Here is a 72089-nt window from a genome sequence, read left to right on the forward strand (position 1 = left end):
TTCTTTTGGATAAGTATACAGCCTGGAATTGCTAGACCATGAGACATGTATATATTTAACTTTACAAGAAACTTCCAAAGTATTGTACTTTCACTAGCAAAGTAAGAGTGCTATGATTAGCCTATGTCTTCATCACCTATCTTTTTAAAATTTTAGCTTCGGTTAGGCATTTAGTGGTAAATAATCATGCTTTTAATTGCTATTTTACAACACCTTTCCAAGTGCTTTGCTATTTGTAAATCTTTTTTGGTGAAGTATATTTTCAATCTTTTGCCTATTTTGTTTTAAATTGGTTTGTCTTTCTACTATTGATTTGTAGAAGTTCATTATATATTCTAGTTACAAGGCCTTTGCTTGATAGAGAAATGTGTTGTGATTTTTTCCAGTCTATAGTTTGAATGTTCATTTTCTTAAGAGTGTCTTTGAGGAACAGAAGTTTTAAATTCTAATGAAGTTCAATTTGCCAATTTTTTCTTTTATGATGAATTTTTTAAGTCCCCTCTAAGAAATTGTTGTCTACCCCAAGGTTGAAATATATTCTCTTGGGTTTGATTCTAGAAGCTTTACAGTTTTAGCTTTTGTGTTCAGGTATATGAACTGTGTCAAATTAAGTTTTGTTTGTTTTTAAGATTTTATTTATTTATTTGACAGAGAGAGACACAGCTAGAGAGGGAACACAAGCAGGGGGAGGGGCAGAGGGAGAAGCAGACTCCCCGCCAAGCAGGGAGCCTGATGCGGGGCTCGATCCCAGGACCCCAGGATCATGACCTGAGTCGAAGGCAGACGCTTAACTGACTGAGCCACCCAGGCGCCCCTCAAATTAAGTTTTTATGAGTCATTCAAAGTAATGGTTGTGTTTCATTGCTTTATATTTGTTTCCATAGAGATATCCATTAATTCTAGCAAAAATTTTTGAAATCTTTTCCTATAGGCTTTCCTAGAAGCCGTTATAAAGATTCAGTTAATGGTATATATGGGTGTCTACTGCTGTACTTTACTTGGTTTCATGGACCTATTTATCTTTTCTTATACCAAGAACAGCGTCCTCATTCATATAACTTCCTAAGACTTGAAATCAGATAGTGTGATTCCTCCAATTTTGTTCTTCTTTTTCAAAATTGTAGGCTGTGATAATTCCTTTGCTTATCCATATAAGTGATGAAAGGCATGTGCCAATTTCTCAAAAAAGAGCTTGCTGGGATTTTTCTTTAATATTGTACTGAGTGTGTATATCAGTTTGGGGAGAATTTTCATTTCCACAGCTTTGAGTCTTCTAATCTAAGAACACAGCATAAATATCTTGCCACTTATTTGGATCTTTTTTTCTGTGTGCTATGTTTTATAATTTACAGTGTAGAATTTTTTATCTTTTTTAAAGTTATTCTTTCTTTGTTTCAAGTTTATTTAAATTCTAGCTAGTTAACATATAGTGTAATATTAGTTTCAGGGGTAGACTTTAGTGATTCATCACTTACAAGTAACACCCAGTGCTCATCACAAGTGCCCTCCTTAATCCCCATCACCCATTTAGCCCATCCCTGCCCGGCTCTCCTCCAGCAACCCCGTTTGTTCTCTAGAGTTGAGTCTGTTTCTTGGTTTGCCTCTCTCTCTCTCTCTCTTCCCTTAGCTCATTTGTTTAGTTTCTTAAATTCCACATATAAGTGAAATCATATGCTCTTGCACTATTGGTGGGAATGCAAACTGATGTAGCCACTCTGAAAAACAGTACTGAGGTTCCTCAAATAGTTAAAAATAGAACTCCCCTACGATCCAGCAACTGCACCAGTAGGTATTTACCCAAAGGATACAAACATAGTGATGCAAAGGGACACATGTACCCCAATGTTTATAGCAGCATTATCAACAATAGCCAGATTATGGAAAGAGCCCAAATGTTTATCAACTGATGAATGGATAAAGAAGTTGTGGTATACATATACAATGGAATATTACTCAGCTATAAAAGAGAATGAAATCTTGCCATTTGCAAGGATGTGGATAGAGCTAGAGTATATTATGCTAAGCGAAATGAGCCAGTCAGAGAAAGACAAATACCATATGATTTCACTCATATGTGGAATTTAAGAAACAAAAGAAATAAACACAGAGGGGAAAAGAGAGAGTTCTTAAAGTCTTTTTTTTTCTATGCACTTTATTTAGCAATTAATTTTATTTTATTATGTTATGTTAGTCACCATACAGTATATCAGTTTTTGATGTAGTGTTCCATGATTCATTGTGTGTTAAATTCATTCTTAAGTAATTTATAATTTTGATACTATTGTAAATAATATTTTAAATGTTTTATTTACAATTATTTGCTGCTAGAATACAGAAATAAAACTTTAATATATTGACTTGATATCCTGAAATCTTACTACCTTCACTTATTAATTCTCACAAATCTCTCTCACTCTCTCTCTCTACTTCTCTTTCTCTCTCCTTTATTAGATCCCCCAATGGTATTTATCTTATAACTAGAAGTTTGTACCCTTTGGCCAACATCCTCCTACTCCCTCCACCCCTTAGCCCCTGGCAACCACATTCTACTCTCTGTTTCTATGAGTTTGGTTTTTTGTAGATTACACATGTAAGTGATATACAGTATTTGTCTTTCTTTGTCTGATTTGTTTCACTTAGCATAATTTTCTCAAGTTCCATCCATGTTGTTGCAAATGGAAGGATTGCTTCCTTTTTAATAGTTAGATAACAATCCATTGTATATATACATATATACCACATTTTCTTTATTCATTTGTCAATGAACACAAGTTGTTTTCACATCTTGGTTATTGTGAATAATGCTGCAATGAGCATGTGTTATACAAATATCTCTTTGTGGTAGTGATTTCATTTCCTTGACAGAAGTGTGATTGCTGGATCATATGTTAGTTATATTTTTAATTTTCTGAAGAACCTCCATACTGTTTTCCTTAGCAGCTGTACCAATTTTCCTTCCCTTTAACAGTGAAAAAAAAAAAGTTTCCTTTTCTCCAGATCCTTGCTAACACTTGTTATTTCTTGTGTTTTTGATAATAGCCATTCTTTTTTTTTTTTTTAAAGATTTTATTTATTTATCTGAGAGAGAGAGAATGAGAGATAGAGAACACGAGAGGGAAGAGGGTCAGAGGGAGAAGCAGACTCCCTGCCAAGCAGGGAGCCCGACATGGGACTCGATCCCGGGACTCCAGGATCACGACCCGAGCCGAAGGCAGTCGCCCAACCAACTGAGCCACCCAGGCGCCCTGATAATAGCCATTCTAACAGGCAGGCAGTGATAATCTCATTGTGGTTTGGATTGCATTTCCCTGATGATTAGAGTGATGTTAAATGGCTTTTCATGTACCTGTTGGCCATTTGTATGTCTTCTTTGGAAAAATGTTTATTCAAGTCTTCCACCTATTTTTATATTAGATTATTTGATTTTTGTTTGATTGTTATTGAGTTGTTTGAGTTCCTTACATATTTTGGATATTAACTCCTTATCTGATATATGGTTTGCAAGTATTCTCTTCCATTCCATATGTTCATTTTGTTGATTGTTTTATTACAGTTTTCCACACAAAAGATTATTTAATCTGTAAATAAAGGCAGTTTTACTTCTTTTCATCCAATCTTTTAGGGCTTTATTTCTTTTCCTTGCCTATTGCCCTGGCTAAAACCTCCAGCATAATGTAATGTTGAAATAGTGAGAATGGATACAATTTCCTTATTCCCTTTCAAGTAGGTGAAGTTGATTGATAGGGTTGTTTTGAAAACGTCTGTTTATTAATTGATATTTTTGTCTGCTTCCATCAATTACTAAATGATATTAAAATCTCTGTGTTGAATCTCTGGGTTTTTTTTTCATGTAATTTAAAGTTTTGTATTAGGCACATACATATTTTGGATTGTTATGTTTTCTTGATGAATTGACCCTTTATCATTATGAAATGTTCTCTTTTTTATCTCTGATATTTCAGTGGGAAAAACTCCTTTTCTTGAAGTTGTTTTGGTTAATATTAATAATGCCACTCTAGGCTTCATAGGATTACTTATTGCATGGTATGGTTTTTTCCATCCAGTGACTTTCAATGTATATGTGCCTTTACATTTAAAGTGCATTTCTTCTGGACAATATGTAATTTTGTCCTGTTTTGTTTATTCCATCTGACAATCTCTGTTTTCTCCCCCCAAGTTTTTATTTAAATTCCAGTTAGTTAACATACAGTGTAATATTAATTTTAGGTGTAGAATTTAGTGATTCATCACTTATGTACAACACCAAGTGCTCATCACAAGTTCTGCCTTTTTATTGGAATTTAAAAAAAAAAAATTTAAGTAATCTCTACACCTGTTGTAGGACTCGAACTTACAACCCCAAGATCAAGAGTTGCATGCTGCACCAACAGAGCCAGCCAGGCACCCCTACATACTTGCAATCTTAGCACACAAATATCAAGGAGGAAATAAGCTACCATTCATGGAAGATCAGCACTTTTCTCTAGGGCACATGCAACTTCTACAGAATTTTCCTTAAAATGTTATCAGTTTCAGTCACTTTACATTAATGTAATTATTGGTGTGGCTAATTTTAAGACTACCATGTTTTTTGTTTACTAATTATAAGGGTTTTTTGGATCTATGTTCTAATTTTCATGCCTAGTCACTGAAGTTATTTTTTTTAGTGAAGTTATTTCTAATGTTGCATTTTTTAGTTCTAAAATTTCCATTTTTATAGTTGCCATTTTCTTATTAATATGTCTCATCTATTCACTCATGATTATATTATTTTTTTAATTCTTGAAAATGTTCATAATAGTTGCTCTAAAATCCTTGTATGCCAATTCCAACATCCACTTTACCTTGGGTCTAATTTAAATGATCTCTTTCTTTTTTACTTTTGTCATATTTTTCTGCTTCTTCATATGTCTAGTCATATTTGATTACTTGCAGAACATTGTATATGTAACATTGTCAGGAGTTAGAATAATGTTGTTTTCTTTTAAAGGGTATTGGCTTTTTTCTGAAAAGTACTACAGTATTGGTAGATTATTTTGGTCCTTGCAAGATGGGTTATTTTTCTATTTGTTTTTGTATTTAATCCTAGGATACGTCCTTTACACACATTATAGGTTTTTGTCATCTCTCATGAATAATGGAGATATTCAACAAGGTCTCTACTCTTTCTAGACCAGAGCTGCACCATTCCTAGCACTACATGACCTCAGGTGGCACTATCCAGCTCACAGTCACACAGCAGTCCATATTTTCTAAGTCTTGGAGCCTCACTCTGTACCTGCCTTTTGCCAGGGCACTGCAATACTCTATTTCCCCAGTTCTCTGCCCCACCAATTGCAGCTAATTCAGGAATCCACTCTGCTTGAGCTCCATTTGGGTTCCTTGTCCTTGCAGGTTAAAGATCCCCTAACACAGAATGACAGAATTATTGAAGGGTTCACACCAGGTGTTTCCCTTCTCTCAAGGATTATGATTCTTCACTGCCTATTGTGCAATGCCTGAAAGCTATTACCTAATAATTCTTGTTAGTTTTTAATTGTTTTTGGCAGAAGGGCAAGTTTAGTACCAGTTTTTCCATCATGGCCATGAAAGAAAGACCTAGGAAGCTTCTTACAAAGTGTAAGGAGCTAAACAGTGTTAAATGTTATTGGTAATATTGCTGTGTGGTGGTAAAGTTAAGTAAGATAGTATTTCGGGATGAGTCTTACAACATAACTTCATGGGTTCAAAACGATAATTTCATTCATTCATCTGGGAGTTCACCTAAACATTAAATATTCCTTTTTCTTTGCCCACTTTAGCCTTTTTGTCTCTCAAGTCTGTGCAGAAGCTTCTAGGGGGAATGTCTTATTTTCTCGCCTTAAAATTTGTTAACTTGTGTTCTGTCACTAGCAAGAGATTTTCATTATATGTACATTTCATTTTTTCTTCTTGCAATGTACATAGATTATATGCCATACCATGTCATGACTAAGAAGGGTGAAATTTTCCCATAGTCAGCTATTTTATGCCTGCTTAGGACTCCTCAAATTCTGTAAGTGTTCAGGGTACAACTACTGAATTTTACTAAGGACTGGCCTGCTGCACTTGGATCTGCATACACTCAGTGATGAGTGCAGTGGTTATGGTCCATAGCATTGACCAATTTTCATGCTTCCTTTCTATTTTTAGCTTTTTAAAATGTCTTCCTTCCTTTACCTATATATTGAATGGAGCATCTAGAATCTCTACCCCATACCAAATATCTGTAGGTAGCCATAACTCTTAACCAAATCTCAAAAACAAACAAACACACAAAAACCAGAAAGAATGCCCATGGCAGCATTATTGGGAACATTTCAAGTATAAAAGATTAGTACATATTTGTGTGTAGCTTTGAGTGTCACCAGTCTTGTGGCTTGGGATAGGAGGAGAATTAGTTTCTATTTAAATAACTATTTCTGTGCTAGTACATGTTCAGACTTTCCTTTATATACTACCATTAACCCTCTAGAAGTATTTCACTTTTTATTTTGAGCTTATATATAGATGGGACCTTGAAAAATGGGTTGTCCACATGGCATGTTTTAGAAAGAAGCTGAGTAAAATTTAGATGAATAGATAGTCATGATTACTTCATGATGCTCAATGAATGACATACTGGATGATGCTAAGGGTATGTCTTCAATGGTGGCTACCAGAAAAAAGCATATAATTTTTCAACATATGTGATATATAGGGCTCCTTGACTGGAGATGGATGATTTGCAGGTTTTAGGGTAGGTTCCATGTGACTCCCCAGAACTGACAATGTTCAGTAGAATCTGCTCACTTTGCTGCTGTTGGCAGATAGAAGGGGAGCACATTAGTTAATATTTCAAAATATTATCACATTGCATAAACCTGTTACAAGATTGCAATAGCTGATTCTAATAATCCTTTAACTTTGACTTAAATGTACACAATATAAGTGGCAAGGTCTAATTAAATCTCTCTGGTTTTATATTCAATAGACATGTCTCACATTTGCATTGGCTGTCTTCTGCCATTTGGGGCCAATCAATCAATCAACCAATCAAACCTGGACTCATCCCAGTTTTAGATTCCCTTCTCTTCCTGGATTATTAACTTGTAAAGTAATATGGTTAGAATAAAAGATAATACTTCTAGGGAAAAATTAGTCCTGATTTATTTATCTAAAGTTTTGGTTTGCCTAGAATGACTGTTTTTGTTTTGTTTTGTTTTGTTTTGTTTTTATCCTTCTTAAATGCTTTTCTCTTGTTCTTCCCTTATTATTTTGGCTCAGGTTCTTTCATCCTGTATTTTTTTGAGAATTTTTTTTTTTTACTGAGAAGGTTCTTTAGCATCTTTTTTGCCATCATCTGACTTACAGAATATGTTGAAGTTACAATCAGTAAGATTGCCAAATACCTTTGTCCATCTGTGTTTACCTTTGCTCTGGTAAAGACACAGGTAGGAGAGGAAATTGCTGTCAGTTCATACTTGACCTATTCTATACTGGACATATTCTCCCTGAAAACATTTGTTGTTTTTCTCAAGGAAGAGATTGTGGAATGTTGGGTCATGAGCTGATTTATTCTTGGGGAAAAAAAATCCATAAACTCTTATTCCTCTTTATCCTGATATAATGAATTTATAGATCCTTAAAATTAATATTAGAATTAAAACTAAGGAGTTGTTTAGAGTCCGGCAATGGTATCCCAGGGTCCTTTATCAATTATGCCCTAAAACCTTATATGTCTAACCACAAACAAATCTCAAAACAACAACAAAAAATCATATTCTTATAAGCAAATAGACATCCTTGCGTTATGACCACAGGTTTTGAGGAGCTAAAAAGACTCTGCCTAACTGACAAGCTGATCTTGAAATTCATATAGAAATGCAAGAGACCCAGAATAGCTAAAGCAATCTTGAAAAAGAACCAGTTGGAGAACTCATATTTCCCAATTTCATAACTTACTACAAAGCCATAGTAATCAAGGTTATGTGCTACTGGCTTACAGGTAGATACATAGATCAATGAAATAAAACTGAGAGTCCAGAAATAAATCTGTACATTTATGATCAACTGATTTTCAACAAAGGGGCCATGACAATTAAATGGGGGAAGAAACTCTTTTCAACAAATGGTGGTGGACAACTGGATATGCATGCACATACAAAAGAATGAAGGGACATCTACCTTACCTTATATGCAAAAAATAACTCAAAATGAATCAAAGACATAAATAAAAGTGCTAAAACTGTAGCTTCTTAGGTGAAAATATAAATGTCATAGATGTTAGTCTGCAGGACCTTCAATTAAATAATGGTTTCTTAGGTATGACACCAAAAGAACAAAGAACCAGAGAAAAAATAGATAAATTATATTTCATCAAAATAAAAGACTTTTGTCACAGGATGTTATAAAGAAAGTGAAAGGGCAATCCACATAATGGTAGGAAATATTTGCATATCATATATATGATAAGTATCTAGTATCCAGAATATATGAAGAACCCTTATGACTCAATATAAAAAGACAACCCAATTAAAAATGCACAAAGTATTAGAATGCATGTTTCTTCAAAGAAAATATACAAACGGCCTTTGTCTTTCTCTGATTGACTTATTTTGCCTAGTATAATACTCTCTAGCTCCATCCATGTCATTGCAAGTGGCAAGATTTCATTCTTTTTCTATGGCTGAGTAATATTCCATTATATATACATATATACACCACAACTTCTTTATCTATTCATCAGTCGATGGACACTTGGGCTGTTTCCATAATTTGGCTATTGTTGATAATGCTGCTATAAACATTGGGGTGCGTGTATCTCTTTGAATTAGTATTTTTGTATCCTTTGGATAAATACCTAGGAGTGCAATTGCTGGATGGTAGGGGATTTCTATTTTTAACTTTTTGAGGAACCTCCATACTGTTCTGCAGAGTGCTGCACAGTTTGCTTTCCCACCAACAGTTCAAGAGCATATGATTTCACTCATATGTGGAATTTAAGAAACAAAGCAAATGAGCAAAGGGAAAAAAAGAGAGAGGCAAACTGAGAAACAGACTCTTTAACTATAGAGAACAAACTGATGGTTACCAGAGGGGAGGTGATTAGGGGGATGGGTTTTATAGGTGATGGCACTTGTGATGAGCACTGGGTGTTGTATGTAAGTGATGAATCACTAAATTCTACTCCTGAAACTAATATTACATTATATGTTAACTAACTGGAATTTTAAATAAAGACTTGAAACTAAAAACAAAATGAAATAAAAGGATGAACTTTCTGGCATGTGAGTATATCCTAATAAAAAATAAATAAAAAATATTTGGGGATCCTGTCCTTGCACTACTGAATCAGAATTGAGGTGGTGGGATAGTTGCTAGGAATTTGTATTTTAACAAGCTCTCCGGAAGATTCTTGTGCACACTAGGTTTGAGAAGTCCTCTTGCAAAACATTAAATAGTTTTATTTATTTATTTATTTTTTAAGATTTTATTTATTTATTGGAGAGACAGAGAGCGTGGGGGGGAGGGGCAAAGGGAGAGGGAGAAGCAGACTCCCCACTGAGCAGGAAGCCCACCAAGGAGCTTGATCCCAAAACCCTGAGATCATGACCTGAGCCAAAGGCAGACGCTTAACTGACTGAGCCACCCAGGTGCCCCATAAAACATTAAATAATTTTAAAAAGACTCTAACAAACTAGTGCTTGTAATGTCCTTTCTGGCACCTTTTTCTCATTAAGGCTTCAGAGTATATCCTTATAGAGCTTTATAACAATGAAAAATTTTTCACAAGTTTATAGTAATAACAACAACAACAATGCCTATCATAGGTGCCAAACAGATTTTTAAAAATCATATAGTCAGATCACAGCACCTCATGTTCTCCAAATACTTTCTGCTGACTCAATGCCATGTAAAGGCTTTTATTTTCTCTTGGTCAGCTCTTTCTCTTATTCCCCTCAGCAATAAATTCCTGATCTGGTCTCTTCAATTCCTGATCTACTCACTCTCTGGTAGAAAGTTCCTCAATTCACATCTCCTTGTCTTCAGACTTCTCTATATTTGTACCTAGCTTTGTCTTCTTCCCATTCATTCATTCTTGTGTTAATTTTAGCTGTTCTGACAGCTAAATCATTGTAGTTTTGATTTATATTCCCCCAGTGGGTGATGTTGAGCATCCAATTCATTCATTCTTATACTCAATTTCTATTCATTGAAAAATTCTAGTGAGCTAGGAGCACTAGGAGCTAAATATACAATGATGAACAGGGTGGCCAACTTATAATCTAATGAAAGAAGTAAAAATAAAACAGTCAAGGAAACAAGATAGAGATTGCAATATGCAATAGATGCTATGAAGGAGGCAGAGTAATTTCATAGCTTGGTAAAAAGTAACATGGGCTGGGAGTGCTTACATTAAAATAATGGTCAATGAAGAGATGACATATTAAGCTGACTCCAGAAGCATACTCAAGACTGAGACCTGCAAACAGCTTGCTGAAGAGGGCTTCAAACAGAAAGAACAGTGAGGGCAGAGGTAGGAAAGAACATGTGTGTGTGTGTGTGTGTGTGTGTGTGTGTGTGTGTGTGTGTTTGACCATCATAAATCTGTTTTGTTTTGTTTTGTTTTGTTTTAGATTTTATTTAAATTCAAGTTAGTTCATATATAGTGTATCATTAGTTTCAGGGGTAGAATTTAGTGATTCATCAGTTGCATATAACACCAGTGCTCATTACATCAAATGCCTTCTTTAATGCCCATCACCCAGTTACCCCATCCCCCCACCCCAAACCCCTCCATCAGACAGAGAGGGAGGCAAACCATAAGTGACTCTTAACTATAGGGAACAAACTGAGAGTTGTTGAAAAGCTTGTGTTTTAATAACTAAAAGAAGGCTGACAATGGCTAGAACTTGGTTAGAAAGAGGAAGAGTAGTGTGAGTGAGGTCAGAAAGATGAACAAGCCAAACCGTACAAAAATTTCTAGGCCAAGGAACAGAACTAATACTTTATTTTATTTCCAGTGAAAAGCCTTTCAAAGACTTTATGTCGCAAGAAGATCTGACTCATTTTATGTTTTAAAAAACACCTAACTTCTGCATGAAACAGTAGTGTAAAATTTGGACACAGGCTGAGGCAGGAGGATCACTTGAGCCCAGGAGTTCTGGGCTGTAGTGTGCTATGCCGATTGGGTGTCCCCATTAAGTTCAGCATCAATATGGTGACCTCCCGGGAGCAGGGAGCCACCAGGTTGCCTAAGGGGGGGTGAACCGACCCAGGTCGGAGATGGAACAGGTCAAAACTCCCGTGCTGATCAGGGGAGAAGGCAATTCTAACAATTTAGGTGAATAGTAGGCAAACTAGATAATTCATGAGAATGCCACATGTTTTTGTAACTGAAGTCATACTGAAAAGTGAAGCCGACAGTGATTTGCAGGCACCATGCCTATGACTGTTTTCATGCTATAATGACAGTATTGAATAATTTTGACAGGGACCATAGAGTCTTCAAAGCAAAAATATTTACCACCTAGTCCTTTACAGAAGTCTGCCAACCCCTTGTCTAGATGAGAGATATGACATGGATGGGGAGGATATCAAATGGAGATGTAGAGATGTTGGAAGATTATGAATATACTTTGTAGATGCAACCTTCTCCACATGCTGATGGATTGGACGCAGGCAAAGAAAATTCAAGAATTACTTCTAGTTGTTTGATGGAAACAAGAGAGTGTATAGTAATAGTATTTACTGAGAGGCAAAAGACTGGAGAAGGAACATGTTTAGATGGTTGTGGAATTAGGAATTCTCTTTAAGACATATAGAGTTTGAAATGCCTGTGATATATCCAAGTGGAAGTATCAAGGAGGAAGTTGTACAGGGGTGTGAAACTCAGAGAAGTGGTCTGTGGTGGAGCTCTTGTGTGAGTAACATCAGCATGAAGAATGACTTGTGGAACCTACCTAGTGAGAGAGCTAAGAAGTCATGGTCTAGAAAAGTGGCTAGAGGACTCTAATATTTAGTGGTTTCCTGTCTGAGAGTATTTGTCCTCACGTTCAAGTTGTTTCCTTTTTTCTGCATTTCTGATCGCTTCTTATCTCCAGGATTTGGCTCAGTACTTTATATAGATTTTCTATCACCCCTATAACAAATGCTATTATGCTATTAATACTCTTTGTGTACATATAAGGAAAACACAGTTCCAGAGAGCTTAATCATCTTGCTACATATCTTGTCAATGGTAGTTTCTGATTCCAAGGCCCATGACCTTTCCCTTTGCCACATTGTTCCCCAGAGGAAGTCTTTAGGCCATATTTGGTGAGATGTGGCTAGAGAGTGCTGTCAGCTATCACTTCTTCTTGCTGTTCACACCCTCCTGGAGTGCAATCTGCTTTACATTATATATAAAAACTTCACAAAACTGGCCCTTTTCAGAGACCTATTCAAAGAGACCTCATGCAGACTCTCTTGTGGTTCTAATATTTTGCTAAAGGCAAAGATGTCATTAGTTACAGATAACAAATAACAATTTAAGCAAAAAAAGACATGCATTAAAAAGATACTGAGAGGTTCATACAATTTCCAACAAGGCCAAAAAACCAGTCTCAAAAGATACACATCAAGAAAAATGTCCAAAACCACATAGCAGAACCAGGCTGGTGCAGACAACACAAGCTTCCCTCGATGGTCATGGACACCAGAGTTTGCATTACTCCTACACACTTGCAATGCTGGGCAGTGGATGCTTTCATGAGAACTGCTGCAGCCGAAACAAGACGTAGCCACCATCACTGCCACTGTCCAGCTGGAATTACCCTACCTCCTCTAGATGGGTCTCACTACAGATATTTTCTTCAGTAAGTACTGAAACCTATCAAGGGCTTCTGATAACATCTCCTGAGACATCTATTTAAATGCATGAGAAACCTCATTGAGGAGACCAAGGAAGATTTTTCCCTATTTTTCATCTTCTGCTGGCACCCAGCATCTTAATTACAAATACTAATTTTGTAGCAAGCCAAAAAATTCATCTTGCTTGGCACGGGGGACAGCTTTTTGGCCAGTCTTAGGTAGACAATTAATAGTATCATACTCAATAGATATTCATGTGCTTTTTTTTCAGAATTATTTTTCAATTGGTAAGGCATTTGGATTTTGGGATCCTATAACTCTCTGACCAACTGTTAGCCAACAATTCTATAACAGATGTCTTTAGGTCACTAATCTTAAATAAAGCAATTATCCAATGTTTATTCTAATACTTCCATAGTCATTTAACGTTTTGATGTCATTTGCCTTGTGAATAGCCAACATTCATTTCATGTAGAGACAGTACAGTAACCCTAGCCATGAATTCCCCTTTGATACAGTCTACTATCCACAGATCATTTAGCTTTCATCATTTAAAAGCTATTTGGACTCAATTCATAAGGTCTTCTGAAAAAGATCCTCAAAGTAGGTGAGGTAACTGATTTTTACTAGACTACTCTTGTGATAATGTACTAGGACCTTGGAGAGGATAAAAATAGCCTTATCGATGTCACTATTACTATAGTTCATGTTGGATTCCCACGTGATATAGCATTCATATGACCCATTCTTATATTGTTACAATATCACATTTTTAAAATTGAAGTATGATTAGCATACAGTTAGTTATACTAATTATATGAATTTCAGGTATACAATATAATTATTTAACAATTCTATACATTACTTAGTGCTCATCTGGATAAGTGTACTCTTAATCCCCTTTAAAAAATATGGAATCCTGGGACGCCTGGGTGGTTCAGTTGGTTAAACGTCTGGCTTCAGCTCAGGTCATGATCCCAGGGTCCTGGGATTGAGTCCCACATCGGGCTCCCTGCTCAGCTGGGAGACTGCTTCTCCCTCTCCCTCTGCCTTCCACTCCCCCTGCTTGTGCTCTCTCTCTCTCTCTCTCTCTCTGTCAAATAAATAAAATCTTTAAAAAAATATGGAATACTTCATGAATTTCATGTCCTTCTTGCACAGGGGCCATGTTAATCTTCCCTGTATTGTTCCAAATTTAGTTTATGTGCTGCTGAAGTGAGCACTGCAATCTCACAATTTAATCAAAGAATTTCAATTTCTCCCTAATGTACCCTAGATTGGAAAAGCACCAGTACTCAAACAACAAAGACCCACTTTTATTATTTAATGCATTTATTTCATAGACATTATTGATCACCAACTGTACGAGGGGAAAGGCTATTGTCTTATAACCTTAAGTGATAGGAAGGGCAGATAGTAATCAGAAAAAAGTCTTAGAAATTTTCCTTTCTTCTACCCTTTTTATTCTCTAATTGATAGAGGCTTATCAGTCAGAGAATAGACTTTAGCATTTCAAAGTTTAGTTTGCCATTAAGAGACTAAATCTCTATATATTTCTATCACTATGGCCCTTCTCTGGTTCTGAGAGGCCTTTTCTTAGTTCCAAGCAATTCTCCCCTGGTGGTAGTAGTTACCTCATGGTGGTAGCAGAGATGCAAGAATGCCACTGGGACCTTGGTTTTTCAAGGACTGAGGATATGTAAACTCTACTTAGGGAAGGAATGCTGGCTAGACACAAACCCCAAAGCTTTTAACGTGGAAGTCATGATTTCAACATGCTGTCATGACCACATTGATGTCAATAACCAAGGTATGAGCTGAGATTCCAGAAATGTCTTTGTAATCTTCTCCTTTTGTCCCTATTTTAAACCTTGAATACTACTTCCCTATCTTGCTTCTCCCAAATTTTAGTTACTGCCACCAAAAATTAGGGTGATGGGGTGGTCACTCAACATTCTCAGTTCATCTATGTCTACACAGAAGACTTACTTAGCTTCATCTAGCATCTGTTCTCGTATTTCCTAAGTGAACTTAATCTTCTAGAATTTGCTCCATTAATCCTCTCTCCACTGTCTTCAGAAATAGCTTTTTCAGCATCAGCACATAAGAGATTTCTGTTTTCTCCTGTCCTTTGGTGGATTTAACATACATATCTCTTCTTTTCCATTCATTTCCTTTCCCTTTCCTTTCCTTTCCTCTCTTCTCCATATTCCAAATATCTCTTCAATAGTCTTTAATAGTAAGGCCACAGTCTCAGAGATATTCATAATCTTTGGTCATTGAACAACCTCCAGAGGAGAAACTTGTCAACAGATTTTCATAAGTCTCTTTCTCTTTTAGCTCATTATTTCAGCTATCTTTCCCTAGGATTATGTAGCCTCCTACAGAAAGATGTAGTCCTGTGACTACAACCATGGTTTTTGATATATCAGAGAGTCTGTCATGAACATTAAGACCTATCCCATCACTGGTCCTGAACTATAGCCCAAATTTCAGAGAAGTCTGCCTGGAAAACTAAGAAAAACTGGAGCTTCTATGTACTGAAAAATTCCCTCCTTTTCATTTGTTTTTAAACTTTGGCAACCGTAAGTACTGACTTAGAGATTAGTTCCTAAGGGATCCTCTTCCTTTGCCACCTTGGACAGTTCCCACAAACCCTAGGTGTCCCTCTCTCTCAGAAGCTATGTATTCATCTAAAGGCTCTGATACAGGAAGAGAAGTGGTTTAACAACTGCTCCATAATCTCTAGGTGGTCCTGTTGATACCAGCAGACATAGGAAGGGCCAATATGAACTCTTCAGTTTGTTAGTTCATATAACCCTTTAGTTCACAATTTAGCAGCCATGGGAAGGATGTCCCCACAAATTCTATCTAGGGATAGTGATGTCTGAGATGGGGAAATGTGTGATTCCTCTCTCCTTCTTTATGCCTGAGGCATCACAGGTGCCTGAAATACACAATGTTTAAAGCCCTAAATGCAAGTGTCAAGGCTATCATAGGCTAGGTGGGCTTTTGGCATGTAAGATGTTATTAAGTTATGAAGTCTATTATTCTCTAGAAATGACTCATTAATTTACATTCCTACTCACCCCTAAACCATTTTCAGATGTTAGTTTCCAGGCATGTAAGAAGTTGTCCCAGTTATCCGGATCGAGAATAACACTGACAAGAGATAACCTGCTGTGGTTGCATGTTTTATGCTTGCCTTGTGTGTTGCCTTTCTATTACCTCCCTGTGCCTCAATGACTAGGCCAACACTCTACCCTGTGTGAGGAGTTAAAGAGCATGAGAGACTTTTCCTCCTGATTTATCAACAGTGCAGCCTTGTTCATTTCTTTTTTTGTCCTCTTCTTATCACAGAAAGACTTGCCAGGGGAGTTGCTCCACTCAGCTGTAAGCCTGGACAAGACCTTATCTTGCTATAGCCCTCGTTGCTTGATTGATGATTGTTTTGCTTATGCCACAGTTGGCCACCAAAACAGGGACTTGCATTAGCCTTCTTTCTGTATGGATGGACACATTTAGGGGGAGACTTTCCAAGACCTACTTAACATCCATCTTCAGAGCAGATGCCTTTCCCCAGAGTGCCACAACAGATGTGATTTAAACCTCAAATTTTACACTAAAACATTTGTTTCATGTTCAGCAATGAGATGATTTTGCTTCAATTTTTTACTTAAATATTTATTTGTTACTGGTCAACTCATCAAACACTGGGGCTTATGGAAAACCCCTGATACTTCATGACACAGGTAAGAATGAGCTGTCTGTTGATTTAGCAATATGAGATGTTGGAGTGCAAAATAGGAGATTCCCAATAAAAACAATATTAATGCCCAACTGTGCATTTCCGTTTCTGAGATCAGTCATCTCTGAGTTGGGTTTCGCCAACCTGGTTGCCTTAATCATGTTGATACTTGTGATACAAATCTTAGTATTTAATGTTTTGGTAAATACCAAAATTGTGAATTGGCTCCAAAATGATTCAAGCATGCTTATGAATCATAGAAATCTCAAATAGTATGATTGGATATGGGCTAATATTTGGATTTACTAACATATTACAGGTGTATATACTGGAGAAATGGGTAGAAGATAGAAATGAGAGAGTAAATGTAATAAAACATATCCTTACAGTTTTTTGATTTATTATTGTGATTGAATAAAAAAATATAATTCTATATTTACATAATGCTATAATACATCTACCATTTCTCCAAAAGCAGGGATTATAAAGAGACCTCTCACTTGTACTTTTCTTCATCATTTGATAGCCATGCTCACTAAAGCTGGCGTTACTGGCCTCTGGCAATTGTTGCTGACACTTAATAAATTAGTCTTAACTATCCTTATGCTGCTAGGACACATGATACTGGTTTATAGCTGAAAAAAATAACAGGATATGGTGTAACATGACGCACTAAATCCTCTGCTGAATCAGGCTTTTGTTTTTCTCAACTATCTTCCTCTTTCATCTGGCAGTTGATCTAATTATATCTTACCTCTATTCATGAAACCTAAAGGTCTAACTAGGTCAACACTAGAAAGACTGTGACTGTTGCCATTCCTGTTGCCACTTACTTCTTCCTCTAAACAAGCACTTTAACAGGTAAGAAAGGCCTTACTTACCTGAATATTTGTTACAGATAAGCCCCCAATTCTTGGCTCTCCTGATCCTTTTTTTTTTTTCTCTTTCTTTCATTATTTCACCACTAGCCAGCCCCACTCTATCAGGTAATAATAAACAACAGCTAATATTTAATGACAACTACTTTGTGCAAAGTACATTTTATGAATTATCTGAATTTAATCCTGCCAACAACAAACTCTTTTAACCCATTTTTAGATAGGAATATGGAAGTTTAGGGAGGTTCAGTGGCTTGGCTAAAATCACATGGGAATGTGGTGGAAGTGGAGCTCAAAATCAGGCCTTGTGACAGCAGAGCCCATTCAGGTAACTGACACCTGATAGTCTTCCTTGCCTCTCTCCCAAGGTCCATTTTACATATGCACAACTTTACCTGCTGAGGATGGGATTTGACTTTTTACAATGACAGGGCAGGTGTGTCAAAGTGTCAGCACTTTCCATGCTCTTGCCACTTGCCATCATCCCCATCCATTTGTTCATATCTGTCTCATCAGCTTTTCTCTATGACATTTATTTATTCATCAACCATTTATTGAGCTTCTACTAAATACCAGGCAATGCTCCCAGCACTGAAGATATAGCAATAAACCAATTAATGTTTCTCTCTCAAGGAATTGGGGGTGACATTTGATGAATAAGGAAAAAATAAGGAAAAACATTGTGTGCGTATGTGTATTATAAAGTGTGTTCTAAGGAGGACTCTAATGCAATGATATTTGAGCAAAAGCCTGAAATAAGTGGACAAACTTAAAGGCTTTAGGAAAAAAAGTATTCCGGGCATATAGAACAGCAGGTGCTAAGATCCCAAGGTAGGAGTTTGCTTTGTATATTTAAAAACAAGTGTATCTGAGCATTATTAGTAAGAAGTAGTTAGAGGTGGTAAGATTGGAAGATTTGTGACTTGTAGGGTATAATGAGAACTTTGGATTTTCTCTGAGTGAATGACAAAGCCATTTGGAAGATCTTAAACAGAAGAGTGAAATAACCTCTCTCACTTTTTAAAAGTATACCATGCACTATGTGAAAAATAGAACACAGGGAAGTGAAGAAAGATGAAAAGAGATCAGTGTGAAATCTTTTACAACAATTCAGTTGCAAGATGATAATGCCTTCATTTATAGTGGGATCCTTATAGCTGGTGAGAAGTTTTTGAGTTGGGGGTATCTTTGAGAGGTAGAGCTAATGGGACTTGAGGATGAATTGGATTCAAGGCATGATATGCATGATGTATTAAGAATGGCTCTGAGATTAGCATGAGCAAAGTGGAAGCATGAAGTTGCCATCATTGAGACAGGGAAACTCAAGAAGATTAGATGGGGGATGATTTGAGATTTAAAGTTGTATTTGGGTCATGTAATGTTAGAAATTCCTATTCATTCAAGTAAAAATTTAAAGTATTACACAGCTGGATATAGGATGTGTAGTAGAACAAGGGATTTGGTTTGAATTATGTAAAGTTGGGAGTGATTATCACATGGATGGTATTTACAATCAGAGAATTGGATTAAATCACTTGTGGAAGTGACTACAGAATAAAGAAGAGAAGCCTCCTCTTAATAGTTCCTTATCCTAGTTGCACATCAGAATTCCCATGGGACCTTAAAATATATATACATATCAAAGTTCCACCACAGGCTCATCGAATCAAAATCTTTGAGAGCAGAACCCAAGAATCTATATTGTCAATATCCCCAGGTGATTGATTATGTAGAAATTGACATGTGTTTGGGAATCAGTATTATAAGCCATTCTGTTTGTGTTATAATAGGAATTAATTTTTAATGCTGTGAAGACATGTCTCTCCATGTCCACTGTCATCTACTTAAATCCAAGCTATGGTTTTCCCTTACCCTAAGTGTTCTACTCACATCCATCCTTACCCCTATGTTTGCACAATTAGCGCAATAATTTTTTCAAAGAATAAATCTTCAGTGCATCTCATTGTTCTCAAGGGCAACAATCCTTAATGTGGTCCGCAAAATCATGCCTGGTATTGGCCATCTGTCTAACCACCTCATCAGGCATCAGCCACCTCCTTGCTCTCTGCACTACAATCAGACACTGGTCTTGCTTCAGGCCCAAGTATACATCTATTTCCTCTTGTCCCCCGGTTTTGCATTTGCTCTATCTTCTGATGATTTTATCCTCCCTTCTTTCACCTAATTAACTCTTACTTGTCTTTTGACTTTGACTCAATCATCATTTCTTCAGAGAAGGCTTCTCTGACTTTTCTGACTAAACCAAATTCCTTACTTCCCCTGGTACCAGGTTATGAAATAAATTTAGGAAGTTATGATTAGGATTTTTAAAAAAAGGAAATAGAATAGAATGGAATAGAAAAATGTTGGAGTGGGTTGCATATAATAAAGATAAGTATTATCTCATAAACTTTTGTTTCTATATGTATTAATAGGTTGATGTACTCTCCCGGTAATACTTTTATATTTACAATTTTTTTGTGCAATTACTAGCTTGTTGTTTGACATTCTCATTAGGTTGAAAGTCCAATGTGATCAAAGGACTGTGTCTGTCTCCATTTTATCCATAGTCCCTGATCAAATGAATAGCCTTATCTAAGCACTCAAAGTATATTTATGGGAAGGAGGGAGGAAATAAGACAGGTGCGGGAATTTGTATTTAGGGCAGGGTAAGCCTGTACCATCACACTTTATAGTGTGGTCATGCTAGCTCTGCCAAAGCCAGTTCTGTGGTTTCATTGACCTCATACTTGAAAACAATAAGGCTTCCCATAATGTTTATTTATCTTAATAATGTTTAAATAAGCAATGAAATGCCTTCATTTACAAGTGTTAAGTGAAATGATAAACTCAGGAAATCTTGCTGTGGGTTGCCTTATTTCTTAAGAGGAGCTTTAGAAATCCAAGCCTGCCTGAGAACAACAGTAGGGAAATCTATTTTTTTTTCTTTCTGAAAATTTATGGACAATTTAGAGATGGTATCACAACTAATGAATTAGTGTCTCAGCCCTGCTTGAGAGCACTTTTTATTTCCTTAAGAGATGACTGTTTCCTTCTTGAATGTCTGATTCACTGTCCTTATGGCACACACAGTACCTTCTTATATAGTAGGCTTTTCTTAAATTATATCACTGCATCATTTTAACATATAAACCCTGTTTTTCAGTCTCTGGTTTTACCAAAAATTTCATGTGCATAACTTGTCATCCAAGTATATTCTAATTTTTTTGGTGACTATGAGGTTATAAACTGTGTTATACTTTTACAGTGATGGAATCTTGACCTCTTCTTAAAAATTTTTTTAAAGATTTTATTTATTTATTTATTTGAGAGAGAGAGAGAGAGAGCACAAGCAGGGGGAGCTGCAGAGGGAGATGGAGAAGCAGGCTTCCCATGGAGCAAGGAGCCCAATGCAGGGCTCCATCCCAGGATCCATGTGGGGCTTGATCCCAGGACCTCGGGATCACAACCTGAGCTGAAGGCAGATACTTAACCAACTGAGCCACCCAGGTGCCTCTTAAAAAATAATTTAAAACTGTGGCTCAGACATAAAGTGAGAAAGTGCCAAATGAGTTATTTTACTCATTATTGAGAAAACTAAAGGGATGATGAACACTGGTTCAAAGAAAGAGAGGAGAGATGTATTTAACCAGTAGGAAAAGAGAATGTTGGGACTAAATTACAAAACTAGATAAAAACTGATTAGTGTTCCACAGGGTAATAAAATTGTAATACTTGATGTTATTTTTTCTATTGGGCAAAAATAATTTGTATCACTCATGAACAAAAACAATTGGCACTTATCAATCTTCTACAAATTAACATCTAACTTTGCAGAGGATGGACACAATTACAGTAAATAGAAAATCAAGTAACATTACACCCACTATTATGTAATTTACAATCCCCATCATTATGTTGTATCCCTGAAACAAATATAATGTTCTTTGTCAATTATATCTCAATAAAAAATACAGCAACAACAACAACAAACTACATTACCTAGAGAGAGAGAGATTTAATTTACATAGGCTTGACAGAAAATACTCTAGTATGGCTCTGAAAATTATGCAGTAATCTTTCCAAATTTCAAATTTTTTTTTCTTAACACTATAAATTAACAAAGATGTCTAAGCACATGGGTTGGAATGGAGAAGGTAAAGAAGGGCTAGTTTCAACTTCTAGGAATAGAGGAATTTGTGTGTCACAGGACAGGGCAAGTTGGAAAGAGAGTAGTCAGTTCTGTTTCCATCTAGTGGCCTAACCAAACTGAAAATAGAGCTTAGCAGTGGACCAACTGATGTGGGAAAGACTAAGAGCAGAGCCCTTCTGGGAGACTGACTAAAACTGTGTGCCTAGCCTGTTGAGGTGGTCTGTTACTGGGAGATCACTAAAGACCTTTAACCCATAAGCACACACTGTAAGAAGAAGCAGCTACCTGACAAATCAATTTATGCTAATGATGTTTGCCCTTGGATTTGTCATTCATTTTTCAGCAACTTGCCAAAATGAAGGTGATGAATCAATAACAGGTTGATGGGAAAAAATCTTCATAGCCAGGCTGAGGGGTAGAAACCCCAGTAAATTGTAAGTTGCATAACCAGGATAACTATCCCTTGCATCCATAGACCAATCTCTGCTCTTCACATGCATGATTTTCTAGTTCAGAAGCTTTGCAACCTGTTTCTTTCTAGCTGCAAAACAAGTTTTATTCTCACTCTATTTGTGGCAGTATCTATATATTCTCTTGGTACTTTCTGCCCCTTCATTCTTAATAAAGCCTTGCTTAACTTTCTTGTGAGGCTGGGAATTTCCTCAGGGACTTCTAAGAATAGAAGAGACATGACCGTATGTGTTATTGTTGACCATTATGGCAACCATCACCATATTTTAATTGCAAAAATCACCTCCACAATCTCTATTCTCAAAAATGCAAAATAAGTGTTCAGGTCATAACCATACCTAATATTACATTAAATATATTTGAGGCTGGGAATTCAAATAAAGATCCTTACTGCCTCTTTGGAGATATGGTACATATAGAACTGACTCTTCTGTGTAGCAAGCTGATAGTCCCTTCCAGAGAAATTCCCAGAGGAATGGCCCTGAAATTGTGGGAAATACATATTTCTGTTAACTTTGTTTTAAAAAATAACTCCGTGCTTTTTTGAAGCAGCAGAAAGCTATAAAGTGGAAAATAAAGGAACATACAAAAATGAGAGTTTCAATAGCATGTCTGGCATCCTGAAGAACAAAGATCTTTTCTTACTGTCTGGTGCACTCTTCATGGTTTTCCTCAGTTTTTCATAGTCATTTTTTTCCATTTTAATCATGTAACAAAACTGTCTTGACTTCATATATATATAAACATCTAGGGATTTCCAGAGAAGATCTCTTCTTTCTATGTACCTATAAAAACAGAATTCTCTACCTTAATGGTAATAGAATATATGAAGAGGTGACATAGCCAAAAGCATCAAAAATGAACTTTAAAGAATATCAACTCTTTGCCTCTATTGAGTAATCATAGATTTGAAATGGCTTCTCCAAGAATAATATTTTCCAGATCTCTATTCTGGGAATTACCATAAAAGAAGGAATTATCACTTAAGGATTACCCCTTTCCTGTAACTTCAGTCCATATAAAATATAATGCAAAGCCACACCTGTGTATTCTATCTGCTTAACTTCTTGTTCCACCCAGGGAGGGCAATGACTGGGTAAAGTGTGTTTGCCTTTTGAATGTTGTTGTTTTGCTTCTGACACTAGAGAGGGTGGTAGGTAATTGGCCATACGTTCCTAGGGTGAAACACTGGGGCACCACAGTGAAACCAAAAGACTATAGTGACCACAGAAGTTAACAGGCAAGGCTGGTTCATGATCAAGGAGTGAGGGAGGGGACTTTTCTTCCTCCTCACCTAACTATCAACTCCAAGTCTCTCCCTTTCTCCCCTGACATTTCCTCACCATCAAAATATTGTTTTTTTCTCAGATAAAAGATCTGATCTCAGTTATGCACATCTTACTATAAATTTTTATGTCTGGCTGGGAGATAGAGCCATTGTTTTTGGCATTTCAGTCCAAGTGCCTAATGAAGAGTAAAGGTCAGTTATCCCCACAAAAAAATTTCAGGCATAAGAGTGTACATGGGGAATGTGAGGGAGAGAAGAGGTATTTTGCACTCAGAGCCTGAAATTGGGGTAATCCTGCCCATTGAAAATTAGCAGTGCCTGTGCTCTGAAAGAACCTAGCTTATTCTGAGTCAGATGTTTTGAAACTTCAACTGTAGTGCTTTGTCTTAGTCACTTTTCTGTATTATTCTCAGATATACCAGTATCATTATACTTAGTTTAATTAATTGCATCATTATTTTTGTGATTAATTTATGTTTCTAGCTTCCAAATGACACATTTATTTGCCATTTACAGAAAAAAGCATAAAATCACTTAAATTATAAGTCCTCATTTTTCTTGATCACAACAAACAGGCTTCTTCATTCTCCTCTCTCAGCTCTGCAGTAGGATTACTTAACCATTATTCTTTCCCATTGTTACCACTTCAAAATAATTATTTTTTATCCTATTGTCTGGGAAACTCTGTCTTTCTATGATGCTACATTCTTAAACTTCTTTTAGACCTCTTGCTTTCCCATGAGAGCCAGTATCACTAGTTGGCTACATCATTTATGTGGTGCTTGTTTTGTTTCCCTTAAAGACCTATTTTTCTTTTTATTTCTTATTCTTTTAATGTCTTCTTTACTGTAAGCTTCTTGTGGGAAAAAAAAACATATTTCATCTCTGTATTCTAAGTAATTTGCATAGTGAATTTTTAAATTGTAGTTGCCCAGTATATTATTGCTGTATTTGAATTGAAGAGTAATGAGAGGTTGCAAGTCTTATAAGACTTGTATCCAAAATATATGAAGAACTCTTAAAACTCATCCATAAAAAAACAAGCATCCCTTGTTTTCTTATTGCCCAAGAAAAAAAAAATGGGCAAAAACTCAGAAGAGACTCTATTATAGAAGATATACAGATGGCAAATAATCACATGAAAAGATGTTCAATACAATTTGTCATTAAGGAATCACAAATTGAAACAACAATGAGATGCCACTCTAAACCTATCAGAATGGCTAAAACCCAAAACAGAGACAACACCAAAACCCTAGCAAGCATATGATGTGAAACGATAGAAACTCTCATGGAGTTTTCCAGACTGGTACGTGATCTTGAAATGATACAAATAACATTATGAATATCCCATAAGATAGTGCACAGAAAGAACTAAGCCCAATTGATGAGGAAGCAGAAGGCAAGCTGAGGACAAAGCACAAGCTGACACTCCACAAGCCTGCCCTGCCATGGAATATGTGTGACATTCCTCAGGCACGCCTGGCTGCCCTACAGCTAAGGGAAGGAAAAACAAATGGTTAACTTATAGAGATTACAGTCCTGCAAGACAAGAGTCTCCCTCAGTTTACAAATGTATTAGTAATTTACAAGAAAAAAAGCATTCTTTCTATTCAATAACCAAACTTCCAGAAGGAAATGTAGAAAAAGTAAATGTCCTTTAACTTGTAGCCCATTGACAAATACTTGAGGCAGGCAGAGTATAAAGTTCCTCCAAGAAGCTCCCAACCGTCTTCATGTTAATGCTTTACTAGAGGGAAAAACAACTTGACAATGGCGAGGCCTCCAGTATCTTGTAGGTCCTCTTTAGCATCTGAGAGTTCTTTAGAAAAACCTGCCTTTTCCCTTACCTCCCCCAACTCCAAGTATGTAATCAATTGCTCCTCACAACCACAGTGCAGCTCTTTCTGCCCAGGGGTCCTGCCCCCATGTTTTAATAAAACCACCATTTTGCACAAAGATGTCTTAAGAATTCTTTCTTGACCATTGGCTCCAGACCTCACCCCACCGAAGCTCACCTGTATTCCAAAACTACATCACTATTGCGCAGAGTTGGCCCACCGTAACACCTCAGTAAGAATGGAGTCATGGGTGTCTTTTTTATTTTCCCAGTGCTACAAGTTTCCTGCTTAACATTTCAAATTCTGTTGTTATTCTGACCAAAAAAAAAAAAAAAAACACGTTTAGGCTCCAATGACAAGAAGACTGACTCTGCTTCCTCTACAGTGTGATCATCCACTTGATTCCCACATGCTATTGCCAGGTAAGCGCTGAAATATGCATAGAAAGAGTTGTGCTCTGGTGAAATTTGTAAGAAAGAAATGGTCTAAAAAATGTGAATTTGATACAACAATCTTAGAGAAGATTTCTGTTTAACTGTTCTATTGTTTATATTCATTGAAGGTAAATTTTTATGTTCTCTATCAATTACCTTGAATAATTAGATTAGGTTGAAAAATATTAATGATCTGAATATAAACTGAAGAACGTAGACTATCTTATGTATATCAAGTTTCTCTCCATGTCTTTAATCATAGTTTAATGAAAGTTTAGTAGTTTAATGGAATAAGAACAGAAGTGCATATAAGTCAGAGAAAAGAATGTATGAAATTTAATACTCAGATATAAAGAAAATGTGTAAATTGGCCCCCTAATGGCCAATTGGAAATCCTGTGAACAAAAGGTCATTTGGGTGCCAGAAAAAAACCTTCTGACCATTAAGCACATAAAATTTCTGGTGATATTACAAGTTAATTACTTAGAGACTTTTCAAAAAGGGGTCTGAAAATTTTAGGGAAGGAATGAGTTATCCAAATCAGTATAATGCCTAATGTAGGACAAGATGTTAGGATTCGAAGCTGATGGCCGGGAAAGACCTCTTGAGACGTCTTTGGTGCAAAAAGGTGGTTTTATTAAAGCACAGGGGCAGGACCCGTGGGCAGGAAGCGCTGCACTGGGGTCATGAGGAGTGGCCCATTATATACTTGCCTGCCTCCCTGCAAGTTGGGAGGGGGTTAGGGATAGCATAAGTCTCTAAGGAATTTTGGAAGCAAAGTTTCCAGGGCCTTGAGGGGGCTAGCTATTGTTGGGAAGGGGTCATTTATTACCGTCTAATAAAACCTTAGTCATGAGACCCTTCAGATGTATATTGGTGAGCTATATGCTTGGGGGATGATTGCCAACCATATCTTGGGGTTTTAGAGATAAGGGAAATTTTTAAAGGAATTTTTATGTGTTAAAGTAAGCAAGCATACAGGATCCTGGGCCGGGGCGGGGGCGGTGAGGAGCGGTGCTAGTTGGGCTAGGATTGCCTTTTGCCCTTAGCAAAGTATTAACATCTAAGCAGTTGAGTCCCTAGAGGAATGTCACTCTGTTTCAAGGACTTGTCAATGGGTTGTAGATAGTAAAGAAATTTAACAATTTTTCTTCTGCCTTTGTTTCCCACATCAACGCCCATCAACTTCATGGTAAATGAAAACACACATGGCAATGCAGATAATGTGCTAATGCTATATTTCTTGTTTATATAATTACTTCCAATCTATAAAACAAATTATTAATTGTAAAATTACAAAATGACAATTCCTTTATAAAACTATTCATATGTATGTTGTTGAAGTGGGAAGTTAGAGATAAGCAAGGGGAGAAGACTTGCTGATCTACATGGTAATGGATTAGAATTTATTTCTTTTAAGATTTTATTCGTTTATTTGAAAGAGAGACAGAGCATGAGTGGGGTATGGGGCAGAGGGAGAAGCAGACTCCCCAGCGAGCAGGGAGCCCGCCGTGGGGCTCGATCCCAGGACCCTGGAATCATGACCTGAGGCGAAGGCAGACGCTCAACCGACTGAACCACCCCAGGGGGGCCCGTGGATTAGAATTTAAAACATCAGTATGAACTCATGTTTAGCTTAATATAGATATAGATGGTTACATACAGAGTTATTTACAGATACATTTATGTACTTTGGTTGGTATTCACACATATATTTTCCTGCTTTGTCAGGTGAATGGGTCAATAAGCAACAATCCCCCAAGAACAATGAGCATACCTAGTGCTCAGATTTTAGTTTCTAATACCATTCTTCAAAAAAAGAAGAACCAGGAATCCTTGGGTAAATGGCAATTCTAAGATTGGAGCACAACATATATTATATGATTCTGGAGCATCTTGTAGTTCCAGAAAACAAGAAAGTCTTAAAAGGAAACACACGATGATGGGGTATAACAAAGTGACACAGAAGCCAATGAAAGAGTTTCCAATGTCCAAAGCTGGAACAATTTGAGCAACAAACTAAAGCAATATTGGAATTATAAATCAAAGTAGAAAGTAAATATTCATGAGTTCATACTGTTATAAATAAATGATTTAATAAATAAATAAGAGACACTAAACAAATCTCCCCTACAGAAGAATTCCAAATAATTTATGTAGATAATATGTCTTCAAGGAGGTTCAGCATAAGTATGGGCTGTACATACTGACTTCCTTCCACAGAGTATAGTATACAAAGGACAAAAATCAATATCACCAGAGTAGAGAACCTGACAAAGACTACTTCAGCCAGATGACCAAGGTTAACATCAACAGGGATGTCATGTTGATATGATAAAGTTGATATGATACTTTTGAGATAATGTGATGAGAATGACATATTACTTTTGTGGGCTTCCTCCCCAAAACCAGTAATTCCACTATAATCACGGAAAAAGCATCAGACAAATTATAGTTGAGAGAGATATTCTACAAAATGTCTGACCAGTACTTCTCAAAACTGACAAGGTCATCAAAAACAAGGGAAGTCTGAGAAACTGTCACAACCAAGAGTTGTCTTAGGAAACTTGACAACTAAATGTAATGTGGTAATCTAGATAGGATCCTGGAACAGGGAAAGTTGAAAAGGATAAGAACAAGTAAGGAATAGAATAGGAAAAGCGAATTGAATCTCAAGATAATCCAAAATTTGTATGGCAAGTAATGCTATTATTATATCATACTTTTTTTTTTCAGTAAACCGTACTTTCATAGACTAGGTAAACATTGTTTAATGGTTTATAAATTTTACAATCAACAAGTCCAGATGGCTTAATTATGATCATAGAATAGAATGTGACAGAAAAAATTAAGGAGACTAGATTATCAGCTCTTATAGAAGTACGTCAGGAGAAACTCAATTAAAATGTATAAATTAAAAAATTTTGATTCAAGCACATTATTTAGAGATATGCTATTATCTACCAGGACAAAATTTGTTTTGTTAAAGGAGACAGTTTTCCAACACTTTATCTTTGAAAGAAGGAAGTTTTTTTAAAATACTTTGTCCTGATGTTTAATTTTTTGAATTAATATATTTCAAAGAAAAGAGAAATTAATATTTCATTTGAAATAGATTTTATGCTGTGGTCTTTTAAATAATTTGCCAAACCAAATTTACTTACAGCACAATTTCATTTGACACCATACACACTCACGTCATAAGTTTTGTAAAGTGTATTACCAGGGAGAATATGGCAACTCAGTATTTTGATTTCATAGAATAAAATTCTTTTGTATAATTCAAGTGAAAATTCCAGAATGAGGGGTGCGTGGGTGGCTGAGTCATTAAGTATCTGCCTTTGGCTCAGGTCATGATCCCAGGATCCTGGGATCGAGCCCCGCATCGAGCTCCCTGCTCCGCGGGAAGCCTGCTTCTCCCTCTCCCACTCCCCCTGCTTGTGTTCCCTTTCTCGCTGTGTCTCTCTCTCTGTCAAATAAATAAATAAAATCTTTAAAGAAATGAAAATTCCAGAATGAGAGAGATAAATTCGAGTAGGAAAGTCTCTCAGTCTGTTCTTTTTTGGTGAAATTCTCTGGAATGACTTGTTATTCCAATGTCTCTGCTTTGATTTAGAAGTCTACAATCCCAGAGTTAGAAAGGGACTAGGCTTATTCAAAGGATTTGAAAGGCCATACTACTTTAATTTATTAATTATTAATTAATTAATTATTAATTAATTAATTATTAATTATTAATTAATTTAATTTATTTGTTCTGAACCCTGATGATCTGAAGTTATTTTGAGCTGATTATCTTAAGCTATTAGGGATATATGACACACAAACAGTAGAGATACCTGAAATGAATATTTAAAATATAAGAATACTATTTTGGGACTTCTGAGTGGATTTTTAGGTTGGAAGAACTTTACAGGAATTACAAAGACGAGGATTTTATTCCCATAAAACTGCAAATGGCTTGGTAGATTTCTTGCTTTTCTCTCACATGTAAGCATTCAGAGTCATGCTTTTTAAGAAGTCAATGTAGAAGTGACATTACCAAAATAACAGGCTAGGAGACCCCAGCTTCAGTCTCCCCACAAAGATCAACAACTAGATGACAAGTCACAAACCAAACACTTCTGGGAGAGCTCTGTAGTCCTCACAGGAAATTTCAGCAGAACAAAATTCTGAGAATACCACACACAGCACAGAAGGAAGCCCGTTTCATTTTGCCTGCATTATCCCACCCCTCACGTCAGCATTGCTCAGTGCCAACAGGGAACTCTCAGAAAAATTCCCCTTACCAGGAAAGTAAGAACACAGTGAATGAACAACTGCTCTAGCCTTGCAGAGCACTGCACAAAGGATTCACTTCAGTTTCTTCCAACCCAAACCAGCAAAACTGAGACATGTAGAGATGGCAAAGAACAAGGAAGAAAAGCAAGGTCCACCAGTAGCCACACAGAGACAGCAGTCACAGTTCACAGTGACTTGCTCAGCAGACAAATACAGCATTTTTGCCACTGTAAAAAAAAAAATGACCAGCATTCCTGCCATAGACTACTCCCTGCAGATTTCACTAGCTCTCACCCCCTAGGCATTCACATTCACTAATGTCAATCACCTACATTCCTCCCTGATTTCTCCCCAGCTGCCCCACTAGAGCCAGGAACCACCCTGGCAGCCAGTGCAGGCCTCTGCAGCTGTAGAATGCAAGACACCAGCTGAGACCCCTCTGACTGACTCCCACCACTGTGCACCTTCTCACCAGCTGTGTACTTGTGCACTGCTGGCCTGACATCTGTCATCAAACTCCACTGCCATGTGCATGGTTAGGGAGAGACTGTACCATCATGGGAGAACACACCAATGGTCGGGGCCCGGAGTTGCTTGTGGGCTTGGATCAGGGCCTGTCTTTTATCACTGCATATGATCATACACAGTGATCAAGCAAGATTTTTCCCTGGGATGCAAGAATGGTTCAACAGACTCAAGTCAACAAATTACACTATACTATTTTAATAGAATGAAAGATAAAAATCATATGATCATCTCAGTAGATGGATAAAACACATTGGACAAAATACAGCATCTTTCATGATAAAAAAAAACTCAACAAATTGAGTGTAGAAAGAAGATATCTCAACATGATAAAGGCCATATATGATAAGCCCTCAGCAAACATCATACTTAATGGTGAAAGGTTGAGAGCTCTTTTCCTAACATTAGGAACAAGACAAGGGTACCCACTCTCACCACTTTCATTCCTTCTATTCCACTGGAGGTCCTAGACAGAGTAGCCAGGCAAGAAAAAGAAATAAAAGACACCCAATCAGAAAGAAAGAAGTGAAAGTGTCTTTGTTTGTAGATGCTATGATCTTATATGAAGAAAATCCTAGACTCATGGGCACCGGGGTGGCTCAGTCAGTTAAGTGGCTACCTTCTGCTCAGGTCATGGTTCCGGGGTCCTGGGATCAAGCCCCATGTCAAGCTCCCTGCTTAGCGGGGAGTCTGCTTCTCTCTCTCCCTCTGCCCCTCCCCCTGTTTGTGTGCTCTCTCTCACTCTCTCTCTCTCTCCCTCTCTCTCAAATAAATAAAATAAAAAAAAAGAAAATCTTAGACTCCGCCAAAAAATTGTTAGTTGGAATAAACAAATTCAGTAAAGTTGTAGGATACAAAGTCAACATACAGAAATTAGTTGTGTTTCTATACACTAATAAAGAAACATCTAAATAAGAAAGAAAGAAAATAATCCTATTCACATCAGCATCAAAAAGAATAAAATACTTGGGAATAAATCTAACCAGGGAGGTGAAAGATCTGTACTGAAAATGCGGAGACTTGAATGAAAGAAATTAGAGAAGACACAAATAAATGGAAAGATATCTTGTGTTCATGGATTACAAGAATTAATATTGCTAAAATATCCATACTACCCAAAGCTATCCACAGAGTCAATGCAATCCTTATCAAAACTCCAATGGCATTTTTCATAGAAATAGAAAAAAAAATCTTAAAATTTTTATGGAGCCACAAAAGACCCTTAAGTAGTCACTGCAATCCTAGAAAGAACAAAACTGGAGGCAACACACCTTTTGATTTCAAACTATGCTACAAAACTATAGGAATTAAACAATATGGTAGTGGCATAAAATAGACCAGTAGAACACACAGATGGAATGAGAGCCCTCTCGGAATCTAGAAAAAAACCCTGCAAAGACAGTCACCTAATATTTGAAAAGGGAGCCAAGAATACTCCAAGGGGGAAAGGCTAGTCTATTCAATAAATGGTGTTGGGAAAACTGGAAAACCACAGGCAGAAGGATGAAATTGGACCCTATCTTATGCTGCTCACGAAAACTAACTCAAGATGGATTAAAGAGTTAAACATAAGAACCGAAACCATAAAACTTCTAGAAGAAAACAGAAAAAAGTTCCTTGACGTTTGTCTTGGCAATGATTTTTTCAGAGATGACACCAAAAGCAAAAGCAACAAAAGCAACAGTAAGTGGGATTACATCAAGATAAAAACTTCTGCACAGCAAAGGGAACAAACAAGAAAAGAAATAGGCAACCTACAGAATGGGAGAAAATATTTGCAAATCATGTATCTAATAACCGGTTAAAATCCCCAAAATATATAAAGAACTCATATGACCCAATAACAAAATATAAATAAGCAATGTAATTAGAGTGGGCCAAGGACCTGAATAGACATTTTTGCGAAGAAGACATACAAATGACTAAAAAGTATTTAACATCATTAATTATCAAGGAGAAATAAATCATAACCACAATGAAATATCACCTTACACCTGTTACTATGGCTATCATTAAAAAGGGATAGTCTTCAACAAATGGTGTTGCACAGAAGCATGCAGAAGAATGAAATTGGACCACTTTCTTACACCAGACACAAAAAATAAATTCAAAATGGATGAAAGACATAAATGTGAGACAGGAAACTATCAAAATCCTAGAGAAGAACATAGGCAGCAACCTCTCTGAACTTGGTTGTAGCAACTTCTTACTAGACACATCTCCAGAGGCAAGGGAAACAAGGGCAAAAATGAACTATTGGGACTTCATCAAGATAAAAGCTTCTACACAGTGAAGGAAACAATCAACAAAACTAAAAGGCAATTTATGGAATGGGAAAAGATATTTACAAATGACATATCTGATAAAGGTTAGTATCCAAAATCTATAAAGAACTTATCAAACTCAATACCCAAAAAATAAATAATCCAGTTAGGAAATGGGCAGAAGACATGAACAGACATTTTTCCAAAGAAGACATCCAGATGGCCAACAGACACATAAAAAGTTGTTCAGCATCACTCATCATCAGGGAAATACAAATCAAAACAACAATGAGATACCACCTCATACCTGTCAGAATGGCTAAAATTAACAAGACAGGAAACAACAAATGTTGGTGAGGATGCAGAGAAAGGGAAACCCTCTTGCATTGTTGGTGGGAATGCAAACTGGTGCAGCCACTCTGGAAAACAGTATGGAGGTTCCTCAAAAAGTTGAAAATAGAGCTACCCTACAACCCAGCAATTGCACCACTAGGTATTTACACAAAGGATACAAAAATACAGATTCAAAGGGGTACATACACCTTGATGTTTATAGCAGCATTATCTACAATAGCCAAATTATGGAGAGAGCCCAAATATCCATCGACTGATGAAGGGATAAAGATGTGAGATATATATATATGGCTGTATATATATATATATACACACACACACACACACACACACACACATAAATACACACACACACATATATATACACATACATATATATGCACATACATATAATGCAATATTACTCAGACAAAAAAGAATGAAATCTTGCCATTTGCAACGACATGGATGGAGCCAGAGTGTATTATGCTAAGCGAAATAAGTCAAACAGAAAAAGACAAATACCATATGATTTCACTAACATGTGGTATTTAAGAAATAAAACAGAAGAACATAGAGGGAAAAAAGAGAGGTAAACCATAAAACAGACTCTTAACTATAGAATTTAACTACAGAACTCTTAACTATATAAACTGAGCGTTGCTGGAAGGAAGTGGGTGGGGGATGGGCTAAATGGGGGATGGGGATTAAGGCAGGCACTTGTTGTGATGAGCACTGGGTGTTGTATGCAAGGATGAATCACTAAATTCTACACCTGAAACCAATTTTACCCTATATGTTAACTAACTAGAATTTAAATAAAAACTTGAAAAAGAAAAGGAAAAAATAGGTAACATGTTGCCAAGGTTGGAGAAATGGGAACTGTTTTGCTGTTTGTGGGAATGTAAATTATTGCAGCCACAGCAGAAAACAATATAAAATTTCCTCACAAAACTAAAAGTAGAACTGCCGTATGATCTAGTAATCTCATTTCTGGGTATATATCTAAAGGAAATGAGAACAAGATCTCAAAGAGATACTACTCTCTCATGTTCGTTGCAGGATTATTCACAATAGCCAAGATATGGAAACAACTGAAGTGTCTGTCGATGGATGAATAAATAAAGACGATGTGGCATATGCATATAATATGGAATATTAGTCAACCAAAGAAAGAAAGAAATCTTGCCATTTGCAACACCGTTGGATGGTACTTGAGAGCATTGTGCTAAGTGAAATAAGTCAGAGAGAGAAAGACAAATACTGTATGATCTCACTTGTATGTGGAATCTAAAAAAGCTGAACTTATAGAAACAGAAAGTAGAATGATGGTTATCAGGGGCTGCGAGTGGGGCAAACGAGAAGATGTTGGCCAAATGGTACAAATTTCTGTCACAAGATGTATAATTTCTAGAGGTGTGATATAGATAGAGCATGGTGATTATAGTTATTTTTTTAAGGTTTTATTTATTTATTTGAGAGAGAGAGAGAATATAAGCAGGAGGAGGGGCAGAGGGAGAGGGACAAGCAGACTACCTGCTGAGTGGGGAGCCCGACATGGGGCTTCATCTCAGGACCCTGAGGTCATGACCTGAGCCAAAGTCAGATGCTTAATAGACTGAGCCACCCAGACACCCTGATTATAGCTATTAATACTGTATTATATTCTTGAAAATTGCTAAGAGAGTAGATCTAATAGAGTAAATACTCTGGTCAATCTTCTCACTACAAAAAAGAAATATTTATTATGTTGATGTGATGGACGTGTTAGCTAATGCTATGATGGTAATCATTTTGCAATGTAATCAGTGTATTAGATCAACACCTTTTACACCTTAATCTCACACTATATGTTGATTATATCTCAATAAAATTGGAAAAAAGTAAGAAAGTCAATGTACTAGAGTCCAGTGAGTTATGAACAGAAAATCAAATGATTTGGGTTTGAATAATCTCTGCCACTAATTTACATGTGTGACTTTGGACAAGTCATGTTACTAAGGGCTTCTTGACTTCAGCTCTTCCCCTTATTTCTACCTGGAATAAGATGAGTAACCTGGAGCTTACCATGGTTAAGTAATTTGCTCAAGGTTACCAAACTCTGGCATTGAGACAGGATTTAAATTCAGAGAGTGTAACTAATTCCAGGGACTGAGTTCCTAAGCAATAACCTTTAGAACACACATACATGGCCAACTGATTTTCTGCAAAGGTGCCAAGATATTTCATGGGGGGAAGATAGTCTTTTTAATAAATAATTCTAGCCAAGTAAATATTCACATGGAATAAAATGAATCTTGATCTTTGCTTCACATCAAACACAGAAATTAACTTAAAATGTATCATATACCTAAACATAGAAAACTATAATTATGAAATTTCTAGAAGAAAACAGAGAAATGTTTTGTGACCTTGGGGGGGGCAGGCAAAGGGTTTTTTTGCATGATAGTAAAAATACTAATCATAAATGAAAAAAATTGTAGAATTTGACTTCATTAAAATTAAAACCTGCTGCAACACTCTTTAGAAAATGAAAAGTAAAGTCACAAACAAGGAGAAAATATTTGTAACACACATATCTAACAAGATTCATAATCATTCATAAGCTATAACAACTCAACACGGCTCAATAATAAGGAAACAAACCATTTAAAATCCCAAAGTTTTAAATAGGTACCTTATTACAAAAAGTATGCAATTGGCCATTAAGCACATGAAAAGCTGCTCCAGATCATTCGGGGTTAGGTGGGTTGATAGCTTTGTCAAAACTCATCAGATGCTATACTTTAAAAGGATGCTTTTACTGTAGGTAAGATAAATCTGGATATGTTTGCTCTTCATATCCTTATTCAAGTGGAATGCCAAAATGGCAGCTCCTGGAATTTGTCACAGATGGGAAACACAATGTCATCTTCACCCCACAACTGTAGGTCTTGAATCTGGAGAAGCCCTGTATATCTTCCAGACTCCATCTGTGCCTCAGATTGGAATTTCAGTGGCTTTATAGACGTAGCCCTCCTGCAGGTGATGGCAAGGCATTCCTCAGTTGATTCATTCACTCAGTCACCCGTGAAATGGGTAATTTCTACCACTCTGCTTCATCATTTGCTCTTTCTGAGGCTCAGATGACACTAAACCCATCTGAAATTTTTATTCCAGCAAGTGTCAGGAAATGGTATGAAAAATTTCAAAGACGACTGCCACAGAGCCCTTTCTTCTGAAAAACATAATTTGAATAAAATAATTTTAAAAGGCTCTTAAACTTGTCATATTGTAAATAACACAATTTATAAGTGGGAGGCAAAAAAAAAAACCCAAAAGATGAAGATTAATTTTAAAAAAGTACTTAGTGACTATACATCATCATTATTAAAGTACAATTTTATAAATTAAACTATGGAAAAATGAAAAAAAAAGTCATCATTAATGACATTTTCCCCTTAAATTTAAGATATTTTTCAGAAGCAAAGGCTTTATTTGTTTTGGCTCAAATGAATTATTTACTTAAAATTAAGTATAACCAAAAAGTAAAAGTAGTATGCTTTTAATGTTTCTCTAGCAATTGAAAACAAATTGTCAAGCACTGTGGTATTACAATGATTTACCAGCATAGTTAACAAAATCAAGTACATCCAGCTTCTAGAGATTATATGTAAAATATATCCAACATACATTTTACATATTGGAAAATAATTCCTGGAAGCATTTCTTTGGATTACAAGGACTTCAAATAATACAAGTCAGATGTCATTTTTTATCTTTGCAAAATCATACATTTTCACTGAGATAGCCGCTGTAAGTAAAACTTTTAAAACAATCTTGAGATTTTTGCAAACAAGTAGAAACAGTGCATTAAGTATTAATCCCAGAACAGCATCATGCATGTTCTCAGAATTTTTCCACTCTGCTCTGAACACCCTTGCACCAAGTGAGGGGTGAGACAGGGTAGTTTTAAGGCCCACAATGCAGACACCATGAGGGAACACAGGCTTGGCGACCTTTACAACATTTCACCAGAAGTTGTGTCAACATCGAAATGTTTTGACTTTTCCCTGCAGCACTGCCAAAGAAAATAATTTCCTTTTAAAGCCTCTAGCTTAGAATCTAGGCTATTGGAGGGCTTTATGTAAACCAGCCAAATTTTCTTTTTCAGAATGAAACCACAGAAGTAAATACAATTTGAGATTACTAATCCCCATAACAAGGAAGAAGGAAGTTTGTCAAACAAAAACTCGAAGGGATTTTTTTGATTAAAGAAATACTTAAATCCCCTTCTTTTTCCCATTTCAAGAAAAAAATTCCACATATATTACTTTTAACAGTCAATTATAAAACCTTTAAAACAAAAAGTATAATTCATAATGTACATAACACTTACCTATCTAGGTACTTCTGAGATTAAGCAGTATTAACATTTTATTATACTTACTTTTTTAATGAAAAAATAATATAGATACTAAAGCCCTATTGATCATTCCTTTTCTCCCTTCACTGCCCAAATCCTAGAATGATAGTGTCACTCTCATAATGTTTTCACCCTTTACTGCGCATACACATTTCTATAAATAATAAGCACAAGACCACTATGTGGTAGTTTAACATTTGCATGAATGGTATTATACTGAAAGTACTTTTTTTTTTAATCCAAAAGAGCGTTTTGAAGTCTTACTCATGTTAATCTAATGAGGCTGAGCAGTTTCATGTTAACTCTGTATCATGGCACAGTTTACCAATTCAACACTGAGGGATAGTCATTTCCACATCTTGCTATTACCAAGAGCATGTCATGAGCATCTTTATACATCACTTCTCATGTACCTGACTGAGAATTTCTCTAGGACAGACACTTAGAAGGGATAAAGTGCAGGGTAAGATGTACAGATTTTCAGCTGCAGCCGGGCATTGCCAAGCTGCTTATGAGCATTTATGTGTCCTCCAGCCATGTCCAAGTTCCCATTTCCCCATATTCTCACCAGAAGTCAGTGTCATCAGATTCACCGATTGTTGGATATGAAATACTGTTTCATTGTGGTTTAAATTTCATTTTTTTGATAACTAATGAAACTAAGTATCCAATAAGTTCTGCAAATGATCTATTCATGTTCTTGTTCATTTTTCTATTGGGTTGTTTTTTGTGTCTTTTGATACGTAGCAGTTTGTAATATATTGGAGATATCCACTGCAGAAGAATGAGATTTTCATTGCTTAAAGTTGATCTGTTAGACCATTTATATGTGCCCATTTCATTTCAATTTCACTGGGTCTCAGTAGAACAGTTTTACAATTTATCTTACATCTATCCTGAGTCTCAAGCCTTACTCCTCGATATTGCATACAAATTCTCTTCTGTATACAAATGCTCTAATATTCCTTGATATATCTCTCTACATAACTATTTGTCTCAGAGAGACAAATACAGCAGCATGTTTAAGAGGACAAAGCGGGTTCTGAGTCCGACTGATACTTTCTAGTGTTTAATCTCAGATCTGTACTTACTAGCCATATAATAATGGGCATATCATATAACTACTCTGTGTCTCAGTATTTTCATCTGTTGAATGTAAAAAATAATAGTACTTGCCTCATCAAGTTATAATAAAGATAGAACACTTAGCACCACTGCTTGGCACAGAGCAAGTACTCTATGTTAGCTATGGTTATCATTCCATAAAATATTTTTAAATTACAATATTATTGACAACTTTTAAAACTTTAGTTTTAATATAAATTATATTTAATAGGGATATCAAAAGTAAATGCCTATAGCCTCAAAGTACCTCTTTCCTTTAAATATTTAAATATTTAATTACTGTGCTGTTTTTAACATATGACCACAAATTCTTTGACAGTCCTGTCCCAGGAGATGGAGCTTAATTTCCTTCCCCTTGAATATGGGCTGGACCTAGTAACCTCCTTTCTAACAAATAGGGCACACAAATGAAAACACTTTACAGTGGAGCAACCTGACTGATACCACTTTAACCAGATGATCAAGGTTAATGTTATTAGTAATAAATAATGTACATAGCATGTGCCCCAATATTATACACTAAGAAGGGCTCTTCTGTGATAGTTTTCAAAAAAAATTCACAAGTCCAGTCTATTCATGAGAAAATATTAGGCAAATTCAAATTGAGAGATATTCTACAAAATACCTGGCCAAGGGCCGCCTGCATGGCTCAGTCGTGAAGCGCCTGCTTTGGCTCAGGCCATGCATGATCCCAGGGTCCTGGGATCGAGCCCCACATTGGGCTCCCTGCTCAGCGGGAAGTCTGCTTCTCCCTCTCCCACTCCCCCTGCTGTGTTCCCTCTCTCACTGTGTCTCTCTCTGTCAAATAAATAAAATCTTAAAAAAAAAAATACCTGGCCAATACTGATCAACGTGTCAAGGTCATAAAAGCCTGGGAAATGATCACAGATTGGAGGACCCTATGGAGATACGACAACTAAATATAGTATAGTATCCTGGCTTGAATCTTGAAACAGAAAAAAGACAACCGTGGAAAAAAGACTGTCGTTTAGTTCATAGTATTGCACTAAATGTTAATTTCTTAGTCTTAATAAATATATCATGGTTACAAAAAATATTAACATTAGAGGAAGCTGAGTGGAGGTATATGAGAGCACTGTATGACCTTTGCAACTCTTCTATAAATCTTAGAACATTTCTAAGGTAAAAGGTTTAAAAAGTGAATATCCATATTATTTTACTACTGTTATGATGAAACAAGACCATTTATAGTTAGACAAAAATATAGATAGCACACACAAGGAGATTATATGTCTTTATTTTCTTTGTTTGGGGGCCCAATATATTTAGAATTAAATTTACTGGGTATTTGTTGCAATGATCTGTAACACAATATGAATTGTCTAGAAAGATGTACCCCTTGGAGGATAATTAGCATTTAGTTAGATTTATTCTAGGTGATAAGAGAGAGTATATAGATAAGCAGAAGTGGATTTTTTTTTACATCATGTTTAAGTATTATCTATGCCCTCAAAGACCCACACACATTAAAATTACTTAATTATTACTTTAATTTTCTTTCATCCCTGGCTGTTAAGATACTAGAACTTTTAATTTCTTGAAAGATGTTTACATAAATACATATAATCTATTACTTTGGAATTGTATTAGTCCAAACTGACAAAAATCAATTAAGGAATCCAAAAAATCTGAGTTAACAACAAAGTAAAATATAATTAACATGGATACCAGAATATGTCACAGAATTTTTTTTTAATCTACCTAGAAAATTTAAGTGGGATAATTTTTATAGAACCGTATAATTTGCAATATTGTCAGAGATTCATAGAAACCAATTTTATTTATTTATTCTAAAAAGATTTTATTTATTTATTTATTTGTTTGAGAGAAAGATTGAACATGAGCAGGGGGAGGGCCAGAGGGACAAGCAGACTCCCTGCTGAGCAGGGATCCCAATGAGGGGCTGGATCCCAGGACCCCAGGATCATGACCTGAGCTGAAGGCAGATGCTTAACCGACTGAGCCACTCAGGCACCCCCCATAGAAACCAATTTTAAAAGACTTTAATTATTGACAAATAATGTAGTTACAAACCTATGCTTATATTCATATACTTTCAAATATCAATTTGGATATGATGAATTATATAAAGAAATAAAAGAAATTTAGACAATTTTTACCATTTCAGTCTTCGTGCAAAATTCAGAATTTTTCAGTAATTAAAGTTTCATACTTGTAACCAGGTTTTTATTAGGTGGTAATTCACTATCATCATAGGAATAAAAACATATATTCAAATATTTTAAACCCAAACCTGTAAAATAATTCAGTCATCTAAACCTGTTGTCTTAATTAAAGTTAGTGGAGAAAAAAAATCAACTACACTTTATTTTTTTCAGTTTAAAATTTCTACTAATAAAAGATTCTCAAATGGAAAGGATTTTCAGCTTGTAATCTTAATTTTAAAATTAATTTTTCTAAAAGTATGGCAAGTGGAACAGACTTCTTTCAGGCTCCCTTATCTCTAGCTAGAGATGGCTTCAAGCAAAAGGAAAAATCTTTCTCTTTTTTTTAAAGATTTTATTTATTTATTTGACAGAGAGAGAATGAGAGAGAGCCCTAGCAGGGGTAGGGGTGGAGGGAGAGGGAGAAGCAGACTCCCTGCTGAGCACAGAGCACTAGTGGTGCTGTTGGCGGGGTGCTGGATCATGACCTGGGCTGAAGTCAGATGCTTAACTGCCTGAGCCACCCACATACCCCTCTTTCTGGTTTTAATATATAAAACTTTTAGCCTTTTAAGGACTACTATTTTTGGCATCATGTCAGTTTTAATATATCTGTTTATTGTCTCTGATTAAGCTTACACTAAACAAGCTGCCATTTCTAAATCAGATCTTTTTCTACTTTTTCTTATTAGACTGCTTGTATAGGTAAAAAAAGGAGTTGTCTTGAAAACTAGGATTATTAGTTTAAAATAGAACTCATATACTAACAATTCTGATTTGTTTTCCATAATTATATTTATTCACATTCACATTTATTTTTCTTCACTAAATTTCATGTGTTTTTTAAAGTTTAATAACTTATAGAATATTTAATTTTCCATCTCAGAGGGAGCCCTTTCTAACAGAAAGTCACTTTATGATCCAGTTCCTTGAACACTAATTTCTTTAACTCAAGTAGTACAGTTGTATAGATCACACTTGTCAAAGTTCAGCTCTCTTACAGGCTCCATCTTATTTATCTCCAAGAATAGATCAGTTAATCCCTGCTCTGACACAGGACCTAAAAGGGACTAGGGAGAGAGAAGTAACCAAATTTTTAATTTTACTAAAACAAACAAAACACCAGAAATTTATATCAATGTTTTGTTGATATCTCAATTACCTCTGGAGGGTTAATTCCCTATTAAAATTCCCTGGCCTCCCCTTCCATAGTGTGAAAGCATATATGATAAGCAGTGATTCTAAAAGATTTCAATGCACTTGGGGCTGATATTCAGGAATATCATTTTCATATAATAAATAAAATTATTTAATCTTATTATAATGAGAGATTGCAATGTGGCATTCCCTCACTCAACGTATTTGTTGCTTACAACATCCTATTCTAATCAAATTGTAGGGTTTGTTGGACATAGCATGGAATATTAACATCCAGAAATGTGGCTACATATTGTCATTATACATAGCATTTTCTCACTTTATAAATCTGCTCATAAATATTATGTCAACTGAGTCTACGTGTGTGTGTGTGTGTGTGTGTGTGTGTGTGTGTGTGTGTGTGTGTGTTAGGGGGAGATATTCAATCAGAACCAAGTATCTGAACACGAAGTGTCTAGAATTGAGAAGACCTTCGGTAAGTCAGCCATAGATCAACACCTTCCACTCCCTTTGTGGGTGCCTGTCTTCACTCAGAGTCCAAAAGAGAAAACCCACTCAGTTCCCTAGTGGTGGGCAACTTTTTAAACATAACTTTGTTATCTCCCATCTGAGAACTTTTTTTGACAGGGGCAGAGGCCACTTTGAGAATCTAGTAACCAGGGTTACTAGGGTTACCCACAGATGTTGGAAGATACCATTTTGGTCAACAAGCAGCTTTGGGATTCTCTTGTCGGTGGTATAAGTCAACTCATTCTAAAATAAAAATTATATAAGCACTGTATATATAAGCACTGTATATAAAAGCACTGTAATCCCTTAATTCTCTATTCTGACTAACATCTTAATCTATAAGGATATAAAGAAAGGCTGAAAGAACAATTGCTAATCTTTTATGATCTCATAGTCTGTAGGCCAGAATCTTCATAGAAATGCAAAATATACTGATGATAATGCTTCTAAACATAAATTATGTATTAAATATTCCTATATTCTTATGTTTTCTTTACCTAATTTAATGAGTCTAATAGATTCCACTACAAAAGGTATGAACTGAAATGGTTCTGGGCAAGAGAACTATATTTTAGATGGGAAGTCTCCTTTCTGAGGATAAATCTACTCATTATTTGATAGTACTTTTTATAGCTTATTTTAAAAATCCTTCCATATCTCAAGGTTTAAAAAAGTCCACTTATTTTTTATTCCAAGAGTTTTAAAATTTTTATTTGGATTTGTTTTTTGCACATGCTGTGAGGTAAGGAGCCACTTTTATTTTTTAAATAAATAGGTAACTTTTTTCCTTTCAGTATATTCTTTTCCTCACCGATTTTACATTTGCTTTTGTGGTGTGTCCATGTTCCATCACTGTTTATTTCTGAGCCCTCTTGTTTGTTCCATTGGTTTGTTTGTCTCTTACTGTATTTGTCATTCACTGCATATACCACACTGTCTTAATTAGTGTAGATTTGTAATAATTCTTGAGACCCAGTATAGCCAAGTCTCCCCTCTTCATTCTTTTTCTTTATAAGAGTCTTGGCTAGGAGCCACTGGGTGACTCAGTAGGTTGAATGCGTGACTCTTGATTTTGGCTCGGGTCGTGATAGGATCATGGGATCGAGCCCCATGTCAGGCTCCGTGTTCAGTGGGGAGTCTGCTTCTCACCTTTTTCTCCCTCTCCCTCTGCCCCCACTCATGCTCTCTCTCTCTCTCTCTCTAAGATAAATAAATAAATCTTAAAAAATATATATAACAAGAGTCTTAGCTATTCCAGGATCTTTTTCGTATCAATTTTAAATTCAACTTGTCAAGTTCCATGAAAATCCCAATTAAAATTTTCGTTGAGACAGCATCGAATCTATCAGTCAATTGGGGGAAAATTTACATCTTTAGGATTTTAAGTCTTTCAGATCACTTAGGACAATATATTAAAACTACTAATTATTTGATTTCTTTTTATGTACATTCACTTATCATGTTACTTAATTTTTATAACTCTCTCCTGCTAGCATTATATACTGTTTTGAAGTGTGAATAAACTCACTCTTAGATTATTTGTTTCAACTGACAGGGCTATGCAGTAGCAGAATGAGGAGTTAACACTATGTCAATCTTGGTTTAAGATCATGTTTTCAACAACTTTTCAATGCTCCTTTGTCATGTATCATGAAAACTTCTAGCTAAAACCTTTATTAAAAAGTGTTGCAGCAGCAGATTTCCTGGAAAGAAGGAATATGCACTGTCCCACATAACTCCACCGTAACAGCACTGCTTATCACTAAATTATTTTCTATTGATTTTCTTTGTATAGTCTGCATTCATTTGCTAGGGCTGATGTAACAAAGTACTATAAGCCAGATGGCTTAAACACCAGAAATTTATTGTCTCATGGCTCCAGAAACTAGCAGTACAAGATCAAGGTGTCAGCAGGGGGGGTTCATTCTGAGAGCTGTGAGGGAGAATCTGTTCCATGCCTCTCATCTAGCTCCTGGTAGTTTGTTGGCAATCTTTGGCATTCTTTGACTTGTAGAAGCATCACCTTCATCCCTGCCTTCATCTTCACGTGGCATTTTCCCTGTGTATCTGTGTCCAAATTTTCTCTTATCTCTATCTCTTATCTTATATTATCTTAAGTAATTACATCTGCAATGACCCTATATCCAAATAAGGTCATATTCTGAGATACCAGGGGTTCAAACTTCAACATATGAATTTGGGTAGGAGGGCTAGACACAATTCAACCTATAATATGGTCCTAGTAGTAAATTGGCGCTACTTAGAAGCTTCTTAAATAAAGATAAATTTGTAACATTGTACTAATTATTGTATTTATTTTTAAAGTGGAGGAAGACTCTGACAAATTAGCAAGATAAAGGCCAGTCACTTGGGAAAAGTTTTAAAGAAGTCAATGTTTTGCCACTATTTTATGTGGGAATCACATAAATATCTATTCCCATGTTGAGTTTTATGTGGGAATCACTCGTGACATCTATCTATCATCTATCTATCATCTCCAAAACGGTAGATCATAAATATCTAGCCCACAGTAGGTACCCAGCATATTTGAAGAAGGAAAAGAAGAAGAGAACCAAGGAGAGGGAAAAGAAGTGAAAGAAAGGAAGGGAAAGGGAAGAATAAAGAGAGGTTATAAGAAAGGAAGAGAATGGGAGAAGGGAAATGGAAAAGAGATAGTATCAGGCTGTTTGTGATCAAATTACCCTGTAATCGGTACCTAGGACTGTAGTAGTTCAGTGTTGTGACCGATGTAACTTAGTCTGAGATTCCATAAACATAGATTTGATTCCCCCACCCATTGGCCACTGCTGATTCATTTTCTATGTGAGTTTATTGGGGATTCCCTTTATGTCATGTGCACAAAGAAGATTTTCTATATTTTATCCAACATTTTTAGGCATTTTGAAGGAATTTTCTTGTATGCCATTTTGTAAAAGCTTAATTGACTCTTGCCTTCAGCTGCAATGCCCTGAAATCTACCATTGATTTGCCTTAAGGCCAGCCTTCTCAAGTATCGCTCCTCACTGACAACGAAGCATCACATGGATGCTACGGTAGATCCCTTTCCTGGGAGATGCAGATCTCCTCTGACAGGTCATTCTGGCTTTACAATTCTCAGATGACCTTATCAAACTTTCCTTTGAACTGCACTACAGTCTAAGATGCCACCATCCAACCCTTCACTCCCACCTTGACCCTGGATCACACCCGCCTCGTGGTCTGCTGACTCTCACAGCCTCCTCCAGCTCCCTCCCCATTTTCTCCCACCTGCATTTACTCTAATAAATTTCTTGCATATCCAGACCTGACATCTATTCCTCCCAAGGTTTGGACTAACTCACACATACACAAATATATCTTCAGCTGCACCCTAGGTTAATATCTCTGAATGATGGATGACTAATTCAGAGATCTTAACAGATATGATGAGATGAGATATAAACAGATGGATCTGTATTTCATTAGCCCCAATCTATTCTTCCACATGCAGCCACACCCAATCCTACCCCCTAGGTCCATATCCCATGATGAACTCTCTTTCCTGTTCATTCACATTCTACTCTGCTACACTACACAGAGTATGTACTCATTTTTAAAAAAGATTTCTATTGAAATATACTGAAAATTACACATAGCTAAAACTCACTGAGTTTTAACAAACTGAACTAGCTACCATATCAAGAAACAGAATATTACCAGCACCCCAGAATCTTCTTTTATGTTCCTTTCTAATCATATCCTATGTCCCAAGGTTTACCATGATTCTGAATTCTGAAAGCATACCTTGCTTTTTACCTTTTCTTTCTTCTGTGTATAAGGGGAATCATGTAGTATGTAAGTTTTTGTGTCTGGATTTTTAAACTCAACAATACACTTGTGAGATCCAACCATATTTTTGTGTATAATTGTAGATAGTTTATTCTCAATGTTGCAATGCTGTAGAATATTCCATTATATGAGTATATTATAATTGATTTATTTATTCTGTTGTTGTTAAACTTTCCAGTAATTTTCAATTTAGCACCACTACAAAACCGTATTGCTATGTATATTCTTTTTTTAAGTTTTTATTTAAATTCCAGTTAGTTAACATACAGTGTAATATTAGGTTCAAGTGTGTAATATAGTGATTCAACACTTCCACACAATCCTCTGTGCTCATCACAGCAAGTGCACTCCTTAATCCCCACCATCTGTTTAACCCATTCCCCACCTACTGCCCCTCTCGTAACCATCAGTTTATTCTCTATAGTTAAGAGTCTGTTTCTTGGCTTGCCTCTCTCTCTTTTTTTTCCCCCTTTACTCATTTGTTTTGTTTCTTAAATTCCACATATGAGTGAAATCATATGGTATTTGTCTTTGACTGACTTATTTTGTTTAGTGTAATACACTCTAGCTCAATCCATATCATTGTAAATGGCAAGATTTCATTCTTTTTTATGGCTGAGTAATATTCCCTTATATCTCTATATCACATCTTTCATTATATATTGTGTATTATACATTCCATATACGTACATTATATTATATATACACATCTATATTATATATTATATTATATATACACATATATATTATATATTACATACACACACATATTATTATATATTATATATTTTATATATAATATATATACATATATTATATATATATATATTTTATATATATAATATACCACATCTTCTAAACTCAACAACACAAGAAATAACAGGTGTTGGTGAGAATGTGGAGAAAGGAGAACCCTCTTGCACTGTTGGTGGGAATGCAAGCTGGTGCAGCCACTCTGGAAAACAGTATGGAGTCTCCTCAAAAAGTTAAAAATGGAACTCCCCACAATCCAGCATTTGCACTATGAGGTATTTACCTAAAGAGTACAAAAATACTAATTCAAAAGGTTATATGCACCCTGATGTTTACAGTAGCATTATCTACAATAGCCAAATTGTGGAAACAGCCCAAGTGTCCATCGACTAATGAATGGATAAAGAAGTGGTATGTTCATACAATGGAATATTACTCAGCTATGTACCCTCTATTACATGCCTTTTTAAGGAATATGCATACATGTACACTTATATTGAGTTTACCTAAGAAAAGATTTAGTGGGTCATAAGTAATGTGTATGTCAGCTTAAATAGGTGTTGCCAAACAGTCTTCCAAACTATAGCATTTACACTCCCATCAGCAGAGTTTAAGAGTTCTAGTTGCTCCACATCCTGACTGATACTTAAATGTTGTCTGTCTTTTTATTTTAGCCTTTGTGATGGATGTGCTCATTGTTCATCTGTGGTTGTTTAATACTTAGATGGATCTCTAATTGCTTTGCTTCCAAAGCATTACATCACAAAGAATGATTACTATTGATTCTTATTCTACTTCTTTATTATGTTCCACTTGTCCTTTGAATCAGAAATGTTGCTAATTTTGTATCTTTCTGATATGAATAGAATAATAGTTGTCTTCCATTCCTCCTCAAACTCTTTGTAATCATTGGTGAATAAGGTGACTATGCACTAAAGTAGCACTTTAGTTACAGTTGCTACCTGAATGTGTTGTTTGGAAAAGCTCTAAAACAAGTCCTTATACTCATCAACATAGCTACTACACACAGGGGTGGCAGAAATGCTGTATTTCTCCTACTGTTTTGCCCTGAGGCTTATCAAGACATGAGGCTCACCCAAATGTTTCCAAATTCTGTTGGCTTTGCAAGGACAAGTGGTTTCTCTTTCCTTTCTAAGCAGACCTCCTAAGATTTTTGCTATCCTAGAATGTAGAATTTAGTCATTTGTACAGTAAAAGTACCCAGCTTTGTTTCCAAAAGGATACAAATTTATTTTATTTTTTCAAACAAATCAGGTAACAATAGTACTTTTACTTGGAAGCATGGATATTACCATCCCTGGCATTAATTTTATCTCCAGAATTGAAAGACTCTCAGAAATAGGTTTATGAAATCTCTTCAGTGTGCTAGTTCTGCTTTTTCTTAGTATCCAAATGATACCTAATTCTATATGCTTTGATTTTAGACTGACAAATGCAAATTCTGCATTCTAGCCAGAGCTAGCGATATATATATATTTGAGCCTTGAAAACAAAAACAAGTTATATAATAAACAAGTTATACAATCATAAGGAACACCCACACTTCCTTAGGAAGTGATTATATAATTTGTTTTCAAGGCTGAAGGCAATAACATATACTAATAATCAAATTACTACAGATTAAATTCTTCTCTCATCCAATATATTTTTATTCACAGTCATCTTTATTACCGGAGGAAATGCAAGCTACGTGCTTCAAGATTTTTGCAACCATAGCGGAAGAATATTTTAACAAGCTGACACATGTCACTCTTCTCAAGGAAGAACCAATAGATTTGCAACTTACAGACTTCCATTTCTCAGGATTGTTTTCCGAGGAATAAGCGACTAGAGGATTAACAGCCCTTCCAACTCTGCATTTTTGTGGTTCAGTGCTTGGCAAAAATCTCAAAAGAATACAAACATACATCTTCTTTATTTCATATATTTTATAGTCCTTACAACATTTGGCCATGTGATAGGCTCTTAATATATTTACTTTAGCATTTGTTTTTAAGAAAAGAATTGTTAAATGCTTAACAATTGGAGAATGAGAGACCAACTCTCTTTAAAAATAACATCTAGGGGTGCCTGGGTAGCTCAGCCTATTGAACGTTGGACTCTTGATCTCAGCTTAGTTCTTGATCTCATGGTCGTGGGTTCTAACCCTATGTTGGGCTCCCCACTGGACGTGAAGTCTACTTAAAACCCCCCCAAAAATTTAAGGACCTAGTAAAAGGGGCACCTGGGGGGCTCAGTCCTTAAGCGTCTGCCTTCAGCTCAGGTCATGATCCCAGGGTCCTGGGATGGAGCCCTCATGGGGCTCTCTGCTCTGCAGGAAGCCCACTTCTCCCTCTCCCACTCCCCCTGCTTGTGTTCCCTCTCTGGCTGTCTCTCTCTCTCTGCCAAATAAATAAAATCTTTAAAAAAAAGAAAAGGACCTAGTGAAAGGAATCAACACTTTTTTATTTTTTTAAGAATTTATTTATTTGAGAGAGAGAGAGTGAGCGAGCAAGAGAGAGAGAGAGAGAAAGAGAACACAAGTGGGGATAAGGGGCAGAGGGAAGAGGAGAAGCAGACTCTCCCACTGAGTAGGAAGCCTGACTCAGGGCTCAAACCCAGGACCCCAGGATCATGACCTGAGCCAAAGGCAGAGGCTTAACCGACTGATCCACTCAGGGACGCCAGAGGTGAAAGCTTTTTAAAGTGATCTAGTGAGACAGAGTTTTAATATATAATAATCACCACCACCATGAAATATGATCTTGATCTGGCTACTACATGAGCATTTCTAGTAGTCATACCAATTCCTACTGAAAGTTAATCATAGTCAATTCAAGTTCTTTTCCATAGATACCAGCTATAGTTTATTCAGTATGATTACACCATAGTTAAATTAAATATTAATCTTTTCAGTTGATATAAATGCAATGTCCTCAGATAATGGAGATCAAGGAGAGAGAGGGAGGAAAACATAATGAAAGCAAAGTATTTTATTTCCCAGAATTCCTCATAAAAATAAAATTGTAACTTTTGAAAAAGTATTATAATGGCAGGTAGGGAGAAAGGTGAATTTCCTAAAGGGTGCTAAATGTGATTAGAATTATTTCAAATGAGAAAATGGAAGAACTTGAGATGAGAAAAAGAGGAGAAAGAGAGTGGAGGAAATAAATCAGTGAGATACAGAAGACCATATGATTTTCAATGGGCCTCTTTCCTCCCCAACTAGTATTTTTTTAAAGATTTTATTTATTAAAAAATATTTTATTTATTTATTTATTTATTTATTTATTTATTTATTTGAGAGAGATAGAGAGAGAGAGAGAGAGAGGGAGCAGAGGGGCAGAAGGGGAGGGAGAGAGATAAGCAGACACCATGTTGAGTGTGGAGCCTGATGGAGCTCAATCTCAGGACTCTGAGATCATGACCTGAGCAGAAATCATGAGTTGGGTGCTTAACCAACCAAGCCACACAGATGCCCCTCCTCCCCAACTAGTCTTATGACAGGTTTCTTTTTTTTTTATTTTTTATTGTTATGTTAATCACCATACATTACATCATTCGTTTTGGATGTAGTGTTCCATGTTTCATTGTTTGTGCATAACACCCAGTGCTCCACACAGAACATGCCCTCTTTAATACCCATCACCAGGCTAACCCATCTCCCCAACCCCTCCCCTCTAGAACCCTCAGTTTTTCAGAGTCCATCGTCTCTCATGATTCATCTCCCCCTCTGATGTCCACCCCCTTCATTCTTCCCTTCCTGCTATCTTCTTTTTTTTTTTCTTAACATATATTGCATTATTTGTTTCAGAGGTACAGATCTGTGATTCAACAGCCTTGCACAATTCACAGCTCTCACCATAGCACATACCCTCCCCAATGTCTATCACCCAGCGAACCCATCCCTCCCAACCCCCACCACTCCAGCAACCCAGTTTCCTGAGATTAAGAATTCCTCATATCAGTGAGGTCATATGATATGTGTTTTTCTCTGATTGACTTATTTCACTCAGCATAACACCCTCCAGGTCCATCCATGTCGTTGCAAATGGCAAGAGCTCATTCCTTTTGATGGCCGCATAATATTCCATTGTGTATATATACCACTTCTACTTTATCCATTCATCTGTCGATGGACATCTTGGCTCTTTCCACATTTTGGCTATTGTGGACATTGCTGCTATAAACATCAGGGTGCGGGTACCCTTCGAATCCCTACATTTGTATCTTTGTGGTAAATACCCAGTAGTGCAATTTCTGGAACGTATGGTAGCTCTATTTTCAACTCTTTGAGGAAACTCCATACTGTTTTCCAGAGTGGTTGCACCAACTTGCATACCCAACAACAGTGTAGGAGGGTTCCCCTTTCTCTGCATCCCCACCAACAACTGTCGTTTCCTGACTTGTTAATTTTAGCCATTCTGACTGGTGTGAGGTGGTATCTCATTGAGGTTTTGATTTGGATTTCCCTGATGCTGAGCAATGTTGAGCACTTTTTCATGTGTCTGTGGGCCATTTGGATGTCTTCTTTGGAAAAATGTCTGTTCATGTCTTCTGCCCATTTCTTGATTGGATTATTTGTTCTTTGGGTGTTGAGTTTGATAAGTTCTTTATAGATTTTGGATACTAGCCCTTTATCTGATATGTCATTTGCAAATATCTTCTCCCATTCTGTCGGTTGTCTTTTGGTTTTGTGGACTGTTTCTTTTCCTGTACAAAAGCTTTTTATCTTGATGAAATCCCAATAGTTCATTTTTGCCCTTGCTTCCCTTGCCTTTGGCAATGTTTCTAGGAAGAAGTTGCTGCAGGTGAGATCGAAGAGGTTGCTGCCTGTGTTCTCCTTTAGGATTTTGATGGACTCCTGTCTCACGTTTAGGTCTTTCAACCATTTGGAGTCTATTTTTGTGTGTGGTGTAAGGAAATGGTCCAGTTTCATTCTTCGGCTTGTGGCTGTCCAATTTTCCCAACACCATTTGTTGAAGAGACTGTCTTTTTGCCATTGGACATTCTTTCCTGCTTTGTCAAAGATGAGTTGACCATAGAGTTGAGGGTCCATTTCTGGGCTCTCAATTCTGTTCCATTGATTGATGTGTCTGTTTTTGTGCCAGTACCATACTGTCTTGATGATGACAGCTTTGTAATAGAGCTGGAAGTCCGGAATTGTGATGCCGCCAGCTTTGCTTTTCTTTTTCAAGATTCCTCTGGCTATTTGGGGTCTCTTCTGGTTCCATACAAATTTTAGGATTATTTGTTCCATTTCTTTGAAAAAAGTGGATGGTATTTTGACGGGGATTGCACTGAATGTGTGGACTGCTCAACGTAGCATTGACATCTTCACAATGTTTGTTCTTCCAATCCATGAGCATGGAACGTTTTTCCATTTCTTTGTGTCTTCCTCAATTTCTTTCATGAGTATTTTATAGTTTTCTGAGTACAGATCCTTTGCCTCTTTGGTTAGATTTATTCCTAGGTATCTTATGGTTTTGGGTGCAATTGTAAATGGGATCGACTCCTTAATTTGTCTCTCTTCTGTCTTGTTGTTGGTGTATAGGAATGCCACTGATTTCTTTGCATTGATTTTATACCCTGCCACTTGACTGAATTCCTGTATGAGTTCTAGCAGTTTTGGGGTGGAGTCTTTTGGGTTTTCCACATACAGTATCATATCATCTGCAAAGAGTGAGAGTTTGACTTCCTCTTTGCCGATTTGGATGCCTTTGATTTCTTTTTGTTGTCTGATTGCTGTGGCTAGGACTTCTAATACTATGTTGAAAGCAGTGGTGATAGTGGGCATTCCTGCCATGTTCCTGACTTTAGCGGGAAAGCTCAGCTTTTCCCCATTGAGAATGATATTCGCTGTAAGTTTTTCATAGACGGCTTTTATGATATTGAGGTAGGTACCGTCTATGCCTATACTCTGAAGAGTTTTGATCAAGAAAGGATGCTGTACTTTGTCAAATGCACTTTCTGCATCTATTGAGAGTATCATATGATTCTTGTTCTTTCTTTTGTTAATATATTGTATCACATTAATTAATTTGTGGATGTTGAACCAACCTTGCAGCCCAGGGATAAATCCCACTTGGTCATGGTGAATAATCCTTTTAATGTACTGTTGGATCCTATTGGCTAGTATTTTGGTGAGAATTTTTGCATCCGTGTTCATCACGGATATTGGTCTGTAATTCTCCTTTTTGATGGGGTCTTTGTCTGGTTTTGGGATCAAGGTAATGGTGGCCTCATAAAATGAGTTTGGATATTTTCCTTCCATTTCTATTTTTTGGAACAGTTCCAGGAGAATAGGTATTAATTCATCTTTAAATGTTTGATAGAATTCCCCTGGGAAGACATCTGGCCCTGGGCTTTTGTTTCTTGGGAGATTTTTGATGACTGCTTCAATTTCCTTAGAGGTTATAGGTCTGTTCAGGTTTTCTATTTCTTCCTGGTTCAATTTTGGTAGTTGACACATCACTAGGAATGCATCCATTTCTTCCAGGTTATCTAATTTGCTGGTATAGAGTTGTTCATAATATATTCTTATAATTGTTTGTGTGTGTTTGGTGTTGGTTGTGATCTCTCTTCTTTCATTCATGATTTTGTTGATTTGGGTCATTTCTCTTTTCTTTTTGATAAGTCTGGCCAACGGTTTATCAATCTTGTTAATTCTTTCAAAGAACCAGCTCCTAGTTTCGTTGATCTGTTCTACTGTTCTTTTGGTTTCTACTTCATTGATTTCTGCTCTGATCTTTATTATTTCTCTTCTCCTGCTGGGTTTAGGCTTTATTTGCTGTTTTTTCTCCAGCTTCTTTAGGTGTACGGTTAGGTTGTGTATTTGAGACCTTTCTTGTTTCTTAAGAAAGGCTTGTATTGTTATATAATTTCCTCTCAGGACTGCCTTACCTGCAACCCAAAGATTTTGAACAGTTGTGTTTTCATTTTCATTGGTTTCCATGAATTTTTCAAATTCTTCTTTAATTTCCTGGTTGACCCATTCATTCTTTAGTAGGATGCTCTTTAGCCTCCATGTATTTGAGTTCTTTCCGACTTTCCTCTTGTGATTGAGGTCTAGTTTCAAAGCACTGTGGTGTGAAAATATGCAGGGAATAATCCCAATCTTTTGGTACCGGTGGAGACCTGATTTGTGACCTAGGATGTGATCAATTCTGGAGAATGATCCATGGGCACTAGAGAAGAATGTGTATTCCGTTGCTTTGGGGTGGAATGTTCTGAATAGGTCTGTGAAGTCCATTTGGTCCAGTGTGTCATTTAAAGTCTTTATTTCCTTGTTGATCTTTTGCTTGGATGATCTGTCCATTTCAGTCAGGGGTGTGTTAAAGTCCCCCACTATTACTGTATTGTTGTCGATGTGTTATTTTGCTTTTGTTATTAACTGCCTTATATAATTGCCTCCTCCCATGTTAGGGGCATAGATATTTACAATTGTTAGATCTTCTTGTTGGATAGACCCTTTAAGTAGGATATAGTGTCCTTCCTCATCTCTTATTACAGTCTTTGGTTTAAAATCTAGTTTGTCTGATACAAGGATTGCCACCCCAGCTTTCTTTTGGTGTCCATTGGCATGGTAAATGCGTTTCCACCCCCTCACTTTCAATGTGGGGGTGTCTTTGGGTCTAAAATGAGTCTCTTGCAGACAGCATATCGATGGGTCTTTTTTTTTATCCAATCTGATAGCCTGTGTCTTTTGATTGGGGCATTTAGTCCATTTACATTCAGGGTAACTATTGAAAGATATGAATTTAGTGCCATTGTATTGCCTGTAAGGTGACTGTTACTGTATATTGTCTGTATTCCTTTCTGGTCTATGCTGCTTTTAGGCCCTCTCTTTGCTTAGAGGACCCCTTTCAATATTTCTTGGAGGGCTGGTTTCGTGTTTGCAAATTCCTTTAGTTTTTGTTTGTCCTGGAAGGTTTTTTTCTCTCCTTCTATTTTCAGTGACAGCCTAGCTGGATATCGTATTCTTGGCTGCATATTTTTCTCGTGTAGTGCTTTGAAGATATCATGCCAGTCTTTCTGACCTGCCAGGTGTCTGTGGATAGGTCTGTTGCCAATCTAATGTTTCTACCATTATACGTTACATATCTCTTCTCCCGAACTGCTTTCAGGATTTTCTCTTTGTCTCTGAGACTCGTAAGTTTTACTATTAGATGTCGGGGTGTTGACCTATTTTTATTGATTTTGAGGGGGTTTCTCTGTGCCTCCTGGATTTTGATGCCTGTTTCCTTCCCCACATTAGGGAAGTTCTCTGCTATAATTTGCTCCAATATACCTTCTGCCCCTCTCTCTCTTTCTTCTCCTTCTGGGATCCCAATTATTCTAATGTTCCTTTGTCTTATCATATTGCTTATCTCTCGAATTCTGCCCTCGTCATCCCGTAGTTGTTTCTCCCTCTTTTTCTCAGCCTCTTTATTTTCCATCATTTGGTCTTCTATATCACTGATTCTCTCTTCTGCCTCATTTATCCTAGCAGTTAGTGCCCCCATTTTTGATTGCCCCTCATTGATAGCCTTTTTGATTTTGACTTGGTTAGATTTTAGTTCTTTTATTTCTCCAGGAAAGGGTTCTCTATTCTCTAGAGGGTTCTCTAATAACTTCCATGCTTTTTTCAAGCCCAGCTAGTATCTTTAAAATCATGATTCTGTACTCCAGGTCTGACACTGTACTAATGTCCATATTGAGTAGGTCCCTCGCAGACGGTACTACCTCTTGTTCTTTTTGCTGAGGTGATTTTTTTCGTTTTGTCATTTTGTCCAGAGGAGAATAGATGAATGAGAGAACAAAACGCTAACCGGTTAACAACATCCCCAGCAAATATACTCTAAACAAATCAGAAAAGACCTAAAACCAGGGGAAAAGAAAGGGAAAGAAAGAAAAAAGGAAGAGAAAAAAAAGAAAAAGAAAAAGATAAAAAAACAAACAAAAACAGAACAAAGCAAAAATAAACAGAATGTGATCAAATATGATCAGGCTAGTGCATAGATCAATACCACACATTAGATTTTGGGTGTATTATGGTCTGTTAGAAGAAAGTGCCTCCCAAAATTTTAAAGAAAGAAAGACTTATATATGTACAAAATAAGGGTTGATACAGTGAAGGGATGGAAGATGACTATAAAGATGAAAATTATAAAGGATTTTATAAAAGGAATTGATAAGATAAGAAGTTGTTTGAAAAAAGAAAGAAGAAGATTTAAAAAAAAAAAAAGGGAGAGAATGTGATCAGGCAGGAGACTAGAAGAAAGCCACACACTAGTGATTTAGGGTATATTTTGATCTTTTAGAAGAAACTCTATCTCAAAATTTTAAAGAGAGAACAACTTATATATATATGCCAAAAATAAGGGTATCTACGATGAAGGGATAGAATATGACTCTAAAAATGAAAAATAAAATTTTTTTTTTCCCAAAGGGATTGCTAAGATGTTGGTTGAAAAAGGGAAAAAGAAAAATTCAAAAAAAAAAAAACAGTTAAAAAAATTAACTTTGAAAAACTAATGAATCATGGTGAAAAAGCCACGTATTCTATGTGCAGTATACCCCTAGCACTGGAGTTCTCCCGTTCTCCTTGATCAGTAAACTTGGTCTTGGCTGGCTGTTCGTGCTGATCTTCTGGGGGAGGGGCCTGTTGCCATGGTTCCCAAATGTCTTTGCCGGAGGCGGAATTGCCCCGCCCTTGTCGGTCTGGGCTAAGCAATCCGCTCGGGTTTGCTCTCGGGAGCTTTTGTTCCCTGCAAGCTCTGGTACAGCTTTGGAGGACCAGGGTGAAAATGGTGGCCTCCCAAACTCCACCCGGAGGAGCTGAGAACTCGGGGCCCCACTCCTCAGTGCGCCCCCAGAGAAAAGCATTCAGTCCCATCTCCCTGGTCTCCGGCCGCACTCCGTGCTCACCCGGCCTGTGACCAAGTGTTTCTATCTCTGGCACCTGACTCGGTGTGGAGTCTCCAAACCCAGCAGATCCCTGTGGTGCGCTCCCGCGCCGCTCCTCCCGGGGGAGGAAGGGGAGTCTCCCCAGATCTGCCACTTGTTGGGTCCCTGCTGGAGGAGCAGTGGCCTGTGTCGCCGATCACAGTTTATGGCAACCCCGAGCTGAGAGCCCGCGCCTTGGTTCCATCTCTGCAGCCAGCCTCCCCGCTCCGATACCTGGGAGCTCTGCCGCACTCAGATACCCCCGGTCTTTCTGTGACCCCGAGGGTCCTGAGACCACACTGTCCCACGAGGTTTCCACCCCCCGCTTAGCCACTGGAGCGATGTCCCTCAGTGGAGCCGACTTCTAAAAGTTCCGATTTTTTGCTCTGCGGCTCTATCACTTGCCAGAAGCTGCTGACGGAGGCCCCCTCCCCCACCATCTATCCTCCTGAATATCGCCTCGGATTCACTTCTCCACACGTCCTACCTTCCAGTAAGTGGTCGCTTTTCTGTTCAGAGAGTTGTTGCTATTTTTCTCTTCGATCTCCTTTTGAGTTCGTAGGTGTTCAGAATGGTTTGATCCCTATCCAGCTGAATTCCTGAGACCAGACAAAATCCAGGTCTCCTACTCCTCTGCCATCTTGCTCCACCCCCCCATCATCATTAGTTTTTGATGTAGTGTTCCATGATTCATTGTTTGTGTATAACACCCAGTGCTCCATGCAGAATGTGCCCTCTTTAATACCCATCACCAGGCTAACCCATCCCCCCACCCTCCCCTTAGAACCCTCAGTTTGTTTTTCAGAGTCCGTCATCTCTCATGGTTCGTAGCCCACTCCAATTTCCCCCCTTCATTCTTCCCCTCCTGCTATCTTCTTCTTTTTTTTTCTTAACATATATTGCATTATTTGTTTCAGAAGTACAGATCTGTGATTCAACAGTCTTGCACAATTCACAGCGCTCACCATAGCACATACCGTCCCCAGTGTCTATCACCCAGCCACCCCATCCCTCCCACCCCCCACCACTCCAGCAACCCTCAGTTTGTTTCCTGAGATTAAGAATTCCTCATATCTGTGAGGTCATATGATACATGTCTTTCTCTGACTGACTTCTTTCACTCAGCATAACACCCTCCAGTTCCATCCACATCATTGCAAATGGCAAGATCTCTTTCCTTTTGATGGCTGCATAATATTCCATTGTATATATATACCACATCTTCTTTATCCATTTGTCTTTATGACAGGTTTCTAAATGCACAGACAGTCTAGAATTAGTAATGTTTAGAGATGCGATCTGGTGAATATTTAGGATTTGCACCATGATGATCACAGAAGAATGAGCAAGTTCTGGAATCTCACAGGATTTGTGCTGCACATTCTGGATTCTTAAAAAGCCATGGTGCTTAGTTCAAGTTTAACCAAATCCCCCGGGCAGGACGGCTCCAGCTGACATCTAGGTTATAAAGTAATGGTGACAGTATTAAATACTTACTCAGAAATGGAAGTTGTCTATGAGTACTCAGTTGCAGAGCATTTGCCAATGCCTGTGGAATATAGCACATTTGACTGTACCTATGTCAAATGATAATACTGATGACTACCAAATTTTCTACCTATTTCTTAAGGAAAAGAACTGTAGTTTACTCACTCATATCTATTACCCAAAGTTTCCCTCACAGAGATTAATAGATGGTTGATAATGAATTCTTATGAAATTAATTTGAGTGAGCCTGACAAGATCTCATGATATAATGGAAAGAGAAGATTGATTTGGGGACTAGAAGACCTAAGGCAAATTGTGGCTCAGGGTAACCTTCAGCAAGTTCCTTAAATTCTCTGAATTTTAGTCTTATTAATTGCAAAATGAGATAATATTACCTTTCTCAAAGTCTTGTACTAAAATGAAAGAATATAAAAGTACCAATTAAATAATAGGCATAGGAATGCAACATGTATGTGTGTGTGTGTGTGTGTGTGTGTGTGTGTGTATAAAATATATATTTTTTTGCCAAGTCTTCAAAGATTATAAGCCTTTTACATTAAAGTTTGGTACAGTAAAGACTATTTTTCTTACATTTAGAACAATCCTTTTGCTTAATTTTGTATGGCCGTGGGCCCCTGTGAAAAGAGGTTCCATGAAGCATTTTTGTGAGGTTTTAATTATAGTTTTTAGTATATCTATATGCAAATTTTAGTGCCTATGCTCTATTTCTGAATGTCTGAATATCTATAAATACATTTAGTTCTTTTGCTATTTAAAGTGAAATATGACTATTACTATCTTTCAGAAGAGAAAAAATAGGTATTCATATTGAAAGTAAGGAAACATTTTATTAAAAGTGCCTTGTCACTATTTGTAGTAATATAGTGTTTGCATAAAATATCTGGCATAATTTACTTATCATTTTCATAAAAATTCAGAATTCAGAAATAATTTTACTGTTGCTATTAGTAGTATATCCCCCTTGGTGACTGTGACCTTCTTAAGCTTCTAGAGGAAGCTTAATATAGCGAGGATAGAAACTAGTCAGCATTGCAGAATTTTGGGAAGTTTTACAGGCCTCATGATTACAGTTGCACCATGGAGTTAGGAAATGTTACATTCCAAGCCCAGCTCACAACTGTAAGTTTTTTCAAGTCTTTACATAGATTAAAAATCCTTTTTTCTATGGCAGTATTTTTTCCTATACTCTTCTCCAAAGCATAACAACCAATACCTAGTGATAATTGGCAGGGGAATTTCCAGAGAAAGAGAGAAAATTGAGCCTCCTCAGAGAGCTCATTCAGTAACTGTTTTCTTATGAGTTCTTAGTCCTTGTAACATAAAACAAGCACCCATGAGCAAAAGAAAAATCCTCAGATGGATCCAAGAACTCCTTGTATTTTGGCTGTCAAGATTTTGCTTTCTCATAAAGATATGCTTTTCTTAGAGTCTAGAACATCAGATAATATGTCTTACAAATCAAATTGGGAAAATATTAATGCTACAAAAATTTTAACACATATGATACCAAAAGCACAGGCAATAGAAGAAAAAACCCAGATAAATTGGACTTCATAAAAATTAAGCACTTTCACACATCAAGCAGACAATATCAACAGAGTGAAAAGGCAACCAATAGAATGGGAGGAAACTTTTGCAAATCATATACTTGATAAAGGATTAACATCTAGAACAAATAAAGAACTCCTACAACTCAACAATAAAAAACCCAAATGACTCAATTTAAAAAGGGCCAAAGGATTCAAATAGACATTTCTTCAAAGAAGATATGTAATAGCTAATAAGCACATGTAAAAATGCTCAACATTACTAATTGTTAGTAATGGAAATTCAAATAGGAATAGTATAGTAATAGGAATAAGAATATTAAAATCAAAATCATTTTGAGGTATCATTTCATATCCATTTAATATCTTTAAAAAGGAAAAGAAAATAACAAGTATTGACAAGAATATGGGAAATTGGAAATCTTGTGCACTCTTGGTGGGAACGTAAAATGGTGCAGCTGCTATGGAAAACAGTATGGTGTTTACTCAAAAACTGGAATTACCATATGATCCAGAAATTTTATTTCTAGATATATACTCCAAAGAGTTGAAAGCAGGGACATGAACAGATACTTGTACACCAATGTTCATACATTATTCAAAATTCACATTCATAGCATTAGTCACAATTGCCAAAAGGTGGAAACAACCCAAATGTCCACTGATGGATAAACAGTTAAATGAAATGTGGTCTATACATATAATGGAATACTATTCAACTTTTAAAATGTTAGAAATTCTGACACATGATACAACGTGGATAAACTTTGAAGACATAATGCTAAGTGAAATAAGCCAGTCACAGAAGGATAAAAAATTGTAGAGTTCCACTTATAGTAGGTACCTATAGTGATCAAATTCATAGCTACAGAAAAATAGAATAGTAGTTGACAGGAACTGGAGGAGAAGGGGTATGAGAGTTATTGTCTACTGGGTACAGAATTATAATTTAGGAATATGAAAAAGTTCTGGAGATGTATAGTGGTGATGGTTGCACAACAATGTGGATATACTTAATGCCACTAAACTATGAACCTAAGAATTGTTAAAATGGTATGCTTTATTATGTATATTTTATCACAATAAATAGTTTTAACACAATAGGAAATACCAGTGACCCTTAGAGATAAATAATAGATGATATATGATAGAAAGATAGATAGATAGATATAGATGATAGAAATAGATGATAAATAGATAATAGATGGCTGGAAACTTTTGAGAATTATTTAAATAATTCTTTTTTTTTAAAGATTTTATTTATTTATTTCAGGGGGGAGGGGCAGAGGGAGAAGCAGACACCCTGCTGAGCAGGAAGCCCAATGCAGGACTCGGATCCCAGGACCCTAGGATCCTGACCTGAGTGGAAGGCAGATGCTTAACGGACAGAGCCACCCAGGCACCCCTATTTAAAGAATTCTTAACTTGAATAAAAGTGGTAAAGAAATACAGATCAGGCAGGTTTGAATTCAGACAGATGCTTCTTAAGTTGGGAATCCAGGATTAGCTTATCCAAATTCCGTTAATTATCCTTCACTTATCTCTACTCAACATATAATACTTCTAGAATATCTGTCTTAGGCTGCCAAGTTCTTTCTTTTTAGAGCTAAATAAAAAGATTTCAAGGTTATGTTAGAATTAAGCTGAAGGACATTCTGAATAGTCAAAGGCAGACACAATACAAGGGGCAAGTACAGATAATAGTCAAGGAAGGGAGCCAAGGGTCAGTACTGGAAATCCAATCTCAGTTATTACATCTAAAGAAAAAGTAGGGGGGAGGAAAAAGAAATGGTCGGAATCTGGGGTTGCTAAAACACAGTGCAAGGCAATAAAATATTATATGGTTCAAGAAAAAAGCCTTTAGCTTTACTTTTATGGAATGCCAACCAAGTCTTACTGAGTTGTAGGTCAGTCAAAAGAAAGTCCTAGTAAGAGGAACTTGGTTTTTATATTTTATATTTTATTCTCTATGTACAGAACTCGTATTTATTGCATTCTTTTTCCATCTCCTTATGTCTCTCTTCCTGTCTTCTGTTTTCATTTCTTGCATCATCACAATTCAAATCATATGAAGATCTTATTAACATTGGATGAGAGAGAAGAGTAGGAAGTTGAAATTGTGTGGAGAACAGCTGGTGGCCAAGAAGTGCACTTGAGATCAGACAGGACTGGAGACAACTAAGTCAACTGAAGCAACAAATCCCAGTTAAGGCACTTCTATGGTTTATTATATGTCCGAAGGACAGTGGAATCTCAGTCAGTAGAATCAGAAGGTCCATTGAAGTGGGCAGGAAATTCCAAGTGATGGCTCAGTTTGTTCTGGGAATGAGCATATGTCCAAATGTGGTAAGCTTTCTGTTAGGGGGATGGGACAAGGAGGTTGAAGAATTGTTTCTAGACTCCATGAGTGGAATTGCCTGGAACTAGACCAGTCTGGTTAGTCCAATTAATGCTTGAGATTAAAGCGAAAGGAGAGGACAGAGGTGATTGATAGGGTAACTACAGAGAAAATTCAAAGTGATGCTTAAGTCAATGAGTCCTGTCTTTTGACCAAGGCCAGCACAGAACACAGATACAAGGAGATGTTAATTCAAGGACAAATTACTGGGAAACATGGTTAGATAGAAGACCGTGGGAGCTAACGGCCATTGATTGGGTTGCTGGAACCTGCTCCTGAGGTTAGTGCTTATATTTTTATTCATCCTGTCAGTATACACCTAAGAACTGGGGAAAACTGAAGTTCAGGCTTAGCCCATCTGTTGCGCCAGCTATAGGTAGCTGGGGAAAACAGGGTGAAAAGGAGACAATCATTAACACTTGATTGCGTTCAACCCCTAGCTCTCTTTTGTTGCTGCATTTCTTTTTCATTGGGCATGGTGAAGCCTTAAAGAATAATTTGACTTTTATTTTTTATTTATTTTTTAAAGATTTATTTATTTGAGAGAGTGAGAATGAGAGAGAGAGAGAGAGAGTACATGAGAGGGGGGAGGGTCAGAGGGAGAAGCAGACTCCCCACCAAGCAGGGAGCCCGATGCGGGACTCGATCCCTGTACTCCGGGATCGCGACCTGAGCTGAAGGCAGTCGCCTAACCAACTGAACCACCAGGCGCCCCATGATTTGACTTTTAAATCATACTTATTGAATGGTATCTTATTCATATTTCTCAACTCTGTCATTCCAGATGCAAAAAAAAACCCAAAACCAAAACCAAAACTACAGCCCTAAAACATAAGTGGTCCAACATTGATTATCCAATCCTAATCTAAGGCAAGTAGACATAATGGAACTGTAGAATTAATCATAGAGGAATAGCTGAGTGCCAGATTTGACTATTAAATAAACATTTCTTTGAGGGCTTAGTTGTTATCAGTCAATTCTGTTATTGACTGGCAGCCAAAAGAGTTTGGTTTGGCAAGTTCCGCATTTTAAGATAATTTAAATTACTTTGACTCCAGGCACACCATGTGTTTTCCAGTTCACCACCATACCTATGACCTCCTGCTGATGGTACTTAGCTGTTATATACATTTTTCTAACCTGTTCGGTCACTGAATATGATTATAATTATTATAGAAGAACCTTGATATATTTTGCAAAATATAGCTAGAGATTTGGCAAGTTCTCAAAGCCCAAGATAGTTCTAGTAGCAAACCTCAAGAAAAGAAAGACAAAGCTGCACAGATGTGATGAATGATAAGCTTAGCTCCATTGCTGCCTAAAGGCCACACTCCCTACAGATCAGTTTCATAACCCACGTACCAGGTTTATTGTTATTGGCAGAAAACTACAGCTTACTACATGCTGTAGGTTATTTATTTATTTTGTTCCCATCTCCCTATTTATTTTTTAAAATAGACTTATTTTTAAAAAACAGTTTCTTATTTACAGAAAAAATTGAGATGACGTTACCGAGTTTCCATATGTCCTACACCCAGTTTCCAGAATCATTAACATCTTAACACTAGTAGGGTACCGATACCATTACATTATTGTTATGGACTGAATGTTTTGTCCTTTCCAAACTTATATGTTGAAATCCTAACCCCCAAAGTAATGGTATTAAGAGGTGAGGACTTTGGGAAGAAATTAGGCCATGAGAGTAGAGGCCTCTTGAAAGGGATTAGTGTCCTAGTGAGAAAAGGCATGAGAGCTTGCTCAGACTCTGCTTCCCGCCAAGTGAAGTAACAAGCAGGACTCAGAAGACTGCAACTGGGGAGAGGATCCTTATTAGAACCCAACCAGCCTGGCATGGCTTTCCAACCTCCAGAACTGTGAGAAATAAATACCTGTTGTTTATAAGTCACCCAGTCTATGGTACTTTTTTATAGCAGCCCGAATTGACCAAGACAATATTAACTGAAGTCCGTACTTTATTCGGATTTTCACAGATTTTACCTCATGTTCTTTTTCTGTTCTAAGATTAATCCAAGAGACATTACACTTAGTTGTCATGTCTCCTTAGGCTCCTGTTAGATATAATAGCTTCTCAGAACTTCCTTGTTTAAGATAACCTTGACAATTTTGAGGAGCGTGGTCAGACATATTGTAGAATGCTTCTCTACTGGAATTTGTCTGATGTTTTTCTTATGATTAGACTGGGACTGTGGGTTTTCAGGAGGAAGACCAGAGAGGTAAAGTGCCATTTTCATTACATCATTGCATTCCATCAATACAATTTATCACTGTTGATGTTGACCTTGGTTGACATAGTGTTTTTCAGGTTTCTCTGCTATAAAGTTACTCCCCCCTCCTCCCCCTTCCATAATGTAATTTGTTTGGAATGAAGTCACTATGCACAGCCCACACCTAGGAGTACATAGTTACATTCCATCTCCTTGAGAAAGGAGTATCTGTGTAAATTATTTGGAATTCTTCTGCATGGGAGATTTATCTCTTCTCCATTTATTTATTTACTCCACCATTTATTTTTATCAGTATGGACTTATGAATATTTTTGTTATGTTTGTTATAATGCACTGCTTTATTTATTTTGTTCTCAATTTGTTCAAGCTTTGGCCATTGTTCCAGGTTTCAGTTGGTTCATGGTCTTCTTTGACGTGTCCTCATCAGTTTTTTTTGGAGGGAAGCACTTCCTTATTTTCTGATGCTTGATGCTTAGGACTTCTTGTATAATTCTTGACCCAGTCCTATGATCAAACATTTCTCCAAAAAGCTCTGGTTCATTTTATTGGAAAATGGTGTGCTTGTTGCTACTACAGTATCATCACTTCTAAGTCCTATCAGTAGACAAAGGAAGGAAATATATCTGTATTTACCAACCTCTTTATAAGTATTCCTATGTGTATCCATCTATATCTATACTAAGCTAAATATGAGTTCATATTGATGTTTCTAACTCTAATTCATTACTATGTAGATTATTTTAATCTCTTCCTCTTGCCTATCTGAAAGCTGCTACGACAACAGTGAGGACCTGGCTCCCAGCAGCCATTCATTTATTTAGTTGTTCAGTTACATTGTTCAGTTCCATGTGTAGCAGCATCAGAATTGTCAACCCATACTCTCTTATACCGCAGATTTTTTCAAGGGTCAAAATTTCAAAAGTTAAATCTGTAAAAACCAATGTATTGTGTCTAAAGCAAGCATGAAAATGACATTCATTCTATTCTTAATAAATGCCACACAGAGGATACCATATTTTTAAATCAGACTTCATATATCTTTGTTCACTATTAGATCCCATCAAAATTTCAAATAATTGGAGAAGATATGGATTGAAACATGAAACACACAGCTTATATAAAATCTATGTAATATTACATATGGAAGATATAATCTAAATTCTAACACTAGTTGCTACTAACTTGTACCTCTATTTTGAGAGCAGACAAAATGAAACTGAGAATCTAGGTAAACTGGGAGACTGAAAAGATTCCTTCAGGAAAAAATTTAGCGCTAGAAAAAGGACTTACAAGTAGAAATCAGAGTCCATTTCATGTCAGCACAGATGTTTCATTCAAGTTTTGCAGGAGGAGCTCATAAATAGATTTTTAAAAACATCCAGGTATATTTATAAATGGAATCAATAATAACAAGTTTTCATTTGAGAAGTTTCGAATGAGCTGTTTACTAAATGTGACTGGCGTATACTAGAGAAGAATAAAGCTAGTGTGGAAAGTTGGTAGCAGGCTGACTCACATAAATCATGATAAGGCTGCTGGAGACCAGTAGAGACCTAAGCAGAAACAAGTTGTGACTTTAATAAAACATGTCTCCATATGGGATTCTTGTAAGAGGCCTGGTGAAAACTTTTGGAAGCATAAAGAAAACGTAAATCCAGGCAGAGGTATCTCCTGGCATGCTTTCCCATAAGCATTTCATTTAGGGAAACACTAAAAATATAAATGCAAAGGTATTTTGAACAGCATGGGATGAATGGCAGATTAATTGAAGATGCAGACAGTGAAAAGAACCATGTCATAACACGATGAAAACATGAGCTAAATTGTGCCTTATGAAATAGAAATGCTAGATATATTAAGATAGATCTTCAGCCCAACCACCATGATTTTTTACATAGCTATCAGAACATTCTCCAGATAGGTCTGAAGCAGACTTCATGTGGAAATATCTGCAAATGTTTTCCCATCTTAATTTTCCAACATACTCTTCTTTCAAGTCTATCAGCTTACTAAAAGATGTTGGAAAATCTTGTAACAATAATATTTATCCAACTTGATTTTTATCTATGGGAATGCAAAAAGTGTAGAAAGCCCTCTTTCTTCCCTCACCGGGAGTTGGGTTCTTTGACCCTTAAGAAATCTTTTGGAGAATTCCTGATTGCTCCATCTGTAAATCTTGAGGAAACAAACAGACTGGTATTTACTGTGTTACACTGAAAATTCCCCTATCTGTTGTCTGTGATCTCTGCAAATTCAGCTGATGGTTACTAAACATGGGGCAATTGCTTGCTGTTGTTTCTTTTTTTTTAAGTGAGTATGGAGAAGTTATTGCTTTTTAAGCTTTCTTTTGTTTTTGCAGGGTTAATACAGTCTTAAGCAATTTTTGTTTGTTATATTTTTACCACAAACCAAAAGCAAGACTTTTTCATCTTCTTAAGTTTTCAAACAGCCTGGATGGCAAAATAGATGTATTATAGTAGGAAATTATTATCTGCTGCTTTGTCAAAATCTTGATAATAAAGGAGTTTGCTTAGGTAACTTTAACCTATGAATCCATGTTTTGGTACATTTCTAGCAAACACACAAACAGCAATTATGAAAATTATTTCATTTTGTATGTTGTACATATGATGTATTATGTATCATAGTATTTTACAACTCATGCAGTTTTAAGGTGAACACTTTATTATTATCTCTCCATACCTTTTAATTTGTGTGTGTGTGTCTACATATTTACATTTGGGTTTCTACTTGGTAAAATTGATTTGTAATTTGTATTCCACAAAAGTGGATTAAAGTCATGGAGTAATAGATTGCATGTTAGAGTTTGTGTCTAAGTCTGTGTCTATACAAATAAAACCCATGTCTATATACATAATTTTACTAATATCACTTATGCAAAATAAAGCAAAAATTTTCAGTTCAGCAAATTGACTGGCTTTTCCTTCTCTCTCACTCTTACTCTCTTATTTCTTTTTCTTTCTCTTATTCTTTTACATTGTTCTTTTTTGGCTTGTTTACATGATGCCTAATCTCTATTTGATCTGATGTGGGGCCGGGGCTCAATCCCAGTACACTGAGATCATGACCTGAGTGGAAGGCAGAAGCTCAACAGACTGAGTCACCCAGGTGCCGCTTGATGGAATACATATGCTGTCCTATAGCAATGACAGAATAGATGAGAAAGTGGAGAAAATCCTTTAGCACATTTTAAAGGTGCTAAAGATGAAATTAAAAAGTAGATTTTTTGAGAAGTAGTCATTATTAAGATTTACCAGATTGGTACAGATGTCTTCACCTGGCTTTCCAATGTTGGACACTGATCATATTTTTCTTTAAATTTTTTATTGTTATGTTAATCACCATACATTACATCATTAGTTTGTGATACAGTGTTCCATGATTTATTGTTTGTGCATAACACCCAGTGCTCCACGCAGAACGTGCCCTCTTTACTACCCATCACCAGGCTAACCCATCCCCTCCACCCCCCTCCCCTCTAGAACCCTCATTTTGTTTCTCAGAGTCCATCATCTCTCATGGTTCGTCTCCTCCTCCGATTTACTCCCCTCCATTCTTCCCCTCCTGCTATCTTCTTCTTTTTTTTTCTTAACATATATTGCATTATTTGTTTCAGAAGTACAGATCTGTGATTCAACAGTCTTGCACAATTCACAGCACTCACCATAGCACATACCCTCCCCAATGTCTATCACCCAGCCACCCCATCCCTCCCACCCCCCACCACTCCAGCAACCCTCAGTTTGTTTCCTAAGATTAAGAATTCCTCATATCAGTGAGGTCATATGATACATGTTTTTCTCTGACTGAGTTATTTCACTCAGCGTAACACCCTCCATTTCCATCCACATCATTGCAAATGGCAAGATCTCATTCCTTTCGTTGGCTGCATAATATTCCATTGTATATATATACCACATCTTCATTATCCATTCATCTGTTGATGGACAACTAGGCTCTTTCCACAGTTTGGCTATTGTGGACATTGCTGCTATAAACATTGGGGTGCACATAAAGCTTCGGATTCCTTCATTTGTATCTTTGGGGTAAATACCCAGTATTGCAATTGCTGGATCATATGGTAGCCCTATTTTCAACTTTTTGAGGAACCTCCATACTGTGTTCCAGAGGGGTTGCACCAGCTTGCATTCCCACCAACAGTGTAGGAGCGTTCCCCTCTCTCTGCATCCCTGCCAACATCTGTCGTTTCCTGACTTGTTAATTTTAGTCATTCTGACTGGCGTGAGGTGGTATCTCATTGAGGTTTTGATTTGGATTTCCCTGACGCCAAGTGATGTTGAGCACTTTTTCATGTGTCTGTTGGCCATTTGTATGTCTTCTTTGGAAAAATGACTGTTCATGTCTTGCCCATTTCTTGATTGGATTATTTGTTCTTTGGGTGTTGAGTTTGATAAGTTCTTTATAGATTTTGGATACTAGCCCTTTATCTGATACGTCATTTGCAAATATCTTCTCCCATTCTGTCGGTTGTTTTTGGTTTTGTGGACTGTTTCTTTTGCTGTGCAAAAGCTTTTTATCTTGATGAAATCCCAATAGTTCATTTTTGCCCTTGCTTCCCTTGACTTTGGTGATGTTTCTAGGAAGAAGTTGCTGCGGCTGAGGTCGAAGAGGTTGCCACCTGTGTTCTCCTTTAGGATTTTGATGGACTCCTGTCTCACGTTTAGGTCTTTCAACTATTTGGAGTCTATTTTTATGTGTGGTGTAAGGAAATGGTCCAGTTTCATTCTTCGGCATGTGGCTGTCCAATTTTCTCAACACCATTTGTTGAAGAGACTGTCTTTTTGCCATTGGACATTCTTTCCTGCTTTGTCAAAGATGAGTTGACCATAGAGTTGAGGGTCCATTTCTGGGCTCTCGATTCTGTTCCATTGATCAATGTGTCTGTTTTTGTGCCAGTACCATACTGTCTTGATGATGATAGCTTTGAAATAGAGCTGGAAGGCCAGAATTGTGATGCCGCCAGCTTTGCTTTTCTTTTTCAAGATTCCTCTGGCTATTCGGGGTCTTTTCTGCTTCCATACAAATTTTAGGATTATTTGTTCCATTTCTTTGAAAAAAGTGGATGGTATTTTGATGGGGATTGCATTGAATGTGTAGACTGCTCAACGTAGCGTTGACATCTTCACAATGTTTGTTCTTCCAATCCATGAGCATGGAACGTTTTTCCATTTCTTTGAGTCTTCCTCAATTTCTTTCATGAGTATTTTGTAGTTTTCTGAGTACAGATCCTTTGCCTCTTTGTTTAGATTTATTCCTAGGTATCTTATGGTTTTGTGTGCAATTGTAAATGGGATCAACTCCTTGATTTCTTTCTTCTGTCTTGTTGGTGTATAGGAATGCCACTGATTTCTGTGCATTGATTTTATATCCTGCTACTTGACTGAATTCCTGTATGAGTTCTAGCAGTTTTGGGGTGGAGTCTTTTGGGTTTTCCACATACAGTATCATATCATCTGCAAAGAGTGAGAGTTTGACTTCCTCTTTGCCGATTGGGATGCCTTTGATTTCTTTTTGTTGTCTAATTGCTGTGGCTAGAACTTCTAATACTATGTGGAATAACAGTGGTGATAGTGGACATCCCTGCCGCGTTCCTGACCTTAGGGGAAAAGCTCTCAGCTTTTCCCCATTGAGAATGATATTCGCTGTAAGTTTTTCATAGATGGCTTTTATGATATTGAGGTATATACCATCTATGCCTATACTCTGAAGAGTTTTGATCAAGAAAGGATGCTGTACTTTGTCAAATGCACTTTCTGCATCTATTGAGAGTATCATATGATTCTTGTTCTTTCTTTTGTTAATATATTGTATCACGTTGATTGATTTGTGGATGTTGAACCAACCTTGCAGCCCAGGGATAAATCCCACTTGGTCGTGGTGAATAATCCTTTGAATTTACTGTTGGATCCTATTGGCTCGTATTTTGGTGAAAATTTCTGCATCCATGTTCATCAAGGATATTGGTCTGTAATTCTCCTTTTTGATGGGGCCTTTGTCTGGTTTGGGGATCAAGGTAATGGTGGCCTCATAAAATGAGTTTGGAAGTTTTCCTTCTATTTCTATTTTTGGGAACATTTTCAGGAGATTGGGTATTAATTCTTCTTTAAATGTTTGGTAGAAGTCCCCTGGGTAGCCATCTGGCCCTGGGCTTTGGTTTGTTGGGAGATTTTTGATGACTGCTTCAATTTCCTTAGTGGTTATAGGTCTGTTCAGGTTTTCTATTTCTTCTTGGTTCAGTTTTGGTAGTTGTTACATCTCTAGGAATGCACCCATTTCTTCCAGGTTATCTAATTTGCTGGCATAGAGTTGCTCATAATATGTTCTTATAATTGTTTGTGTGTCTTTGGTGTTGGCTGTGATCTCTCCTCTTTCATTCATGATTTTGTTGATTTGGGTCATTTCTCTTTTCTTTTTGATAAGTCTGGCCAGGGGTTTGTCAATCTTGTTAATTCTTTCAAAGAACCAGCTCTTAGTTTCGTTGATCTGTTCTACTGTTCTTTTGGTTTCTATTTCATTGACTTCTGCTCTGATCTTTACTATTTCTCTTCTCCTGCTGGGTTTAGGCTTTATTTGCTGTTTTTTTCTCTAGTTCCTTTAGGTGTAGGGTTAGGTTGTGTATTTGAGACCTTTCTTGTTTCTTAAGAAAGGCTTGTATTGCTATATACTTTCCTCTTAGGATTGCCTTACCTGCAACCTAAAGATTTTGAAGAGTTGTGTTTTCATTCTCATTGGTTTCCATGAATTTTTTTAATTCTTCTTTAATTTCCTGGTTGACCCATTCATTCCTTAGTAGGATGCTCTTTAACCTCCATGTATTTGAGTTCTTTCCGACTTTCCTCTTGTGATTGAGTTCTAGTTTCAAAGCATTGTAGTCGGAAAACATGCAGGGAATAATCCGAAACTTTTGGTACCGGTTGAGACCTGATTTGTGACCTAGGATGTGATCAATTCTGGAGAATGATCCATGGGCACTAGAGAAGAATGTGTATTCCGTTGCTTTGGGGTGGAATGTTCTGAATAGGTCTGTGAAGTCCATTTGGTCCAGTGTATCATTTAAAGTCTTTATTTCCTTGTTGATCTTTTGCTTGGATGATCTGTCCATTTCAGTCAGGGGGGTGTTAAAGTCCCCCACTATTACTGTATTGTTGTCGATGTGTTTCTTTGCTTTTGTTATTAACTGCCTTATATAATTGCCTCCTCCCATGTTAGGGGCATAGATATTTACAATTGTTAGATCTTCTTGTTGGATAGACCCTTTAAGTAGGATATAGTGTCCTTCCTCATCTCTTATTACAGTCTTTGTTTTAAAATCTAGTTTGTCTGATACAAGGATTGCCACCCCAGCTTTCTTTTGGTGTCCATTAGCATGGTAAATGGTTTTCCACCC

At 36.8% G+C, this 72089-nt stretch overlaps 2 non-coding genes across 2 annotated transcripts; one reads left to right on the forward strand and one right to left on the reverse strand.

Annotated features, from left to right (window-relative positions):
• Nucleotides 1-11098: 11098 nt before the first annotated feature.
• Nucleotides 11099-11386, forward strand: LOC148164908 (signal recognition particle RNA). Its single transcript, XR_015767820.1, has one exon.
• A 2583-nt stretch (nt 11387-13969) lies between these two features.
• LOC114206876 (U6 spliceosomal RNA) lies at nt 13970-14075 on the reverse strand. The gene has a single exon (XR_003608735.1). It is a non-coding gene; the product is annotated as a U6 spliceosomal RNA (small nuclear RNA).
• Nucleotides 14076-72089: the final 58014 nt, after the last annotated feature.

The sequence above is a fragment of the Eumetopias jubatus genome, unplaced genomic scaffold (assembly GCF_037043125.1).
Source record: "Eumetopias jubatus isolate StellerSeaLion01/CBP00866 unplaced genomic scaffold, mEumJub1_p1.0 scaffold_2, whole genome shotgun sequence".
Lineage (NCBI taxonomy): Eukaryota > Metazoa > Chordata > Mammalia > Carnivora > Otariidae > Eumetopias > Eumetopias jubatus.